Source organism: Dermacentor albipictus, chromosome 6 (genome assembly GCF_038994185.2).
Source record: "Dermacentor albipictus isolate Rhodes 1998 colony chromosome 6, USDA_Dalb.pri_finalv2, whole genome shotgun sequence".
NCBI lineage: Eukaryota > Metazoa > Arthropoda > Arachnida > Ixodida > Ixodidae > Dermacentor > Dermacentor albipictus.
In genome coordinates, this window is record NC_091826.1 from 59,272,059 (window position 1) to 59,333,927 (window position 61,869).

At 46.9% G+C, this 61,869-nt stretch overlaps 1 protein-coding gene across 2 annotated transcripts; it reads right to left on the bottom strand.

The window, feature by feature from the left end:
• Positions 1–7,543: 7,543 nt before the first annotated feature.
• On the bottom strand, positions 7,544–60,428 carry LOC139061092 (uncharacterized). 2 transcript variants are annotated; one of them, XM_070540611.1, is made up of 12 exons: positions 60,247–60,428; positions 59,880–60,090; positions 55,817–55,940; positions 44,821–44,982; positions 41,094–43,958; positions 36,012–36,164; positions 24,245–24,504; positions 22,937–23,073; positions 17,534–17,648; positions 14,531–14,698; positions 11,484–11,615; positions 7,544–8,376 (listed from the first exon to the last, which is right to left on the bottom strand). In XM_070540611.1, the coding sequence occupies exons 5-12, from the start codon at positions 41,173–41,175 to the stop codon at positions 8,221–8,223; spliced, it is 1,203 nt and encodes a 400-aa protein (XP_070396712.1). In that variant the 5' UTR covers positions 41,176–43,958; positions 44,821–44,982; positions 55,817–55,940; positions 59,880–60,090; positions 60,247–60,428; the 3' UTR covers positions 7,544–8,220. The 2 variants fall into 2 exon arrangements, with proteins under 2 accessions (XP_070396712.1, XP_070396713.1); XM_070540612.1 differs by lacking the exon at positions 55,817–55,940.
• Positions 60,429–61,869: the final 1,441 nt, after the last annotated feature.

Consider the following 61,869-nt stretch of genomic DNA (forward strand, 5'->3'; position numbering starts at 1 on the left):
ATGGTGATACGTTGCGGACGACCACCAGTTGCACTTTACTCTTCGAAAAGGCACAGGTTGTGTCGAATGAGCTCTTGATCACCTTGCGACGTGGTGAACCGGGAACTCATTTATCCGGGAATCCAGTCAGTGGCGACGTAATCTTAGCAGATTCACGTCTCTTTTACCGCTACATCGGTGGTTGTGGTGAAAACTTTATTGAAAATGTCCGTTGATTTGCGCGGGGTGGGACCATAAGCACCCCAGCCTAGGTGACGGCCTCGAGTCCTTGGACTCGGGCGGCTTCCTCGGCGTGCCGGATGGCCCACAGTTGATCGGCGAGGTCGTGGCTGAGTAGGGCCGCCTCCCAACGCGCCCCTCGGTTCGAGACTGCCATTTCTATGATTTTGGCTTCTAGCGCGAAGTGAAACACGGACACAGAAACGAGCAGACACGAGGAGCGCTAACTCTCAACTAAATTTTTATTGAAACGAAGAACATATATATAGGTGATTGCAAAAACCGTAGCATAAGAACATGACAATGTAAAAAGCATCAGTTAAACATGTCAGTGGGTATGGAAGTCAAAGAACAAAAAAAATATTTCAGAGAAGTGCACGTATTGCGAAAGTACTGGAATTCGCAATCTAACAGAGACAACGAAGCGTGTCATGGGATTTATCGCTCACGGCCAACGCCACCGACAGAAATGGAAACGCACAAAAAATGTTTGCTTGTAACGCGTTTGTGTCACTGCCAGTGTCAATAAGTACCTACCTTTGCGCCATCGCTGTGTATTGGTTTTTACTTCTACCTGTTCGGCAAATGTTCTTGTCAATATTGTCACGTAGTGGTGACGTTGATGAACACAGTAGCAGTACTGTGAACGACAAAACAAAATTTTATTGGGCGAACATGTGCCAACAAGACAGGCTACACTTATAGCACAACGATAGTGGCGAACACGGTCGGCGATCGTCGAAAATCTGATCAACGGGTCAACCACGTCGGCTTTTATACAGCACTCGTCAAACGTTCCAGACTAATCGTTGGGACCAGCGTGCCTTCCACAAAGTTCTACACCATTCACGTCAGGCGATGAAATCAGATAACATAAGGTTCGGCGACAACAGAAAGCGGATACAAGCATCGATAACTTTCCAGAAAATTCGGATATATGCAGGCGCGTCCCGCGCTGTGCGATAACATTTGTTAGGCGGCGAAACGTGGTCGCCCGATAAAGAGAGAGAAAAAAAACATTTATTCGAACCATCGATGTGGTTGCTCTTGTGCTCTTGAGGTCAAGGGGGTGGTGTCCTCATTCCAGGACTCCACTGGCCATGGCTGCTCGACGTACTTGCTGGGCGAGAGCCTCTTGTCCCGCCAGGGTATCACCGGTCAGCTGTACCTCCCACCGCTCAGATGACGTGCTAGGCGTCTTTAGGTGTTGAGGTTTGCCCCCGCACCCCCACGAGATGTGGAAGAATGTAGGGCGTGTGTCGCCGCACCAGGGGCAGATGTCGCGATATGTATGTGGGAACATTTTACTGTGTTTGTGTAGGTTACGAAATGTGTTTGTCTGAATAAGTCGGAGAGCTACGGCATCTTCAGTGCTGAGCTTTCTGTGAGGCGGAGGATAAATTCGTCGGTTGAGTCGCTGGATCTCGAGTCGGTCGCAGTATTTAGACGGCAGGGGCATGAAGGTAAATGGTGGGGATTGATGAGACGATTCGTGTTGCCCCGCTCGGTTGATTAGCGCTCGAGCTAGGGCGTTCGCCCTCTCGTTCCCCTCCAGACCCGCGTGGCCCGGCGTCCACGTGATTTGATGGTATTCTTGCAGCCTCGGGCCTAGAATCTGAGCCGCCAGCAGTGGTGTTCCTCCGTTGGTAAAGTTACGGCAGGCCTGTTGCGTGTGGGTAACGACATTGACTTCTCTGCCTACCCTGTCTTCTTGCTTTATTACCAGCGCTGCGGCTATGGTCTCAGCCGCAACTGGGGTCTCTGCCCTTACGGAGGGCGCGAAAGTCAAAGAGTTGCCTGTCCCGTTCAAGGCGGCTACTGCGAAGAGGCCCCCTACCGGGTACGCCACCACGTCCATGTACGTTACGTACGGGTCACCCTTGAATTGTCGGTGCTGTCTGTCGACGCGAGCCTTGCGTCGTCCTTCATGGAGTTCATGGCTCATGTGGTTCGGTATCGGGTTCTCCTTGATCTTGCCTCTGACCTCAGGCGGGAGTGATCGTTGCCCATCGAGGGCACGGAGCTCCGTTGCCATTCCGGTCCGGTGGAGGATGGCTCTGCCCGCCGCCGTCTTCTGTAGTCTGGTCTTTTGCGAAGCCATAACCGCGTCCGACAGCTCAGCGAAGGTGTTGTGGATCCCGAGGGCCGCTAACTTCTCGTTTGAGGTGGTGACAAAGAGACCCAGGGCCGTTTTGTACGCGCCTCTGATGATGGCATCGACGTGTTCTTGGTCGCGTTTGTTTAGCGAGCGATAGTGATACGGCATGCTATACGTGATTCAGCTGATCACCAGAGCCTGGATGAGGCGAAGCGTGTCCTCTTCTCGCATACCCTTGCGGCTTCTTGTAATTCGTTTTATAAACCGCGAGATCTGGTTGGTGGCAGACCTTAGGGTTTGGATGGTGTGGGAGGCTTTCAGGTTGCTCTGGATCCAAACACACAGAATCCTTGTCTTATTACCTTCCGTAATCTTCTGGCCTTCAAGATAGAGGTCGATAGGGCCGGGGGACCTGTAGATTCCTGCTCCGTGCACCCGAATCACCTCGGACTTTTCTGGCGCACAAAGCATCCCGCTCGCTGCCGCAAATCTCTCCACGGCCATCGTGGCCTCTTGAAGGATCGCCTCTTTTCGCGCTAGGTAGCCCTTGGTGGCCCAGAGCGTGATGTCGTCTGCGTACAGGGCATAACCTAGGTCGGGGATCTTCCGCAGCTCTTTGGTCAGCGCTAGCATCGCGACGTTAAATAGAATAAGGGAAATTATCGCCCCTTGCGGTGTTCCTTTGTTCGGCACGTCGATCGTATCTGATCGAGTTTGGCGTATACCGATGGTTGCCATCCGGCCCATCAAGAACGATTTAACGTAATTAAAGATGCGCTCCCCGCAGGTGATGTCGTTCAGTCTCTTGAGAATGGCCTCGTGACAGATGTTATCGAAGGCGCCTTTTATGTCGAGTGCGAGCAGGAGATGTTCTCCTCCCTTCTGAATGCCCTTCTTCCCTTAAGATTAGGAACGCATCTTGCGCAGAAAGTCCCGGCCTGAAGCCAAGCATGGTGTTCGGGAAGAGGTCACCGTCTTCTATGTAATGTTGGAGGCTGGTTTCGATGGCCCTCTCGTACAACTTGCCGAGGCACGAAGTCAGCGAGATGGGACGAAGGGCGTCGATGGCGGGCTTCTGACCGAGTTTGGGAATGGTCACGATTTCCGCGTGTTTCCACTAGTTCGGTACGTGGCCCTTGCTCCTGAGTTCCTCGTTTAGGTATTCGGTGAAATCCTGGATGTGCATCGGGCTCAGGTTTCTAATCATGTCATTGGTGATTTTGTCAACTCCGGGAGCAGTGTTGCGCAGTGAGGCTCGTGCCGCGGCATACACCTCTTCCTCCGTGATGGGAGCGTCCAGTTCTGGTCTTGGTTCTTCATATTTTAGGAGGCAGGGTTTTATGGGGTCGCTACCAAGGTATCTGGTTTTAGGGTGTCAATCAGATCCTGGTCGTTTCCGGGGAACTTGTCAGCGATTTCTAGGAGCCTCCGACTGGTTGTCGATTTCGCCCTGTCGGGCTCGATCAGGCAACGTAGGATGGCCCACGTCCGCGCCGTACTCAGGGTAACCTTGAGGGAGGTGCAAAGCTGTACGCAATTTTGCTGCGTCAGCTCGTTTGCGTGAATTATGGCTTCGTCTGTTATTTTCTCGATTCGTAGACGTAGCTTCCGGTTTAACCGCTGTCGCTTTCACCGTTTGAGGAGGCCCTATCGGGCTTCCCACATGTGTAAGAGCCGGCGGTCGGCTTCGGGCGTCTCAACCGTGCGCTGGATGGTTTTAGTGGTTTGGATGTGGGCGTTCCGGAGGTGCTGCATCCATTCCGCTATGTCCTATATACCGTTTTCGGGCGGGGGGTGCTGCCTGAATGCCTCCCAGTCCGTAAGCCTAATTTCGCCAATTGCTCTATTGAGTTTCGGCGTGGATACCGAGATGCTGAGGATGCAGTGATCGCTGCCCAATGTTTCGCCCAGGTGCGCCTATGAGTATTCCCTTACGTTTTTGACAAATGACAGGTCCGGAAACGTGTTTCGACTTACACTATTGCCAACTCGGGTTGGTTGAAGGAGGTTGGTTATCATTTCGAGGCCCATTTGGTCAACTGCGTCGAGGAGCGACCTCCCCTTTTGCGTGTCTTGTTGGTAGCCCCAAGTCGTGTGTCAGGCGTTAATGTTTCCCACCACTACCAGCTGGTTGCCGCAAGCGGCTCTCACGCTCTCGTAAATGATGTTGCGGAAGTCGTCTTTCTGAGCCCTCGGTGGACTGTACAAATTCGGGATGAAAGGGCTACGCCTACCCCTCTTCTGCGGGAGGACTTCCACTAGCACATGATTAATGTCATGGTGTTGATAATATTGTCCCACGGCCGTCACCGTTTTGTGAACCAAAACCGCGACCTTCGGTTATCCCGCGTGTTTAATTACGTAGTAACCCCGCAGCCTAATCGGCTGGTTCCTGACCTCCTGAAGGCAGATGACGTTGGGGGGGTATAGGTGATTTTGGATGAAAAGTTGGAGTGAACTTGCCTTCTTGTTGAAAGAGTGACAACTCCACTGCCAGATCACGAGGTGTTCGGGCGCGCTGCGTGTGGTGTTAGCCATTGCTGACGTTCATGGCACCGCCGTCGCAGCTGTCGGCGTCCCTGATGTCACCCGTGTTGTTTATGCGCCTGTACGCCTTGATGCGTGGGTTTGTGATCTCGTCGTCGACCCACTAGCTCGAAATAAACTCAACCTCGCGTGTTCTTCTTTCAAGGTATTCACGACGGGAGTAATGACATGATGGTCTTTCGAGGTCGATAATTTAGAAAAAAAAGAAATACTTGACATTTCAGTGACCTAAACTACCTTGCATGAATCTTGGTTAAAGTTAGGATTCATGTGCCACAACCACGATCTGATCGTAAGGCACGCATTTAGCCGGTGACTGCGGATCAACTTTAACCACGTGGGGTTCTTTAACTTGCGCCCTGTGCACGGCACACACGCGCTTTTATTATTTTTTTTTTGCATTTCGCCTCCGTCGATATGCGGCCGCCGTGGCTGGGATTCGAACCCGCGGTCTCGTGCTTTGTATCGCAACACGAAAAGTGCTAAGCCACCACGGCTTTTTTTTTTCTTTATTTCCTCGTCACAGAAATGCCATGTGAATACATTGTTAAAAGAGAATCAGCTTAGCTTATGCTGACTCTCTGAAATTAATATCGCTTGAATTTCGCCAACTCATCGAACAGCGGCAACCAATCGGGTGGTTCTTTCTGGGCTTTGTACACTTCACGCATGTAGACGACACTTTCAATAAAGTTTTCTCGTACAGAATGGGCATTTACATCAGCATGGCATACCGACATTCTTGTGGACCAAATACTATGGAGGCTCAGCAGCATAATAAGGTCATATGGAATATCGGTATTGCCTGTGTCTAAGTATCTGATACCACGTGGGGTTATTGGTAATGCTTTCTTCAATGTTCGTTGTAAGATGTCCCAACGGCGGTGACCTGAATGCAAGCGCTAGAATGTACGCTCACTAGACCGCGCGCAATCCCAGCGCCCCTCCTCTATTCAAGCGCGTTTCTTGCGACCAGCAACTCGAGCGACCGCCGACAGACGGTTCCAGCGGCGATCAACCGTGCAAGATTAGAATGTGCACACCGAATAAACAGTGCTCCCGACGATCGAGCAGGATTTTAACAACAAATGTCAATATATATGTATATATATATATATATATATATATATATATATATATATATATATATATATATATATATATATATATATATAATGGTGGAAAGTGTATGTTGATTCCGGAATGCATAAAGGAGACAACGTCTGGCTTCATCGCCGCGTATTCGTCAAAAAAGGTATTAACAAATGCCAAGGCCGTGGCCTGCACCCATGCTACACGGCCCTCCACATAAAATACACAAAACTAAACGGATATAGATGAATATACAGCGTAACATTTCAATCGAAATACACGAATCTTGTTTGAGTTAGCGAGGTAGCGTCAGTATAGCGGAGGACACAAGGACCGCATTGCCGCCTGTAGCTGTTAGCTGCCTGCGTCGTCATTTTATTTCTTTATTTTCTTTAGAAATACCTCCCAGGCTCCACGCAGGAGTATTATGTGAGGGGGACTTGACAAGATTTCTCATTTATTTATTTATTTATTTATTGTTTATTTATTTATTTAAAAACCCTAAAGGCCCATTTGGGCATTACATAAGAGGGGGTGGCAGTCACGATTACAAACGTGAAAAAGAGAACATGGTAAGATGGAGTGAAATAATTATATACAGTAAGAATAACATACACAAGTAAGCACTCAACACAGAAATAATCGCACATTTAGGAAAATCTCGAACTTCTTCATAAAAACGTAATGGCTAAAGGCAGATACAATGTCCCTTGGTAGTTTATTCCAGTGATACAATGCCAACAGTGATGGTGAGTGACGATACAGACTAGTGTGTGCAAAAAAGGGTTGCACACACTGAAAAACGCTGAAACTCTGAAATTTACTATGAGCTGCATTTATGCAAGATTCGCGGAACAGGTATCCACTCTGCCAAGGCGCGTGATTATGTAATAACAATGCTATTAGTCTGCGGCTTTGAGGAGAGGGCAATGAAAGCGATTCCTTGATATCCGTAACACTGTAGTTTCCTAAGTATTTCTTTGTGATATATCTTACGCCTTTTTTGTATTGTTTCAAGTATTGCTTAGCAAGAACACCAAAATAAACAACAAAGGAAATTACGGAACTACTGGACCTCCTCCTGTACACACTTATAATGTAATTATCGCCATCAGTGTCATGAAAGAAACGGATTTAGACTCTGAAGAACCAGGCATTATACAATGAAAGAATGTAGATATGGTGCAAGATTATAATATTTTATATATCACCAGGACGAAGGCTGACCTTAATATGATTGTTCCCTCATTTCCTATAAGGTAGAATTAATTAATTTACTTGGGCAGGCGTCAACTAGGAGGTTATGTATGTCTAGAAAAACATTGTATAAAATGAACTTGGATGTCAACCGTGTGAGCAGAGGTCCAAAAAAGCGATAGATAGTTACGGCAGTTCCGTCACATTTACTGCTCATTGCATTTAGGTTTCACTCCATGTACTCAAAGACGCTGCCGAAACTAAACTTTGGTTCTTGTAGCGCTGGTGGAAACTACGTGCCATGCTGGCAGAAAACGTAGTCAACCGGGGCAGGCCAGAAATTGGGCTACGGGGTCACCCTTTGTGTAATTGAAGAGAAAACAGAGACAATTTAAAAGAAAGAAATCAAGTCGTGTTAGTAGACGATAAATATTTCGCTTACAGACATCAGAATTAAAACAGATGCGGGTACACGGCTATGAACATGACATCGTTTTGCAGGAAAGGATCCGCACACACTTCACAAACACTCACACACAAGTTCGACGTGGGTTTTGCAGAAGTTGTCTTCTGTCCATATGCTGCATGTGTCCGACCATTAAGAACGAAGAGGGACCAACGCCTTCCGCCTTCAGTATTGTTCAAGTTCGATCTCACTGGAATCACAAGGTCATCCTATGCATACAATTTTCTTGAATCGGTGCTATATATATCCACAAGTAGTCCGGCAAACAAAGACAGGAAAGTGGGCGAAGCAGGAAGCACAGGGCCCCATAATAAAAAATAAAAACACAGGAAACGGAAGAAATAAAAATAAGCAAGAGTCCTTTTCCTATCAATACATCTGGTCATTTGACTGAATTGCACTTCACGTATCTTTTCTCGTGTAGGGACTCGCCTCAGTCCTAATGGCTTTCGCCTTCGGGGTCTCTTACAGGGAACCGTATAAGGTTCGTCGTTAGACGGAATTGGGGTAAAAAAAGAAATCGTAAAGAAAAAGAACGTAGATGTCAACTTCGCGAAAAACAATGAGACGGCAGTCCACAAACGGCAGAACCGCTTGCGGCTCAGCGCGTGTCGATAATCTCCCGTATTTTCTTCAAACGGTGCTGACTCCCTCCACATGATGCGGGCGCTAGTCCACCGGTGACGTTGTAAACAAGCCAACCGACGGTGTGATCGGTGGCCTTCAAGAGATCCAGGGTCTCGTAGGCAAGTCTCACCTGCGCATAAAAGAGATCAAACACCGTATCATTCTGCGTAGTCGATATCATTAATTCATTCTCGGTATGATTACCCGTAATTATAATGCACATTGGCTTGAATAGTTTTCAGTGCTATTTCGCAAACAATGACGTCAGATATTCACACTTCCGGAACACGGGCGATGCAGTTTTGGAACAAGAGTGGCGTGTGCGTAAAATACGCGCTCCTATGTATGCAATACGTGTTTTCGCATAAACCATCGGTTGCTAGCCAGTGCTCGCACTTTTCGACATTCTTGTGCATGCGTGCACATGAATGTCGAAAAATACAACCTATAGGTTGGCAATCTCATTCATGTATCGACCCTCTCAGACTCTGACCGACCCTTGAGTCTGAGTCTGAGGGAAGCCAGCTGAGACTTTCGGCGAGTCTCAGTTGTGCTAAGCAAGAAATATGATTTCTCAGTGAGCCTGAGTGAACTCCATTTCTTACGCCCTATGTTCGCGCGTGTTCTATGCGTCATCGTTTCTTCGCGCCTTGTTAGGTAAATGAATCAGTACCAATAGCTCAATTCAACGTACCTATAGATGCATCTATATGCTATAGACGTCATTCATGCATATTAAGCACGAGAAAGCTATAGAAGCAGCTGACGCAAATGGTTTGCGTATCAGCAAAGGCCACGCAGCCGCCCGCAAAAGCTTTTAGATACATAGACTCTACAAAAAATGTGAACCTTTGCTCTTTAAAAGCCTTGCGCTTGATTTCATTTACTCACCGCATAGATTCCAAACGCATTACAGACTGAAACTATGAATTTGAGCTGAGGTGCCGAGAACTTCAGAGAATTCAGGATCCTTCACAAATGTCATCTCCGGTATACTTTCGGAGCCGATACTGCCTTCCAAACCACATTGGTGGCTTAATAGTTATGGCTGAGCTGAGCTGAGCTGAGCTGAGTTCACGCGATCAAATCCAGGCTGCGGTGGCGGCATCTAGACAAGTGCGAAATTCGAAAATGCGCCCCACTATTCCATGGATTAGCTGCACGTCACACACACACACGCCCGCACACACACGCAAACACACGCACACACACGCGCACACACGCACGCACACGTGCGCGCGCACACACACATACAAGAGAAAACAAACACCGTGCAAGATACTGTTGAAGACGTACGCCGTTCGGTCGTCAGACCTAAACCAGTGGTCTCATAATCGTATCTTGCGTAGTGTCTTCGGGATTTTTTGCCCTTCAGCCTCTTGGCCATCATTAGGTCGAACACCTAGTTTAAAGCATTCAGACGTCCTGGCCCCTCTTACCGTAAATGTTTTTATGTTCCTGTGCCTTTCTTTATGACAGAAATTGTATGTCATCACCCAGGTGAAAATGTGACGTCATTGGTTTACTGTGGTGATAAAAGCGGAAGGGCATGGCGAGGGGTAGTGCCAATATGGGATGTAGTTTCAGGAATACAGGCCGACAGTCAGCACCACTGCTTGTGCCTTTACGTTTTTGTCCCGCCATTGAGTTGTTTCTTTGCGAAAGCGTCTGGGTCATCTAATACTGCTGCTTATACCATGTTCTTGTGGAGCATGTGAAAGGAGCACTACAGGCTGGTCGCGTCCACGCCTTTCGGTATCTCAAGGCTATTTCCTGGGTAAAACGTATACAAGGCTCTTTTCTTTAGCTGCACAAGATTTCTAAGAACGGGCGGTGGTAGGTAGCAGAGTTCTAACACATGGTCGAAATTACCTGATTTATTTATTTATGTATTTATTTTCAAATACTGCTGCCCTTTTCAGGGCTATTGCAGGAGTGGAGTACAACAAACGCAAGAAACAGAGAAAAAGGCAGTTCAACATAAGAGACAAGAAATGAGGCGGCCATTGCTTCTGCGTAAACTCAAACTTTTTAATTAATTTAATTACGGCTCACGGCACACATTTTTAAGTCAATAAGCCTTGCATACTCACTAGCTACAATTCTTAAGATCTAAATATATGCCGTAATGTTACCAATTTTAATGTTAAGCAGCGTAATTATGTTAATTATTTAAGTCAGCATTTTGATTTCTTTTAGAACTGATGGCCGCCTCGTCGAATAATTAGATCAAGGGTCAGATATGTGTTCTCTGCCTCAGGCAGTAAAAAAAAAGCAGTGGAGCTCAAGGAAAAAGATGGCTCGTACAGACAGGCGCAAAAGTGTACCGCTTTCGATATAAGAGAGCTTTACCTCGTATGTAAATCCTCCGCATTTACGGATTACCGGGCTACGAGAGCCTTGTACGGTGGCAGCAAAAGTGGTAGCGAGATCTCGTGCTACTGTGTTCAATTACAGTACGTTCGAAATTCTTTCTTTTTTTTATCCCGTGAGTGTGAGTGTTGTTGCAGAAGGAAAATCACAAAAACACAGCACGTTAACAATTACGTCACTACCAAGATTTTCTACCATCAGTTAAGTAGAATATGGTAAGTGACCGCACTTTTAGCTTTGCGTGCTGGCTGGTTAAGCTCTTCCCCACAAGATGTTGCCACTGGCGTTATTGCTGCTGCACACCTCTTCGGTATCGCGCTGTTAGAGTGCCTGTTCGCTATTCCGGCAAACGGGGGTGATTTGGGCGGATTGCCGGATTCGCGGGGGCGCAAAAGTTAGCGGCCGGGACGGTGCAGCCACCTGATGGAGCAGAGTTCAACCAAACAAAAACAGAGCTAAAATTACAGTAACCCACTATATCCTGCTTGGCTGCTGGTGCAAATTTTCGGCACTGGCCTAATGGTGAGGACGGTTACGCTGCTGTTGAAAATTTACACCAGCAGCTATGTAGAATATAGTATTTGGCTTTGTGTATGTTTGGTTGAGGTTTGCACCACCAGCTGGCGCCACCAATCGGGCCACTCACGTTTACGCCTCCACTCAACCGGCAAACTGCCTGCGCTTGCCGGAATACCGGACGCACTAAAATTCCCTATTATTGTGCAAGCGCTAACACGTTCGCGGACGAGCTAAGACTCTCCGCTATTGGTTACATATACGACAAGACATGTGTCGCATTCGCCAGCCCGTTTAGTTGTTGCGCGTGAAAGCTCTTAATGTTTCCTCTAAAGGCAGTCGCTTCACCTTTTCTTCGACCGACTCCGAAGTCTCGAAAGTGGCGACGCTCATGGTCCTGTAGAGGGCGAACGCACACTCTCCGACGGCCGCATTCGTAATCCGGTGAACCGCGATTCCAGCATGCAGATTGCCGCACTCCTGTAACGGTGTCGTGCAGACATGCTATGTATAGGTGATCAGAAAGCGTCGTGATTAAACACCAAGAACGAATATCAGGTTAAGCCATATCACTGAATTCACCGCTGCAGTATCTGTGCGGCCACTCCTAGTGTACAACGAGGCTCAGTAGAACCGAAAAAAGAGTTCACATACTTCTCATTGCAATGATAATAGTAATGACAACGAAAAAAAAAACGCAGAAGAAAGAGAGCGCTGGATTCAACATGTCGAGGTGACGTACTATGCGCTGCAGAAACTTGCGACGACACCGTTTTACGCGTTCAGTCAGCGTAGGGGGTTCCCTCGCTAAAACCGCATGTAACAAGAACATGTTGCACCCTTAGATACTATTGGCACCCTTATATACTATTGTAACTTACGTGTTTGTCACCGTACTACTGGGTGTCGTCGCTAGAGGTACGAAGCCATTATTCGATCATGTATAGGTCCCGTTCCCAGAAGCTTTTGTTGTCGCGCCGCGCATCGTGCAATCGAAGCTAAATTTAGTCTCTCGCTTTTTGCTTAGAGTGGCATAGCCGGCAGTATGTTTGCCGGTCTGAGCGCGAGTGGTCGCGCGTGAAAGAGTGCGCTCTGCGATAGTAGGTATCAGCCGTCAAGCACAGAGATCTGCGCTCATCAGCAGTTACAAAACTTACAGATGTGCCCCTTATTTATTTACGTAGGGTACAGAAATGACGTAGAGAGACTCAGGCAAGAAGACAAAAGCGATTTCAGTTCCCGCCGACTCCTAGGCGAGCCCGCTAGGAGTACAAAGCGAGACTGCAATATTAAACCGTAGAATCCCCACTATATGTATATTTATAGTTAAGTATGTAAGGAATATAATGCCCCAATGAACGTCGCTCGTGCGCTTAGTCACGTCGTTTGCGTGCCTTAGTGCCCACGCATGCTCAGCTGCACGCACAAGGAGTTTCATGCAGCCAGCTGCGGCTGCCTCGCGTCCCCGGTACAGAATACGCGATAATGTTTTGTCTCAACCTATTCAACATACATGTAAGTTGAATAGAGAGTTGCTTCCCTTCAATTTTCCCGTAGTGAAATTGAAGACTGTTTTTTCCAATGCGAAGTATTTTCGGACGCAATTCATGCTGGCCGCGTTATTTACTGCTTCTGAACGTTTCCGGTGTTGTAATATCGAATGAGCTTGCTTTCCTTTGCTCAGGTAAATCCATTCTCTTTGATGAAGTTTTACACTTTTATGCGTAGTGAGTTCTTTGTTAACTCCTTTGCTGCATAAGAGGGCTTGCTTCTAAGGGGATGGATATACCGGTGCCCACCACAATAAGTATCATAACAATAATCATCATTATAATCGTCATTATTATATGCGTCTTGCTCCTTCCCATCGACCTTGTATCAGAGAAACGCTAGTGCGTTAAAGTCACAATGGGTGCATAAATCGGTTGGTATAAAATTGAAAATGTATAAATAGCCGGCACTTTGATTTAGGCACCAAGCGCCAGCAAGATATTCTGGTAGAGATTCTTGTGGAAGATTTAAACAGAGGGCCACGATTTCAGTTTCACTACTCTGGGACCGTCGTGTGTATACATGTGTTTTGTAATTTGTGTATTATGAATAAAATGTCATTCTTCAACAAAATATCTAAAGAAAGTTGAGCTAGAAGGTCTCACTTATTTGGCAGGAAAGACAACTGGCGTCTCTTTAAGTGCACAGGGTAAGTTTCATGCTAGGGAAAAAGCAATGAAGTGCAGCTTGAGAATTCAGTTGTAGTGACGACTAAAAGATAATTACAGGCATGTAGAGGTTTGTACTGATGCAGTAAAATTTAATAACTCTCTCAGGTACAGTGATTCCTGCAGGAATCGCAACAGGACGCAAAAGTATCCAACGCGGTAAATCCAAAAAACCAAAGTTAACCCGAGAAACTAGAGTGCCAGTAGTTCTGATTGCTAGAGGCCAGTTAGTTCTCTCCGAAATTTGGAAGAACGTCCCAACTTGGCCACGATTCTATTATCCTCGCTTGTGTATAATACACCCACATTTGAGCACATACGCAAACCCCACTACCCCCTGTGCGGGCGGCGGCTTAACGGCTATGATGTTGCGCTGCTATTAGCACGATGGCGCGAGATCAAATCCAGGCCACGGCGGCCGCATTTCGATGGGGTCTAAATGCAAAAACGCCCCTTCCCCGTGCGGTATTTCCCCTGCATTGGAGGCACATTATAGATCCCCGGCATGGTGGCCTATATTAATCGGGACTCCCACTTCACAGCCTTCCGCATAATGAAATCGTTGTTAGGGACGCAAAACTCCATAATTCAATTCAATTTCACGTGCATGTACGCACACCTTGTGTGTTTTTGTGTTTGTGTCTGTATTTTTTTTGTTCCACCTCGCAGTTAAAATCGATGTTATTGCTTGGTAGTGAGTTCTTCATGTCAAGCGGTTTCCTACCAACTTGAAAAAATAATTGCTTGATGGCATACCTACATGTTCAGAACTCGGTCTCCAAATGAATAGGCGACAAGGCCATTTCTTTAGTTTGTTTGTATAACAACGAATTCGTTTGCCTAAACTCACAGACACAGGTTTAACATCCCTTTGGGGTTGACTACTTTCACTCTTGATTCTGAATTATCACGTCATCCCGTGGACTTGAAATGCACTAGCACTTCGTTATCTTTTTGTCGTCACTGATGGCGCGTCTTACTCAAAATGAAAATTTTATCGAAAATTGATGGCAACGAGATGGTCGAACGCTTTGTGCACCTACACTGCATCCTTGACCTAGCTCTGTGCTTGCATCGGGGCTTAATACCGGATTCTCCGTTATAATGCGGGCAATACATAAACACTACGTCCACGAGCATGGACAGATGGCGGGATAAAGACTAGCGGGCACTTACGTTTGCGTAGCCGAGAGAGCGACGAGCGGTGCTGAGAACAGTTTGGAGCTCCGTGGTCCCAAGACGCGCCACCATTACGCCTTCAAAGGTGTCAAACCGTAGGCTCAGTGTCAAAGCGAAGGTGAACACTGGCGACTTTACTTTGGCAATGAGTTCCACAGCATCTTTCTGCGGTGGGTAATATATATACATATATATTTTCAGCAATCAGCGGAGGATGTCTCAAAAAGAAATGATAGCTTCTAATTATGCATGCTGATACATGCTGCTGCGTGCACACAACGCTTGCTCCTGTGGTAGTTAATGGCTCGAGGCGTATGGCTGCCGTAACAAACCCAGCCTCAAGCATCGACCCGTGTTTAAATAGCCATAATAGAACGTCTGCGATAAGACATATCGGCTGATCAATTCGTTACCTATAATTACGACTTATTTGGATTAAGGCCTGGCTTTAGGTATTACTCGGCCCGACAGCCATGCACGCAAAGGGGAAAGTAGACTTCGACGAAGCTCAGCTATAAAAGGTAGGGGTGGTGAAATCAAAATGTAAACATACGAGGTGTTCTTTTTTTTCAGTCCATATAGAATTTTTAAGAGCCACCTGTGTCAGATGGTGGCATTTCAGACCTTAGCCGGATTGCTCAAAGCGGCGTACATTACACCCACGATAAACCAAAATACATCATCAGGTAATTAACAAAAATTATTAACAAACATTTTAAATGATTACTTTGGGTGCCGTTTTGCAATTTGTGTATTGTAGCCAGTGAGATTTAAAGGATATTCACTTGGAGCAAATTATACGGTTCACAAAGGTTTATTGATATGTGTAGTGAACGTTGCGGTATTAATGAACTATTGCTGCACATACTTTTTAAACACTCCACCGGTTTATGCAATGAAGAACAAAAGTAACCGGTACGCGCGGGTATTTCATTGCACATTTCGGGAATTATTATTTTAAAACTGTTGTCATCCTGCAAGTTTGTTCCATTCGGATGCATCATGCGAACTCACTGGTTGCACATCGTACATGGCAATGTGCGCCGTAGAGTATTTGTTAAGATTTGTGAATCCTTCCTATTGAGTAGAATACGCATTTCGATTTTTGATGCAAGTGATGTCAGCCGCTTTGAGTAATGCAGCTCAATGACTAGAGTTTATCTACCACAGCTGATTTTTAAAAAATTCTGCATGCTCTAAAAAAACGCGCCTGTTTTATCACGAACTGAGTTATACAGCTATAAAGAATCCAACTTGTTTCGGGATATTGCTGAACAATGCTGGAAGGCGTATCGTCCACATTGTCTAAAGGTGCTTGCCACTCGCTATAGCGCAGGCAATATTTAAGTTTACGACAGATCGTCGAAGACAAATTTAAAGGTATGGCAGTATTTCGAATCATATGTACAATATGGAAAGTGATAAGACAGCTGGAAGCAAGACATTTTATCAAATTTATATGAGCAGGAAAGCTGCCATAACAAGAAGTCTCAAAAACCTCAACCGGGAAATTTCAAAAGCAACTTGTTGAAAACGAAAGGCAAAAATTGTTTATCAGAAGAACATATTTGCTCACAGCAGGACATGCAGATGGCTGAGCTTGCAAGGTGACCTTTTTTGCTTCCTGTCTACGTGTGCATATATTCGTGATGCAGCAAAGTGTGTTAATTGATTACGCTGGTTCGCCGCCACTCCAGACAGCTATAAAAGCCGCGGCTTTCGCCACTGCACCTAACTCGTTTGGACCCTCGCGCAAGGGTCCCGTTAAAAGAATTACTGTAAGTGCTCCGAATAAGATTCGATATAACTCCATGGAAGTGCATGGTATTGCGAAATAACTGTTACGTGTAATCGAACTGCAGAGACAGCAAGATAAAGGGAACTTGAAAGTAAACGAATACAAGACACGTCGGCCAGGTAGGAGCGGAACCTGCGCACATCTTCCACAGTTAACTTTGTTAACTTCTAAGTTTCTGCCCCGCACGTGAGCCCCGGTAGAATGCAATAATTGTACACTTTTCGCTTCAACGACAGTAGTATGCTCAAAGTTAGAAGTTTGCAATGCCCGCAGTATGTGGTTCAGCCCCGTTTTATTCTTCCCTTAAGATTTCTTCTCGCGACAAGGGTCTCGTGTGAGTAAATGACTTGGATAAAAGCACACCTGCACAAACTCTGGAAGCTGACTGGAGATCATGAATTCCTATTTCCTTGCCAGCTATTTCACATTACCTTTGTCTCCTGCATAGTATTCTTCCATCCTACTCTTGCACTTTCTTGGTCAAGGTCCTCAGACCTTTCTTGCAATTCATCCCTAGTATTGCTGAACAGGACAATGTCATCAGTTAATCGAAGATTGTTGAGATTTTTGCTGTTGATCCTCGCTCCTAAATGTCCCGCAGTGTAGTAGCTTCGATATTTTTTTTAAGCGGGCAGTGAATAGCACTGGCGATAATGTGTCTCATTGCCCGACACGATTTCTAATAGCTATTTTTGTACTTTGTTGTGGAGAATATGGTAGCTGTGAAGTGTTTGTATATATTTACCAAGATATTCACGTGTGTCACCTATACTTGACCATGCGGTGCCTCTGTGACTGCTTGTTGCTCTACTGAATCAAATGAATTTCCATAATCTATGAAAACCATATAGAGACTTTGATTGTGCTCTACAAATTCCTCAATCTGACACACACTCGATCTCTCTCACACACACACGCACACGCACGCAAACATTTTAGAGAGAGAGATTTAGATAGATAGATAGATAGATAGATAGATAGATAGATAGATAGATAGATAGATAGATAGATAGATAGATAGATAGATAGATAGATAGATAGATAGATAGATAGATAGATAGATAGATAGATAGATAGATAGATAGATAGATAGATAGATAGATAGATAGATAATTTCTGTAGGAAAAGTGTGATGGTGGAGAGGGCAAGATTAACTGTCTGACCCAAATTTGAGTTGTGTGCAAACTTGAATAGTGACCCACTATTGTTGGTTCGGAGTCAGAAGCGAGGCAGTGCTTGTCCCAGGAAGAAGACGGCTGGACCAGCCGGCCCTTTTCGGTCGTGATGGTGAGAATCATCACGAGGTGGAGGTTATCACTGTAAAACAGCACGACAGTTCATTTTAATCATTTTTGCAAAATGTCACCGCTCCTGTCTTAAAGACCAGGGGTGTATTTTGCAACTCTTTTGGCTCGCAAGGGCTACTTGCTATGAAGAAACAGTCATTACATTGCAAGCCAATGTGGTTGGCAAATATGAATACGCAGTCACAGTGATATGCAGGAAGAGGCCCCAAGGTAGCTTTCATAGGCGAGAGATCGTACGAATGAATAAGAATAAAGAATAATATGAGCTGGTCAAGGTTTACGACCAATCTGAAAATCAACCAAAACATTATGCAGGAAGACGACCAAGTACGCATGCAGAAAATATATCACAGTATATGCAAAGCTGGTGAAACGAACAGGGCACACACAAGACACGTCATTGAATGTATAGCCCTGAAAATATTGTATGGTCATGAACGGTAATAAAATTGCAATGAACAGTTAAAACTGTATGTGTAGAAACAGACAACATCAATGAAATTCTTTAATAATATGCCCAGCATCACGATTAGCTAGCATGTGCTCTTAAAGGGACTGTCTACCGGTCTTTGAGAGCTTTTAGTGTTGTAACGCATGAGAAAGGCTTCCATTCGAAGTGTCTAAGTGTGCAGTGGCTTTCCTGGAAAGCAAGTAGAAATGCAGAAAGTTAGTAGCAGAAAGGTTCGCAGAGGAGGAGGAATAAACTTTGTTTGGGGACAGCATCATTTAGACCTAGCTCTCTCTACCCACAGAGTCCAAGTTAGCAGAAGCGCATGAAATAAAATTTCAGACAGTGCAGCAGGGTGTCCAAGCAATATTACTCTCACAGCGCGGCCTTCTCTTTACGTGAAGGTTCATCTTTTGGTCACACTGTTTCGCCGTCGGGCAACGCCACTTATAATTTTTGCTTCAATTTCAAAGCCAAATTCAATCATAGTTATTTGTTTTTGGAGTACAAGGTGCTCGTTTCCATCTATATAATAAACAATTTTATCATCCCCAACACAATTCAAATACGTGTTCCAGGCGGTAGACAGTTCCCTTTCGAAGTGCCTTAATTTGCGAGCATTTTCGTGTGAATGTGGGATGCGGAACTTTAACCTTCAGGGAATCATGACCCACTTGAACCATTGTCATTTGATTTAGGGATATTCATCGATTATATTTTTAAAATTTTTGTTCAGTTACATATGCAAAAACAGATAACAACGCACAGTTGTAAAAATAACATATAATTATTTTATTCACGCTATATTTGAAGCTGCCAATACCAGGACAGTGGCTGCAGCTCAGAGGGTCATTCTGATCAACAGTTATTCGCGAATTTTTGTTATTTTCTCCTCAAGACATAGAATGAGGCCCGAAAGAAAAGCAACATCACTTCTCTTGAAGCAGTTCGAGTCTGCATTGTATTTTAGTAGGGAATATAAAGAGCCTTGTAGGGCCATAAATTCCCGCCATCAAAATCTGAGCAGAAAAAGAATAATTACACAAACTAGACATGGAAAAAAAAGAACATAACACTCAGTCAGGATAACTGCACAACCACTGCACTTCGATCATCAGACAAAATACATGAAAGTGTTAGATTGATCATGTATGACACCCAAGAAACACAGAATAATCAATTTACGAATGAGGCATGACAAAAGCATCAATTGCGATACCAAATTAGCGGACTGTATACAAAGTAAACATAGTTTATCAGCCGTATAAAGTTCTAAAAATTGAAGGGTACTGGTTTTGGCTAGTTGGTAACATTGAATGATATATGTAATCATGAATTGCAAACATAGGCATACAACTAAATTAACAAGCGTTGCGTCACGCGCGCACAAGCAAATATGAACACATGTGACTCGATGATCGCGGAAACTCACTGTCAAAACGCTGGAGTGAGGAAGCGCGGTAGCAGCAGCGATCGAATTGGCCTTCGTGCTTCCTCTCGCATCAACGCGAATCAAGCCACTAAAGCACAGCACACTGTGAACCCTGTTCCTCTCGCAGATGGCTTTAAAGATAAGTGGCCCGGGTGGGCGGGCGTGGCTGGCCGGGCCGTGACACTATCGTGGCCATTTCATCATCGTAATCCCAGCTTCGTCATCCGACCCTCATCATGGCGTCGTCGTCATATCTTTGTCTTTCCATCGACGTCAATCCATATTCATTTTGTCGTAACCGTGGTGTCGGCAACCAATCGTGATTAAGCCACTCTTGCCATGCTGTCGTAGTCATTGCGTTGTCGTAAATCTCATCTCCGTTTCCATTGGTCCTATTCTGTTCCCATCGTCATGATATCAGCTTCGTTGTTCCACCAACGGCAATCCTTGTTCTTCGTTCTGTCGTAACCATGATGGCGTCAATCTTGATTATGCCGCTGTTGCCATGTAATCGTCGTCATCGGGTCGTCGTCAATCGCAGCTTCGTTTTCTGACCCTCGTAATGATGTCGTTACCATATCACCTTCGTCGATCCATTAACGTCAATCGTTCTTCGCTCTGTCGTAACCCTGATGTTATCAATCAGTGGTGATTATGCCACCGTTATCACGTAATCGTCTTCACTGCGTCGTCATCAGACAATCGCTATCATGCGTTCGTTGTCATATCTTCTTCGTCATGCTGTCGCGGTCGTGCGATTGTCATCGTCATGCAAACGTTGTCAACGCTCGTCGCCATCCCATTGTTTTCATGTCGTCATCACGCTGACGTTATTATGCCATTCATAATTGATTCTATGCCAATGACAATCTAATGATTGTGATTTCATTGGCGTCGTGCCGTCATCATACTGCTTTTGTCACTTCTTTGACGTCATTTCGTCTTCGTCCTTCCACCGTCGGGCTCATAAAGTCGTCATCATGCCGCCGTAAAACGCCCGTGTACTTAGATTTAGGTGCACGTTAAAGAACCCCAGCTGGTCGAAATTTCCGGAGTCCCCCACTACGGCGTGCCTCATAATCAGAAAGTGGTTTTGGCACGTAAAACCCCAAATATTATTATCATGCCGCCGTGCTCATGGGCGATCTTGGCAAGCGAGTGTGTTAGCGAAGGGGAAACATACTTGAGAACGTCGCATACAGCCGAAGCAACGGAAGTCTTAAAATGACCGCTACAGATGTCAAATAAACTGACTTCGGAATTACTGTTAGTCACTACTTTTTTCGAATGGTAATCATATATCCATCGGCAGTAACCGTGAGATCGATTTCTGCCGCAATTTTTTTCTCTCGGCATAGCATGGATTTTCAATGAGCCGTTCTTGCGAAACCCAATTAGCTGTTCTTGTCATAACCTTGACTGTAATCAATCAACTGAGGCTACTTTCGTGGTCCAGGAGAGAGAGTGATAGAGAGAGGGGCCCTGACGTGTTCTCAGCGGGTGGCCTCTACTCAACTCCAGCGCATGTTACTCCCGCGGTCAGTCGCCCTGAAGGGAAACGTTCCGTAGGTTTGGCTCGGGCTTTGTCTGTCAAGAGCCGCCGAGACCTGCTGGATGGTGCAGGCTGGGGTTTCGTGGTCGAGCATTCCGCCGCATCCGCGAGTAACGGCGGAATCGTTGTACTTGTCGAAGCTTTGTCGGGGAATTTGGCGCAGTCCCATAGGATGTACGTCAGGGTGGCCCTCTCCCTCTGGCCCACGCGGCACACATCACTCGCATGTGATTTCGGGTACAGATGATTCATGAACACTGAGTCGGGTAAGGAACCAGTTTGTAATTGAACAGCACCGCCTCCGCTCGGCTCCAGGAGAAACATTTGACAAAGTCGATCGCCGACTGCTGTCGAGAAAACTTTATTTTGAACCTTGATACAAGAAAATGACTTCATGCTTCCTGAAGTGCACGTAATTTTTTTCTAACAACTAAGAGTAGGCTTCCGTTCTTCCGATAGCCTCATGCAGTTCTTAAAGGTCTGTTCTTATGGTGCTTTTTTGCCAATATATAGTATCGATGGTCTTGCCAAATTCAAATGCTCGATTATGACGGGGTCATTTTGCCACACCATTATTAACGCCAGTGAAGCAGATGTTTTGTTACAGAACCTTAACCATGTACAATTTTGGTGTGCCAGTAGGCTCTAGACTCCTAATATGAATTGAGGTAAGCACAGTTTAATTTACCCACTGCCGTAAACTTGTTCTACATCCTTACAGAATAGGCAATATTGTCATAAAATTTGTAAAATTTAGTATTTAGGTGTCACAATCTCCGATGATCTTACGTGAAGCACACATCTTTCTGTAAAAAAATGCACCTGAGGATCGTTGTTGGGTTCTTCTGCCAGCGTCTGCTTCGTCGCCGTTTCATGGTATGGCCACAGCAAGTTCTTTTGCGCGTTGTTAAGGATTTATCCTTTTCGCATTTCGTTATGTCACTGTTAGCCGCATGGACGAGTGACGGCGGCCTTGCAGCTATGAACAGGTGCTTCCCATTTGCTACGCTGACTTTCATTTCGCATTTTTTTATGCGTAGCAATGAGTGGAGATGCTAGCGATAAAAGCGACGCGGCAGTGTCCGATTAGAAAAGAGAATGGTTCGTTGAGAAATGCGGCCTATGAACACATGCCGTTGGGGCTGAGAGCTTTGTGTTATGCGAAGCGACTGCTGAAACAGTATGGTGCTATACTCTTCCAAAAGAAATGTAGCTTTTTTTAAAGCGGTGCACGTGTAATATTTCCAGTATTGCAATAATGCGCTTTCTCTCAAACTCTGTAGCAGGCCATGTGCGCTCGAGTGTAGTTAACTGTTCTGCATTAGGCTGAAGATACGTGTTGTCATGTTTTTATATGTGTATAGAGTCGCTACCGTAGAAAGTTCTTTTTTTCTTCGCATTGATGACAGTGCTTCCTTAACCAAAAAAATATGCATTACCTGAAGGAACGCAGCATCTTCATTATAAAGCTTTACTGGCTCCAGTATTGCTTATACGAAGGAACGTAATGCAGGTAGCATCGTATCATCAGCGATACGTAACATTTAGCTACACGAGGAGCCATTTGCATCACGCTTCGCAAGATCTAAATCTTCTGGTGTACAAATAACTTTTCAGGCCCAAAGTTGCCTAACTGGGACCCTTATTAAAATTATCCTGCTAACGCGCTGAGCCTTTCGATGGTCGTGCTACAAGATACATTCTTTCATTCTATTCTTATGAGGTAAGTACATCATTCATAAAATTTTTAATGTTTTCGCTCATGTTTCTTTCCTGTGCTGAATCATTTGAATATGTATTAGTGCAGTAGGGTGCAGTAGACCGATTGAACGAAGCAGCATTACTGATTCGGGAAGTATTGCTTACCCGGGCATGTTGTTAAGGTATTCCAAGAGTCCCTCATAAGGGCCAGGCCTGGAGGCCAGTTTGACTGGTTTGAAAGCGAAGAAGTTGATGACTTCGCCTTTGGCAACGCCAAGCCCTCTGAGGACTTCCGTGAATCGCTGCGAAGAAGTGGAATGGATTCGTCACTACATTCATCACAACAAGAATAATCTGCATCGAGCAACTGGCGTAACATTTCATATTTCAGATTATTTTTTTCGACGTACCAGGCCTATTGGTTGGTAAAAAGTGGCGGCGGCAAATGCTTGCTCAATATACGTTCCTGAATGCAGCGTGCTGAAAAAGTTACCTACCGAACCTCACGTCCTAGGGGTCCGGTTAAGAAACTTTGTGTTTCAAAAGCTAGCGTTTCGAATTTTCAGTGCCAGCGGGCTTGACAGCTCGTCGCCTGTAGGCAATAGAGAAGGGGCAATGTCACCTTTGCCTCCAAACTCAAATGCGGGAAGCATGATCAGACGGGGTGTGTTTTCACAATTCAATGAAATCTAGTGATGCTGTCGTACCTGCAAATTGAAAAACAATAACGCGTCGCGCCCGGGAACTCACGCGTCACGTGACTCGGCAGAACTACGATGACTGCAGGTCCTTTGATTTTGCACTTTCAGATAAGTGGCACTTTCCTTATCAATTATGTTTCGGCAATATCTCACTAAACGACCTCGTCTGCTACGCCTGGAGGTCTTCAAGATATGACGTATAAAGCACGTTTTTTTTTGTTCTTTCCTTAACGAACATTAAGCAGACGGCAATGTAAGGTAAACGTTGAGCTTCATTGGCCCTGAAAGGAACAATTCTCGTAAATATGTTCACTCATACACATGCAAAAGCAGTGGCAACTTGCAAGTATGGTTGTTGCGAGAAGGCTATTTCCCTTTTGAAAACGGCGGAAGTACCTTTGCTTCTCACAGATGCAATCAAGTGACATCTCTATAACTATAGTAAAATCGAAAGCGCCCAATTCCGTGGAGTAGCAGATATAACAAACCTGACCATTATTGCCGCTGAGACACTGCTTTACTTTCAATTCTTAAAAGGAATAGACAAGAGCACTGCCTCGTTCTAATCGCACACAAAGCGGCCCGTAATCGGTGCTGTAGATTCGATTTACGAGAACTACGTCGCACTGCATCGATATTTTCAATTCGACGATGTATCGACGATTGTCAGCTGAAGACGTTGCGGTGCCAGCGTAAAAAACTTGGTCGAGCGGCTGAGCTGAAACTCAGAAAGCAGCCCACCGCGGTAGTTTAATGCTCTATCAAAGCTCACCTCGTAGTAAAACCTTAGGTCCCCAGCGTAGTTGGCCAGTGAATCGCGAGAGGACGAAGATGCGGTCAGCCGTGCCACTTCGCTGAGGAAGCCGAAACCGCGCAGTGGTACGGTTTGCAGTATCTCTCTTCCGGTGTCCGTCAGCGTGGCTTTGCCGAGAAACGTGTGAAGAGAAGTCAGGAGTTCATCGGAGGGGTAGTTGACGCTGAACATGTACTTGGTTGTGCTGCCATGTACTTTTAGGAACGCGTACCCATCTCCTGCGAACAACGAGCGGAACAGCGACGAATGCGTAGCAAATTTGTGCTGTCGAGACTTCCCATCAAAGTGCCTACCTTTCGGACCTCTGAGGCCGGCCTCCGAGAATCAGCGGCACACGCGCGCGCGCGCACCGCCGGATCTCGGAGGCCATGCTGTAGGACCCGACTTGTTACACCAAATACAACTGGAGGTAATTGTACAAACTATACATATTAGCAGCGTCGTGAGTGTATAGCGGGTGCTTGTACATCGCAAGACTAACACCCCTCTATTTAAGCCGTTAGGTCGTGTGAAAGATTAGAGGAGCATGATTATAACGTTTTAAAAGCGGGCGCCGGGCATCTTGGGATACGGTGTAGAGATTGCGGATGTCGGCAGGATGCGGAAGCAATGCAAGTTTGTTAGCAAAGATGGCAGCCAAATGATGCGAGAGATAATCGCAGTCGCTAAGATGGCGCGTTTGGGAAGTATGTGCGTGAGCATGGTGTCAGTATCCCTTAGTGCAAAGGAAATAGATTTCCTCACGCGCTAATCTGAAATTTTGTATCCTATTCATTTTTCGCGGTGTGAAGTGCAGCAAGAATGATCACATGACAAAGCCTTCTTGTCATTGATGGATGGCCATGCTTGTAAAATTTTTTTGCCTTGTCGTTTTGTCATTACCCTCCTCCCTCTTCCTCCCCCCCCCCACGCCCCCGAGTATCTTCCTGTATTTATTCCATTGACAAGTGAATAAAACGATGGTTGCAAGTAGCGCTCTGTGGTTTGTGTCTCTCTTCTGTGTGTGTCGCAAAATGTTGCGCAATCGAACCTCGAATATGCTACACCAGCTCGCCGAGTCTTCAACCTTGGCAAGTCTCGGAAGAGAACAGCAGTTTACGATAAGTAGCGAGGCACTGGAAGTGGTAAGGAAATACATTTACTTAGTGCAGGCAGTAATGGCGGATCCGGTTCATGAAACTGATATAATCAGAAGAATAAGATTGAGCTGGGGTGCGTTTTGCAGGCATTCTCAGATGATGAACTGCAGGTTGCCATTATCTCCCAAGATAAAAGTGTACAACAGCTGTGTCTTACCAGTACTCAAGTACGGGGCACAAACCTGGAGGCTTACGAAAAGGGTTCTACTTAAGTTAAGGACGACGCAAACAGCTATGGAAAGAAGAATGCTGGGCGTAGTGTTAAGGGGATAAGAAGAGAGCAGATTGGGTGAGGGAACAAAAGCGAGTTAATGACATCTTAGTTGAAATTAAGAAATAATAATGGGTATGGGCAGGGCAAGTAATGAGAAGGGAAGACAACCGATTGTCATTAGGGTTGCGGACATGATTTCGAGAGAAGGGAAGCGTAGCAGCGGGCGGCAGAAAGTTAGGTGGGCGGAGATTAAGAAGTTTTCAGGGACAACATGGCCACAGTTAGCACATGACCGGGGTAACTGGAGAATTATGGGAGAGACCTTTGCCCTGCAGTGGACGTAGCCAGGCTGATGGTGATGATGATGATAATAACAATGCAGCTCAATACGCTGGCAGCGCTTTTATAGATGTGGTGCTGCACGAGATGCTGCCCAACAGAAAATAACCTGTGCGAAGGCCCAAGGAGAAGATCTATAGATTTAGCTTGACACTTACTGTCAATTCCGCTCAAACTAAAGGCCCTACGTTCAAGCGGCACCACCGCCTCTGCTAAACAGTGACAACACCTGGTGTGTGCCCCTGTTCTCTGTTTCCGGAATAACACGAGTTCTGCTACCGCGATTTCTGTTTCCGGGGTTCTCATTTCTGGTTGTTCTGCTTTCCGTAACTCCGGTTCCTGAAATTTCGCTTGTTGCAGGTTCACTTCCGTATGCCGAAGCAGGGTGGCCAGAAGGGCACTACAGCAACCACGACAGCATCAGTCCAGGAGATGGCAGTGACATCACTTTCACTCGAAAATCAGTAGCTGGGACAGCATATAGCTTACACTTGAAACCGGAAGCTGAGAAAATGAGACAAAGAGACAGATAATTGGCGAGGAGGAAAGTAGGTAGACGGTACCCAACCTGGTTTGCGGAAACGTGTTTGTTTGGAAAGGGGGGGGGGGGGCTCATTTCAGACCAGTGTATGCGCCGCGGTATGGCATAATCGCAACGCAGATGTTGCAACGCGTATGCCAACAACAGCGGAGGCCAGGATGCTGCCCTGGGTCCCACAGTGGCGGATGAGAGTATCATGACCTCTTGTTGTCTTGTTCACCTCTTGACTGAGAGGAGCGTGACTTCGGTGCTTTTGCCGTCAAACGCGCTGTGCGTGTCTGAAGGCTTGCTAAGCATCTCAAGCAGGACCGCGTGACGGCGGCGCTGCGATAGTGCATCGAGCGTGCCAGGGATTACTATCGCGATTAATGACCGAATAAGATGATGAAATCACCTGTATAGGGTTTTATTTCAGAAAAGCCACATAGATCTTGCGGCAAACGCCCTCGGAAGTGTTGCGACGCAGTTCAACCCAAAAATAGTTGATAGAGCAGCTAAGAACCTAAAGTATCCAAAGCTATATATGTATATGTATATATATATATATATTGACACGTGTATTTATATTTATCGGGCGACCAGGTTTCGCCGCCTAACAAATCTTATCGCACAGCGCGGGACGCGCTTGCATGTATCCGAAGTTTCTGGAAAGGTATCGATGCTTCTATCCGCTGGCTATTGTCGCCGAACGTTATGTTATCTGATTTAATCGCCTGACGCGAATGGTGTAGAACTTTGTGGAAGGCACGCGGGTCCGAATGATTAGTCTGGAACATTCGGAGCTCACCCAAGCCATTCTGAAATACAGTCAGACAAGGCACAGGAGGACAACGGCTTACCACCCGCAGACGAATGGTCTTACGGAGCGGCTGAATAAGACCCTCGCCGATATGCTAGCGATGTACGTCGACGTCGAACACAAGACCTGGGATGCCGTCCTGCCATACGTAACATTCGCTTATAACACGGCGGTGCAAGAAACAACACAGATCACGCCGTTCAAGCTGGTTTACGGCAGGAATCCGACGACGACGCTCGACGCCATGCTGCCCCACGTCACTGACGAGGAAAATCTCGACGTCGCTAGCTATCTCCAGCGCGCCGAAGAAGCCCGACAGCTCGCCCGCCTGCGGATCAAGAACCAGCAGAGGACCGACAGCCGACACTACAATTTCCGACGACGCTTTGTCGAGTACCAGCCCGGTGACAGTGTTTGGGTTTGGACCCCTATACGCCGACGAGGACTGAGCGAGAAGCTTTTGCGTCGCTATTTCGGACCGTACAAGATCATCCGACGTATTGGTGCACTGGACTACGAGGTCGTGCCAGACGGCATTTCGCTGTCACAGCGGCGCCGCTCACGACCTGAAATTGTCCACGTTGTGCGGTTAAAGCCATACCACCAGCGTTGACGAACTTTGGGACTTCGCGTAACTGACCTTTCGACTTTGTTTCTTTTCGTTGTGTTGTTACTTGTGTTTAATAAGTCCTTTTGCGCTTCGCTCTCTTTGTAGCATCGGGACGATGCTTTTTAAGAGGGGGGTATTGACACGTGTATTTATATTTATCGGGCGACCAGGTTTCGCCGCCTAACAAATCTTATCGCACAGCGCGGGACGCGCTTGCATGTATCCGAAGTTTCTGGAAAGGTATCGATGCTTCTATCCGCTGGCTATTGTCGCCGAACGTTATGTTATTTGATTTAATCGCCTGACGCGAATAGTGTAGAACTTTGTGGAAGGCACGCGGGTCCGAATGATTAGTCTGGAACATTCGACGACTGCTCTATAAAAGCCGACGCGCTTGACCCGCTGGTCAGATTTTCGACGATCGCCGACTGTGTTCGCCGCTTTCGTTGTGCTATAAGTGTAGCCTGTTTTGTGGGCACAGGTTCGCCCAATAAAAGCTAGTTTTGTATTCCACTGTACTGCTTCTTTCTTCGCCGTCACTACCACGTGACAATATATTATTGTTACAGCATGAGCCGGGCGAGCAGAAGAGGAAGACGACGTTAGCGTGTGCAGCCTCGGGATGCCACCTTGACTTCACCATCAATCTCGTCCTTTAAATAAAGCCGGTTTAACATTAAGTGTAACAGTTTTGTGGTGGAGGTGCGGGGTACTTCGAGCAAGATGACGGAGCTGCTGCAGCAAGTACCATGCCGGAGCCGACGCCTCGCTCGACTGCCCCTTGCACCACTTGATATCCCGATGTCCCACAGCGCTGACCAACAGCCTTCCCTGGCAGCTCCAGTGCGAATAACCGGCGCCTGGATGCATCAGATGGAGCCCCGCCCTTTCTCAGGAAAATTCGGTGAGGACGTGGAGGAATGGCTCACCCACTACAAGCGTGTGAGCAATTACAAGGGCTGGGACTCCACGGCTCAGCTCGACAATGTGGTTCTGTTCCTCACAGACACTGCGCTAGTGCGGTTCGAGAACCATGAAGATATCTGCACAACGTGGGACAGCTTCGTTACTCACCTTAGCGAATGCTTTGGCGATTCCACCACGAAAACGAAGCGGGCGGACATTGCTTCATAGCTTCAGACATAGCTTGAGACATTGCTTCAGCGCGCTCAAGTCCCAGGTGAGACCTGTGCTACGTACATACATTCAGGCAATCCTGAAGCTTTGCAGAACGGTCAATCCTCGAATGTCCGAAGAGGACAAGGTTGGACACCTTCTCAAAGGCGTGGCCGAGGATGTGTAAAATTATTTATTCGGAAAGGAAAGTCTCGCCTCGGTCACCGACCTCATCAAGCATTGCCGCACATTTGAGGCCTTGAAGCTGCGCCGTATCACGCCTAAGTTCGGCAGGTTAGCAAATGTTACAACGGTGACAAGCATTGAAGACAATGCCAACTACAGTTTTCAATTTGGCCTTGCGGCAACTATAAGGCAAATTGTTCGCGAAGAACTTGAAAGACACACGAAAGGGGCGTGTCGAACAGCTTGACTGGGCTCCCAACCAACCTCAAGAACATGCATCTGCTGTGTCCGCATTGTCTGCCATGCCAGGCGTTGCAGAGTGTCGAGTCGATCAGCTGCGACAGAACCGACGTACCTTTCCCGACGATGTGACGCACGATCAACGAACTCGTCGAGCTACCACCACGGATCGGAATTCGGAAGATCGCGTTTATTATTCGCAGCGTCCCAGGGTTGACCCCGAGGCTTACAACGTCGATCGCGCATCGCCTGTGTGTTACAGCTGTGGCGCCTCAGGACACCTTGCTCGTTTTTGTCGCCGGCGCCGACAGGCAACAAGATATGGCCCACCACCATCTTGGCCTAGTTTTCAACGTGACAGTTATGACGACCGTTGGCCGAGAGACCCTGATAGTGCAAACACCACAGGCGCGCCACCCCAGAATTCCTTCCGTCAACATAGTAGGAGTGGCTCGCCAGCTTCAGACCGCAGCCTGACGCCCCCAACCAGACGCCAACGCCGTTCACCGTCACCACGGTGACGTGCTGCGTCACCACCGCCGTCGGGAAACTAGCCGGCACGGCCGATGGAGGTAAGGTCGCTGGACAGTCTGCGTCTCTGCGAAATACTCGTCTGCCTATTATGATGGTGAAGAACAAAGTGCGTGTGCTAACTGATAGTATACCTGCAACAGCATTAGTATATACCGGTGCTACCGTTTCCGTCATGAGTGTGACTTTCAAAGAGAGGCTGGGTCGGAAAGTTATATTCCCGTGGGATGGTGATGTGACGTTTCGTGGTGTCAGTGGAGAGTGCCTAGTGCCCCTTGGTATTTGTGTTGCAAGTGTTTTGTTCGGAGGAGAAGATCTTAAAACAGAATTTGTCGTACTACCGCGGTGCACTCATGATGTGGTTCTCGGGATTGACTTTCTTCAGGATTGTGGTGCATCCGTTAACTGTGGCACAGCCGAAATTACTTCGAATAGCGCGCTTCTCGCCAACCTTGCCGACACATCCTTACCAGTGAAAAACTATTGTGTTGTTTCGAACGATTTGCTGCTACCGCCTTGGTCGCTGTCACGTATCCCTGTCAACTACGCTGCTGCCGACCTTTCATCGTTTGACGCGCAAGTCAAGCCACGTACGTCGAGCTGCGCAAAGAAAGATGTACTTGTACCACACTCTGTCGTGAAAGTAGTGAATGGCGCCTCAAATTTGTGGGCTTTCAATTGTTCTTCCGTTCCTGCTGTTCTTCCACGTGATATGAAGCTCGCTGAATTTGACGAGATTACTTAAAGCTCCATTACAGTTCTAAGCGAGGAGGAGCAGTCTCATACTAGCGATCCTCACCAAAGCACTTCTGAAGAGCAGATCCTATGGATGATCAACAAGGCGCTGCCCTCACATGAGCGCCACGCTCTCGCACAAGTTTTCTGGGCACATCTTTCTGTATTCAATTTGAGACAAGGCGACAAGCAGGCTTCACTACCGCGTTCTCGTGCTCGCCACAGAATTGACACCGGATCTGCGCACCCTATTCGGCAAAAGCCTTAGCGCGTTTCTTCAACAGAGAAGACAGTTATTGCTGAACAGGTGAAAGACATGCTGCGGAAAAGTGTTGTTCAATAGTCCTCTAGTCCGTTGACAGCACCAGTAATCTTAGTAAAGAAGAAGGATGGATCGTGGCGGTTTTGCGTTGATTACAGGAAACTGAATGCAGTCACCAAAAAGGATGTGCATCCACTTCCTAGAATTGATGATGTCATTGATTGTTTACATTCCGCTGCATACTTTTCATCACTGGATTTGCGATCAGGGTATTGGCCGATACCCATGCACCCAGACGATAAGGAGAAAACGGCCTTCGTGACACCAGATGGTCTTTATGAATTTAACGTTATGCCGTTCGGCCTTTGTAACGCGCCAGCAACATTCGAACGATTCATGGATACTATCCTCCGAGGACTTAAACGGGAAGCTTGCGCTGCCTCGATGATATGGTGATTTTTGGCAGCACATTGAGTGAGCATAACAGCCGTCTCAGTCTTGTTCTGGATTGCGTCAAGCAAGCCGGCTTGATCCTAAATTCCAACAAATGTCGTTTCGGGGAAACGGAGACGTTAGTACTTAGGGTATCTGGTCGACAAAAACGGTGTGAGGTCAGATCAACGGAAGATTGAGGCAGTCAGCTCCTTCGAAGCACCGAAGTCAGTGCGGGAGTTGAGGAGTTTCTTGGGCCTGGGCTCGTATTTTCGGCGCTTCGTCCCAAGATTCGCTGACGTGGTGTACCCCCTAACATGTCTTCTCCAAAAAGCAGTCCCTTTCAGCTGGACATCGGCTTGCGACGATGCGTTCCGCCAGCTAAAATTTCTACCAACGTCAGGGCTCATATTGCGTCACTTCGATGCATCCGCACTGACGGAAGTGCACGCTGATGCCAGTGGCATCGGCATCGGTGCCGTACTAGTGCAACGTCATCACGCAGCTGAACACGTTTTGGCTTATGCTAGTCGCTCTTTGACTAAGGCGGAACGCAATTACACTGTGACCGAGCAAGAATGCTTGGCAGCTGTTTTCGCTGTCCACAAATTTCGGCGGTATATCTACGGACGCCCGTTCACTATCGTTCCTGACCACCATGCGTCATGCTGGTTGGTGAATCTCCGTGATCCGATGTGACGACTGGCACGTTGGACTCTTTGACTGCAGGAGTTCGACTTCGTTATTTCCTACAAGTCCGGGCGTCGCCACGCAGATGGGGACTGTCTCTCCCGCCTTCCTCTCACGATGACGGAGTCAATTGACGAAGACACTTCGATGACTGTTTTGCTCCAATTTCTTCTACATTCACAGACTCGACGACTTTCAAAGCAGAGCAGGAAAATGATATAAGTTTGGAACCTCTATTTGTAGCCGCATCACGTCCTGGAGCCACCGGTCGATTTTGTGTCCGCGACGGCCTGCTTTACAGGACCAATAATTCAGCTAAAGGCGCACGCTTCCTTCTGGTGGTGCCGCAGAGTCTGCGAACGGACATACTGAGAGCCATGAACGACGATGTGACCTCTGGCCATCTAGGATTCATCAGAACTTTGAACCGGACACAGGAGTGCTTTTACTGGTCCAAAATGCGGGACACAGTCAAGCACTACGTCGCCAGTTGCGAACAATGTCAACGCTACAAGCGCCCTACGACCGCTCCGCCAGGTCTTCTCCAACCTCTGCCGCTGCCTCGCCTGCCATTTGAACAAGTGGGTATCGATCTTCTGGGCACATTTCCTCGATCATCTAAGGACAACCGATGGGTGATCGTATGTGTCGACCATCTGACCCGTTACGCGGAAACGGCGGCGGTACCATCGTCAACAGCTGCGTCCGTTGCGACGTTTTTGCTTCGATTCATTATTCTTCGACATGGGCCCCCCCCCCCACCCCCCCCCCCCCCGTGTCATCATTAGCGATCGCGGTCGTCAGTTGGTTGCGGACGCCGTAGAAGAACTGCTTCGTCTCTGCAGTTCGTAGTTCCGTCATTCAACGCCTTATCACCTTCAGACAAATGGGCTTGTAGAACGTATGAACAGAACTCTAACATGCTGGTCTTGTACGTATCTTCCGATCACAAGGACTGGGATGACGTACTCCCCTTCATCACCTATGCTTATAATACTGCAAAGCATGAGACGACCGATTACAGTCCTTTTTATCTCCTTTACGCACGTTCACCGCTAAGCTGCATTGACACTATACTACCGTTTGACTTCCACAGCGAGTACTCTGTTGCCAAGACGCTTTGTCTTGCAGAAGAAGCCCGGCGTATCGCTCGTCTTCGTACTGTGGCATCGCAACACCGATCGAAAGAGCGCTATGACAGCCGACACCAGTCTGCCTCGTACGCTAAAGGAGACTTTGTGTGGTTGTGGACTCCGGAACGTAAATGTGGCTTATGCGAAAAGTTTTTACCTTAGTACACGGGCTCATTCGTCATTGTAGATCACTTGAGTGACTTGACGTACGTGCTGGCACGCCTGACGTCCGCTCGTCGTCGGTCTAGCCGGACCCAGTGAGTACATGTTGCCCGTCTTAAGCGGTTTCACCCTACGCTTTCAGGGTGATTTGGACTTGCCCAGCGGGCTTCGTCTGGCAACCGCAGATTGCTACGGCATGAGCCGGGAGAGCAGTAGAGGAAGACGACGTTAGCGTGTGCAGCCTCGGTACGCCATCTTGACTTCACCACCAATCTCGTCCCTTAAACAATGCCGGTTTAACATTACCCGCAACAATATATATATATATATATATATATAATATTACAGCCCTGATTGTGAGCATATGTAGTGGAGTGAAGGGTGTTGGAACGTTACCTAGCCAACGTTCGCTGGCAACCACTGTCGGAGGACGCTATCCTCGGCCCATAGCCTGATACTGCAACTTCAATGCACGCAACTCTAGTAGGACCACTGTGCACGAGCGGCTCTAGTAGGACCACTGTCTAACTTACATAAGCATTCATCATATTTCTTATCATCGTCACCCATCCGAGTACTTTAACTCCAGTTCCCTCCTCTCCAATGCAGAGCAGCAGACTAGAGCGCGCTAGCTCAGGTTGACCTCTCTGTCTTTCCTGTCAATAAATTCTATCTATCTATCTTACGTAACCTAATATTTAGTTCAACAGGTTACGTTAATAGAAAACCCAGGCTGTATCAGCTTACTGATTACTTTCCGCATGCGAAGCTGCGATAAAGATCCAGTATTTACACGGCTTCGATTTCTTCGTCATAATTTTTTTAGATTGCCCGCTTTTCTTGCTGTTGCCTTCACACATGTTCATGGCAAGCAGCCAAAGAAAACAAGTAAAACGACCCTAACAATACACAAGACCGATTTAGACACTCTTTACGCTTCTCTTCAATTTGATTAGTCTGCAGTTTCTTTCTTTATTGCCTCAATTTGTGGCCATCGATTAGCTGTTCCAGCTCGTCGAAATCGGTCCAACGTAGCCATGAAACAAAGCATTGCAAACCAGCTACTAATTTTTGTAGTCATTTCTTTCATTCTCGAATGTGAATGCGTGCCTGTATGTGAGGGGGGGGGGGGCGATGGAGGAGGTTGTAGCGAGGCTTTTGTGTCGTTTTTCTTCCTCTCGTGTGAGTATGTGTGCGAGTGTAGGAGTGTGAACACTTTCTTCCACAGAACACGTCAATGAGATCACAGGTATATAAACATTGACTGCAAGGAGCCCTCAAGCGTGAGGGCTAAAGTGGCAAGAATCAATATGCGCGTTTAACAGCTACAGCCTTTCGATAGCGATTGTTACAAGTTTCTTTCATAATTACACAGGAGGCAGCAAATGGTTGCCGCGATCACTGCGGATTAAGCGTCAGCCGCAACGTATCTGCTAGCATTTTGTTTTCTTGGTTTCCGAATTTTACCCTTCTGGGCTACCCATACGTTCCGAAATTATCTCGTTCATGGTATAATCGTTGTAATTTTCTTAAGAGAATAAAAATTTTAGACATAATTTCGGAATGTATTGGTAGTCCAGAAGGGCAAAATGTACATGTAGCAGATAACTGTGACCGTTGTGACCGAATAAATGAACTATTATTTTAATGGAGCTGCAACACCGAAAGCAACAAAGTGACTATCTGAGATGCTATAAAAGAGGACTCCAGGTACAGCCTTGATCACCTTGGGTTCTTTAAAGGGGCACTGAAATGGAAGTTGAGTTTTATGCAAACTTTTCCGTCCATTGTAACATAAAAGCCGCTCTTACTGCGTGAGGTGGCTAGGTGCAGCAGATAAGATCGAAAAACATAAAACAGGTGCTGACGCCACCTTGATTTTCTCACACAATCTCGTGGTGCCCTGATAAATTTTGACGACGCTTTTCTCGAAAGAAATAATTTCTTGATGGTATATGTGCATCAGTAAAAACTCCAGGAAGCCCATGTTATATAGGGGAAGGCATCCGCACACCTACACTCGCCGCTGATTTTTTATCTGCCACTGAGAGACGCTACCGAAAGACGATCCCCGGATGCAGCACGCTCAGTCAGGGGCGCAGCTCGTGGGGCAAAGTTCACTTTTGCCAAATGGCCGAGCGTAAAAATGCCGAAGATGCTTTCAGAGCCGGAGTACAACTGGCACAAGTCACATTCTAGGGACGAACCCGAAGAACGAGCTGTAAGTGGATCTCTAGAGTGGTGATCAGTTTAAGCAATACACTCTGCTGTCTTTGGAAACGAACCATCTCTTGTTTTCACTGACAGATCGACTATACTTTAGTCAAAAGGATCTAAGGACTGAGCTGAACAAGTTTTGAGAACTTTTCCTGGGCTCTTGACTTTTACCTATTAATTTCAATAAAGTGTCTCCCTGACTTTATCTTCGAGAAATGAGGTTCCTACTGCAAAATGTCTGAAAACAGATTTTTCGAAGCATGGTTCAACAGCCTATACAATAGTGTTGTGTTCCTCTTTGCATACCAAAAGCGCGGCCAAAAAATATCATCAGACGCTTTTGCTGATCGCGAGCGCAGTGATTAAAGGGGGTACGTACTCTTGTACTTCCCGTCTGGAGTCTGTGGAATATCGAGGACGATGTAGTCGCACAGGCCAGGCTCGGGCATCGCACTGTTGATAATACTTGATTTTTCCGCGGGACTCGTCACGTGGTTGGGAGACGTCATCTGGCACACCAGGGGAGGCTTTTCTGCAAGGAGATAAGAAATGCTTTGCTCTCGGAAGTACTCAGCGTATTGGTGCATTCATAGTGATACGCGCACTCATTGTTTTATGCTTTCAGTGAACGTTTTTTTACGAACCAATCCGTGCTGCAATGTTATGGCTCAGCGAAAGTCGCGACTTTCTTTATGCGAAGTTTCTCGAATGTTGCCAATGGTTCTATCCATTATCTTCTGATACTGAGCACTGTGTAATCAGGTTGTATGCATGACACGAATTGTGTAGTGCGTTCTGAAATGCATGTGGGCGCCAACGACTCATCTGCGAGGAACGCTCCAAAAGTTCATCGTTCATTTTAACATGGAAAGTTTACAGCCAGAAGCAAACAGAGCAAGGCGTCATAAACTACACACCTTGCACTATTTCTCCATATAGTCGCCATCGACATTGAGACATTTGTCGTAGCGTACTACCAGTTTGAAGAAACCACTCTGGTAACAGTCAGTGCCCTGCGATGCAAAGCCTGAGACATGACCTCTTCAGCATGCACGATCTATAGGCGTTCATGGCTGGCGGATACACTGGTCCCACGTGCCCATTCATACCGGTTAAAAGTGCGGATTTCCATTTTTAACAATGTTGCCAGCACCCGTCTGTCTGCCAGGGTGATTTGTATTCGAATAACCGCGGTCACACCGGTCTGCCGCTACTCTCTTCGGCGCTCTGCGCATGCGTGATTTCGCTTCCGCTTCCGCTCCTTCCGTCGTTGAACCAACAAAGGGCGTCGATTTTTACGTTATACATTATGACATTATACAGTCTACATTATAATTCGATTATTTACGTTCGTGCCCACGTAAAGAAATGGCAAACGTACCTCGAGGCCAATGTTTTAGCCAAGCTGCATTAAATCTAGATTTATTATGCTGTCATCAGGAGTGGAAGTCCGTTTTATGTTGTCAGACTGCCAGCATGTAATTTCGTGGCGCTACCTGGGGAAAACATTTTCGGTGCTCTCGGTGGCGTCTGAGGACTAATAGAGTCAAGAGAAAAACTCATATCAGTAATAATCACAAGACCACGCCTATACTTTGTCCCCTCTTTGCGATTGGGTGAAGTGATGGCTGATTTTGCTATTTATTTTTTGCGGTCATGGCACACAATCTGCAAGATCGAACGCAGAAGTGGATGGGCTGATTGCTGGCATGTTGCTGCGCAATTACGGTGTGACCGGTGGAAGTCATTATGCGAAATCCGAGGCGACATGTCGCTGGTCGCTCTCGCTCGAAAATCGCTTGAAGTAGCTGAGCCTTAAAGCCTACGCGCTTGGCCTGCAGATGAGATTAAGATGGTCGCTTCTTGTACTCCTTGCTATCATTGAGTTTGAGTGTTAACTGTTTTGTGGGTACAACTTCACCCAATGAAGAGATGGTTTCTGCGACTACAGTAGTTGTGCCACCTCTTATTCTTGAACGTCATTACAACGTGACGCCCACGTGAAGCTCAAATCGTGAAGACAACGCAACGTCACCTCTCACCATTGAGCTAGCCGCAGACTACGAAAGCGGGCCTCGAAACTTGGTCTTCTACCCGAGTCGACGAGGAAGATCGCAGCCAGGTCAGCTACTCCAATGACCAACCTTGCATCGCCTGCAGCCATCTTACTGCAACAACCAAGGGAACCACCCAACTTCCACTGAGCTCCGTCCGACAACTCGGAAACCTCACTCAAGCCTTCAACAGCTGGTAATCCGAGCATATCTACTCCGTGTGTCCGTCTTGGAAGACGTCGCGAGTGCCTAGTTCGAGATTGGGGTGTTTACATTAGCGACGCGGGACGTTTTTCGAAGCAAATTCGCGAGGACCTTCACAAAAAACTGGCTGTGGCTTAGCTAAGGTTAAGCCCAGGATGCGAAGCATACTAGCCTTTATTTTAACGCGACAGCGTTAAGGAGCTCGTGTCGCAGAAAAGCCGGTGTCGTCGGCATCGGCTCAGGCGTGCGGCGTTTGCTCAGGCGCACATTTCGTTGTCGCGCCGAACGCTGCGTTGCTCGACGCTCACCGCGTCCGATACGGGGCACGTAGTCGCTGCGCCGTAGCAAAGCCACCTAGAAACCGTCTCTGTAGCACGCCGCAACCTTCGCTTCTCATTCCAACGAGCAGCGCTGTCTCCAGGAGGCATCTCACCTCGTGAGTGTCTAGCAGAGGCAAGCGCAGCTGCTTACATACCACCGCGACGCCGCGAGCGACGGCGCGAGTTGGAGCCCCGTTTCTCCTCTGTCGTGACGTCACGGTGTCACGTGGTCAGCCTTGAAGGCGACGCCGCGAGCGACGGCGCGAGTTGGAGCCCCGTTTCTCCTCTGTCGTGATGTCACGGTGTCACGTGGTATTGAAAGCGACACCGCTGCGCCTGAGGAGCTGGGTTGAGCTCTAGTAATACGCTTCGCATAAAACCACCCACAATGAAAGCGTTAAAGCCCTGCTGGAAGTCTGTGTACAGCTAGCGAACGAGAGCATCGCCATTTTCACGGAAAAGATGACTCGGCTGTTTTGCCTGGTCAACCCCAGCATTCCGGAAGAGAAGAAGGAAAAGCCCGACAGTTCAGCTGCGTGCGTCTCAAGAACCAACAAAGGATGGACAGACAACATTAGAACCTTCGACCACGCCACGTTGAAATACGAGCCCGGCGACCATGTTTGGATTGTTTCTCGATACCCCGACGCACTCTGAGTGGAAAGCTTATTCGACGTTATTTCATACCATACACGATCATTCGGCGTATTGGTGCACTGGACTATCAGGTCGTGCTGGATGGCAAGCCGAATGGCATACCATAGTCTTAGTGCTGTCGTCATTCAATCGCGATTAAGCGGCCACTGGCATGCCGCCGCCGTCCTTGCGTCGTCGTGAGGAGGTCGCTATCACGCTTCCGCTGTCAACGTGCTTTCGGCGTCACGGCGTCGTCTTCATACAAGCTTCGTCACACACTCGTCGTCAAGCAATTGACGTCCTACACTCGTCGTCATCGCTTTGTCCTCCTGTCGCAGTTGTGCCGTTGCCGTCATTAAGTTGTAGTCATAGAGTCGTCGTCATGCGTCCGTCCTCAAACAGACGTCTCGCCGTCGTGGTCGTGCCATGTTCTCCATTCCCACCTCGCCATCCGGAGGCCGTCATAGCTTAGTGGTCACGCTATTTTCGTCATATAATTGTCCTCATGTCACCTTCGCCAAGCTGTATTCGTTACACATTTGTCAAAAGTTAGGAATCGTCATCTCATTGTCGTAATGCCATCAGTGTCGTACGGCCTTCTTCCTTCCATCATTGCTATTTCTTTTCATCGTTTCATCGAGATCCTTGCGTCAGCGTAATACAATCGTCGTCATGACACCAGGCTCATGGGCGACATTGGCAAACGAGGCCTAGAGCAATGAAGGGCGATACAGGCGTATTTCGGCATATATCGGATGCAACAGAAGTCACAGAATGACCACTATATACGTTAATAGACGTGACTTCAGAAATACGGTGTGTCACTACGCTCGTAGGCTAATCGCATTAGACAGTTTTAGTTTAGCGCTTGCAACCGAACGTAAAAGCATTAGGCACGTAAATAAAAGCGTCATCGTCACTGCGCATGCTGGGAACGCTATTGAGTTTCAGCGGTTTACGTGTGCTAGGATAACGTACGTTATTCGGTGAGTTTAACGTCCGTATTGTTTACGGATGCTAAGAAATAGCGTTGTCGAACATGGCGGAACCCATGGCTCCCGCTTCAGCGTGAATTCTCGGAATGGCTGTGCTCTCACTTGCGTGGATCACCAGTATCTATTGTAGCGAGCTTTCGCTTTCTCTAAACTAACCAGAATGGTTTGTTATGAGCGCACAACGCGTCCATTTTCTGAGATCGTTCGGCGATTCTGGCTCCCGTAGGCCTAACGAGACGCGTCCACATAGCAACAGCAAGATGGATGCTAATGGATCGTGTTGGCTTGGATACGTTTGGCAAGAGGTGCTAGACGTTGTCCTGTTTTATGATGTTTTGTTTACGTTTGTTTTTCCGTAAGGTTAACTAAAAGACTTGAAAGGACGCGCACTGGAACGTCCCGCAAAGGTGCTTACATTCAACGTACGTAAGGCGACAAGCGCTATTCTAAATCTGTCTATTATCCTCGGCAGTGATCGTGAGATGAGTTCTACTGTTTTTTGATGTGGAGCTGTTAGAACCTGGCTGGGTTTCTCTTGACGTTCGCAGCTTCGTCGAGCTGGGTGAAAGAGAGCTGAGAGAGAGTGTGAGTAGAGTATAAAAATAGCATCGCGCAGCATAGTGACGCGACGAAGATTGGTGGAGCGTGGTGGGGTGAAGGAGCGGCGCGGCGGGAAGACATGTGGTGTGACGTCAATACTCTCTATAAAGACTCGCGTGCTCGCTTCTGCAGATTTCAAGAAGCTGTCATGTAGTACACTGCGGCTAATCTACCATGCATCAGAGCTAAGGCGCGGTGGTTGCCACCACGTCGCGTCGGTACAGCGCCTGGCACACGGCACCGTCGTATATGGTGTTTCAACAAATCGCTTCTGTTGCGGCGGGGGCCTGAAATGGCGCGACGTCCCAACCGAAACCCTCCATAGAGGAAGACGGCACTGATTTTTCGGAAGCCTTAACCTCCCCCAGCTCTGCTCGTCGCTGGTGTTTGTGATAGCATTGCGACGCGTAATTTTCAAAGCCTTTTTCATTTCCTCCTACTACACTTCCCCTTCGTATTTTCTTATTGCAGTATGCAAGGAAACGCATACAGAGGAAAACGCTGATTAACGATTGATGCGCAAAATTTGTTCTTGTTTTCCTGTATCCGTGTTTCTGTACATGGCGCAAGATAATACGAAGCGTCATCGTCGAGCTGCATTTATCATTTTTATGCATTTTCTCATCGAAATGTGGCTAAGAATAAGGCTTACTCCTTGGAGGACTAGACGTCGTTGTCGGAGTAGAGCTTGGCAAAGGGGTCACCGCTGGGTCTGATTGGATAAAGATGCGCATTAGACGCGAGAATCGGTAAAGTCATAATAAGAGCCGGATAAGACCGTATGGACACGTGGGACGAAAGCTTTAGCATGAACCACTGCAATGACCTCTAATGTTTCCCACATATCGACTCAAGTTTATGTAACGGCTTCCGGGTGGACTCGGTATAGTAAACAATGGTTTGATTCAGTGGTCCTCAGGTACAACTTTCTCGAATCAGAGAACAATCAAATTACGAGGAGGACAACTCCGTTGTAATTTCGAATATTAGCACACCCCGTAGGTAAACGTTGTATTGTTATCAAGGAGGCGGCAATGCACACCAGAATAATTAAGGTATCGCGTGAAAAACTCGACTGAATTACCTTTTATGCAGGGAACATGTGTGCCCTCATAAACGTATACGTACAATCATATAGGGGCCCGCATACGTAAACAAGCGTGCTCGAATAATTGGAACACTGAATAATGAATCGTTGATAAAAGGTATTCCTCAGAAAACTCCACCGATGCAGTTCACTCCGGCGGACTCGTTCATTCCCTTTGCTCCAAGTTAAAATTAAGAGATGGTAATTTTATGTAAAATACGATGGGTTGATAGATAGTTGGTCAGATAGGTCGAGATAGATACGATGGGTCAGATAGCTCGCCTTTGGCTTGAACGCAATGTAAAAGAAAAATCGCTTTACTTACTACGCGTATGCGCGGCTCACAGAAACGAGGGTCAAATACTTGATGGGCAAATGGCTGGATTTAAATAAAGTAGTTTGACAAGGACACCAAAAGCTTGTCAATTCACGTACATATATACGCTATTCCACAGGAGCAAACATTCTACCTTCCAATTTTCTTCATGCTATATTGTAAAGCCTAAATAATGGAACGCAAATGCAACCTTGGTTGAGACTAACATCGGTTGCACTTCACTCCGACGTATTCGTTCGTTCTCTTTGCCCCAAGTTGAGAATTAAAATATGGTAATTTTATGTAAAATACGTTGGGTGAACAAACACTCGGATAGCTCGCCTTTTGCCTGAACGCAATGTAAAATAAAGGTCCCTTTACTTACGTGTATGCGTGGCTAACAGAAAAGAGGGACAAATTGCGCAAATGGCTCGATTGAAATAAAGAAGTTTGACCAAGACACCAAACACTTGTCACTTCACGTACACAAATTCGCTATTTTACAGACATAAGCATGCTAGGTTCCAGTTTTCTTCGTGCTAAATTGTAAAGCCTTAGTAATGGAGCGCAAATGCAACATCGGTTAAGACTATGCACGTCTACATGCATGCCAAGCAGGTTGGCATGCTGCGAGACGTGAAAATATACAGAAGAGGGCATAACTTGTGTGTATCTGTGAGAAAGGATGTGAGCGTAGATAAAGCAGAGAAAAGCGCGAATGGAAAACAGAATATAAAAAGTAGCCACTCGTGAAGGCGTGGCTAAACACTCACCAATATTTGACGTACGTACTCTTGTAAGATTCCCTTTTGTAAGTGATGAACCACCGGCTGCTGAGTGGAGCAAATCATCGTGGCGGTAGACAGCGTGGACAGGTACCGTGTGGCCAGCATTATAGCCTACTCGAACGTCAGTGCACTTTTTTTGTAGCCGGAGAAAAGAATACCTTCCTGAGAAATTGAGTTCCCTTAGTTTTACCTGTGGCCTTGGAAAAAGCTGCTGACAGTCAGCTGTTATTTATAACTTGACGGTGCCCACAGGCGAGAAAAGACAAGAAAGTGTATGACATCGTGACATGATCGCACAAACACACCATAGTGTCGCGTTAACATGGTGTTGTGCCCAGCAATATTGAAGTGCATAGAAAAAGTAATCATTGTTACGGAAGAGAAAAAAAACTTTTCTTTGAGAAAGAAAACAAGTCATACAACAGTAATGCGAATAAAGTGCTTTCGAAGGCGGAAAATTAAAACACTTCTCCAGATTTCTCAGGTCATAACAAAACTGACTTTGAGGCATTCAGCGAATGTCGGAGTGAGTTTAGCAAGTCATTATATCGTCAAAAGGAGCAGTCACTGAATTACAATTCGAAGCTTCATGTTAAGTGTCTCGTCAGCTGCCAGTGACATTTTCTACTAAATGTTCTGCCACCAGTCCTTCCCCATCTGCATTCGGACACTATAGCAAATGAGCTATGGGTTATCGCTGAGACTACAATGTATCCGGATTAGCACATGGCTAAAATATCTTGAAATAACATAAACTCGGCCATACGTACATGTGACTTAGAGCACGGTTCGTACATGTGACTTTAGAGCACGCTTTGAGATGTTTATTTGCCACTACACAACTGAGTCTGACTGCACCGTGCGCTGATCTGTAAAAGCCTTCGACGTCACGCAGCTACTTGAGCGACAGACGAAGTGAAAGAGAAAAATACATTAATGTTGGAAAGGAGGAAAGCTAAGCATGGCGGCCGTGCTTCGCAATCGCTCCTCCGCACTATGTGGGAAGGGGAAAATGGAGAACGTAAGAGGAGAAGAGGTAGATGATGATAAGGAGGGAAGGGGAAGAAACAAGTGCATGAAAATACAATTTATACAGAGCTATGACTGCTCGCTGTCGCAACAATTCTCTTACAATGCGGTGGTGTGCACAGCCTTGCCTGATTGTACGGTAAAGTTGACTTACCTTTGCAAGATGAACGCTAATATCCGCTAGGGTCAACACGCTTACTTGTTATTACACTGGCTGCTCCTGCCACAATCGCTTACGTCGCGTTTTCTGGTCGAGCGATGGTGCTCAGAAAATGCCATGACCAGCGTAGTGAACACCTGCACAAGCAGCACGTAAGAACACGATTTGTATCAGTAGTTCATAGCGCGGTGTCATGGGCCGCAGTGTCCTTAAAAATTCACCGCAATGGTAATCCAACAGTTCACAACCAAATGCTATCATGCCAATACTGGTGACGCTTCTATAACGGTTCAATATCGATGCAGTAGGAATTGCATATTTCCTCTACGTCACTGTATTCTTACGTGTGTTTTTTGTGGACTACGATGTTAGAACTGGTAGGTCAGTTGTACCATCACCAAGAAAACTTGCTTCCCATCCGGCAGAATGCAAGTGAGTGCCACTGATGTTCCACACTTAGCAGGAAGACAGGAGGCCCTAGAGGCCACTGCGTAATACTTGGCAGCGTCTACAACAACTCCTCCCGCTGTGCGTCAAGACGAAGATGGTCTCTGATAGCACGTTTCCAGCACGGACCCAACAAAGCATCGGTGAAAGTGTCACCAGGAATCCTTTGTGATGTAACAAGAAGGGTGGTTACCAAAAGGGTACCCACTGTACTTCTAGTGAGTGCTTCATGGTAAAATCTTCATTTACTACTGTTGCTCCTGTTGATTATGATAGCGATATATAGGGCGAAATGACGCCTAATTCAGACACCTTGAGGGATCACGCAAAAAGTCGCCAAGAGCGAGGGAGTGGGAAGTGATCGTGGATTGAGGAAGAGTGAGAATGGGGGCTACTAGACTCCACCATGTGCAGAAGCCGACAGGTGGCTGTCTTGAGCAAGCAGGCAAGCGTTGTAGCAGGCGCTAACAAACTACCTACCTACAAACTAGAAGCTACCTTAGCGGCAGCGACCTTAGACTACACTAGACATCGGCTACGGTGCCTACTCACCTCCATGTGCCCGGACCGCCGAGTGGTTAGTGGCAAGGCTCCCAAGACGCTCCCAGCGTACGGTCTTTCCAGGAGAAGTCGTTCCACGCTCCTGCGCTTACGGACTGGCTGCACCTGGACGGCGGCCCGACTGTAAGCCAAGGGTCGTGCCACGTCACCTGCCTGCAAGAAGCGAGAAGACACCGAGGCTCTGGTTTCCTGGCGCAAGAACGTTCCACAGTCATCACCACGTACAGACGCCAGTGTTTTCCAACGGCCAGAAAGACTCAATGGTATGGAATGGTATGGTATTCGTTATGCGATAGCGCACACCCACTGTGGGGGATTGGCCAAGATTTGGATGAAATTAGGCAATCTTTATAAATACTAACTTTGGTAAAGCTAACTGGAGGAAATGAACAAAAATAAAATGTTTAGCAATTCGAGACAATCTCTTTGTAGCAATTATAGATTCCTCCACGGTTAGCAAATATCCCTGTGGCACTTTCCAAGAGAGGAGGCTCGTAGAGAAAGGATATTTATAATTGAAAAGCTTTAACCAAGCTGCGTAAATCTTCGTCCTAGAACATTTTTTCTTAAAGAAGTAAAACAGCGGCAGAATATGAAAAAAATGATTTATTGTTTCAATGTCTCCACAGACTGGGCACAGAGGGGAGGGCAGCAGACGAGCCCTGGGAGGATAGAAGTTTAATTTTCGTATTCTACAACGTAATTGGGCAAAGTTGACTTCAGTTTTTCTCGTGTGAAAGGAATTTTCGGGCCAAGGGAATAGGAGGTGTCGATATTCTGAAAAATTAGCTACAGCTGGGTTCAAAAAGTCTTGAATAATTGTATATCTCCTGAATCTAGTAATCGTTAGGTAAGCCATTGTAGGAAGTAATGGTAATACAGGACCACTGAGGGCCGCTCTCGCGAGATTGTCACCTACTTCGTTAATGACTAATCCTTCATGTCCAGGCAAACAAACCAATCTAATTAAATTTATGTGGGCAGGCACTAGAAATTGAATTGTACGTAAAAGGCCAGTGACAACATTTGCTGTGAGCGAGGAACATAAGGATAAAGAATCTGTTATTATTACTGATGTGAAGTCAGCCGTTCACGCACGCCACGAGCGCATGCGTCAATGCCTCAGTGACATGACGTCACGCCAGAGTTGGCTACTTAAACGACTAACTCAATAAACGTGCGTTCATTCCTGTTCCTGCGTCCATTACTACAGTGGCGACGAGGATTAACCGCCACGGCCAGGGTAAAGCATGGCGACGCAAGTTGGGCCGCCTATTTTTGACGAAGGGGACGACAAGTGGGACGCATATCAGGTGCGATTAGAAGCTTTTTTTGAAGCCCACGAGATTGTCGATCCGAAGAAGCGTCGGGCCTTACTTGTTGCCGCCCTTAGTACCAAGACTGTAGATCTCCTGGCAGGCCGTTGTGCGCCTAACAAAATTCAGGATCTGACGTACGAAGCCGCAGTTCAAAAACTGGCCTAGTATTTTGCACCGAAAGGCAACGAGATAGCGGAGTCTTATCAGTTTTTCACAAGGAATCAGCGAGCTGACGAGTCGACAAGCGACTTCATTGTCGAGCTACGGAAAATGGCTAACAGGTGCAATTTTGGCCAGGCGCTAGAGAGAATGCTGCGTGACAGGCTTGTCTGCGGTCTACGGGATGCTGGAGTGCGTCGTAATCTGCTAGCAAGGCACACGCTCACACTGCAGGAATAAGAGGATGTGGCGCTAGCCGCTGAGATGGCTGCACGCAACGTACAACAGATGGGAGATGGGCCAATCAGGGAGGGCGTCCACGCAGTGCGAACGAAGCAAGAGCAGCAGAAGTTCTCCAGAAGACCACAGCCAGACAGGATGAAAAATTCGAACAATGAAGTACAGACCGGCTGCCTTTGCTGCGGAAGCGACACCCACAAGACCGCCAAATGAAGGTTCCGCCACGTTGAGTGTTTCTCTTGTCGGAAGAGGGGACACCTGGCTTCAATGTGCAATTCCAAGCCAAACCAAGAAAACGTAGCTCACTGTGAGGAACCATCCTCGGACAGCGAGGACTACGGACAGTTCCTGTTACACCTCCGTGAGTCGTCGACAGGACTGGTTCGGCCGATATGGCGAACGTTACAGTGGAAAGGGGTGCCTGTGAAGATGCAAGTGGACACAGGTTCACCAGTGTCAATAGTGACATGGCCAACTTATGCCCAGCATCACCACCGCTGGCCCAGGCTCGACAAGTCGTCGTTTCAACTGAGAGTCTTCCTATGGAGACTACCAGTTAAAGGGCAGCTGAAAGTTCCTGTCACCTACGATGGACGAACCGCCAACGCGACGCTAGTAGTGCTCGGCTGCTCAGGCCCAAACCTGTGTGGGCGAGACATAATTCAAGCATTCCAGCTGACTGGAAGCCCAGTGGTCAACGTGGACGTCAACGACGTTAAGCCGCCAGCTCCTGACCAAATTGCCATTGCTGCTACGCTGAGGGCGGAATATGCCGATTTGTTTTCGCCAGGGCTGGGAATAATCAAGGGGCCTCCGGTTCATCTACAGTTACGCGAAGGAATCGTACCGCGATTCTGCAAGGCCCGTTCTATACCGTACGCACTACAAGAGCCTGTAAATGCAGAAATCACAAAGTTCGTTGACACGGGCATACTGACGCAGGTCGCCAGCGCCGAGTGGGCTGCGCCACTCGTTCCCATCGTCAAGAAGGACGGCTCCATCCGCTGGTGTGGCGATTTTAGAACGACAGCCAACACAGCATGCCACACGGAACAATATCCGCTGCCAATGATAAGGGACATATTTGCGAAGCTCAGCGGAGGGGAAGTATTCAGTACAATAGATTTGAAGGATGCATACAACCAGCTACCAACAGATGACGCGACAAAGAAGCTGCTGGTAGTAAACACGCCAAAAGGGTTGTATAGCTTCAACCGGCTGCCGTTTGGGGTGGCGTCGGCACCGGCAGTTTTTATGCGAAGCATATTACGAGAGCTCAACCCAGCTCCTCAGGCGCGGCGGTGTCGCCTTCAATACCACGTGACACCGTGATGTCACGACAGAGGAGAAACGGGGCTCCAACTCGCGCCGTCGCTCGCGGCGTCGCGGCGGTATATAAGGAGCTGCGCTTGCCTCTGCTAGACACTCACGAGGTGAGATGCCTCCTGGAGACAGAGCTGCTCGTTGGAATGAGAAGCAAAGGTTGCGGCGTGCTACGGAGACTGATTTTCTAGGTGGCTTTGGCTCAACTCTTGCAAGATGGGCTGGGTGGGAATCGAACCAGGGTCTCCGGAGTGTGAGACGAAGACGCTACCACTGAGCCACGAGTACGATGCTTCAAAGCGGTACAAAAGCGCCTCTAGTGAATGCGGTGTTGCCTTAGAAACGAGCTGTTTCTCAGGCGTGCGTCTCTTGCTCAGGCGCACATTTCGTTGCCGCGCCGAACGCTGCGTTGCTCGACGCTCACCGCGACCAATGCGGGGCGCGTAGTCGCTGCGCCATAGCCCATTGTCTTACACCCCTTGGCGGGTCGACGGGAACGCTGTCGCGTTCCACTCTTGAAGGCGAAGCAGAGTAACGCATGAGTTGTTTCTTCGTCTAGCCGAACCAAATATAGCCAAGCAACAGCAGTTCACCAGGCTAAACAGTGGTTCAACAACTAAAATAAAGGCTAGTATGCTTCGCATCCTGGGCTTAACCTTAGCTAAGCCACAGCCATTTTTTCAGAAGCGAATGAAAGCACTGTTGCGAGGGCTACCGGGTGTGCAAGTGTACTTAGGTGGTGTGGTGGTCGCCGAGAAAAGAGGAAATTGTGACACGTTGCGCAAAGTGTTCCAGTGGTTCAGGGAAGCCGGTGTTAAACTTCACCCGCTCAAATGCAGATTCCGTCAGTCGGAGGTGGAATTCCTTGGTCACCGCATTAGCGGAAAAGGCCTAAGACCAAAGACGGAAAACATCCACGCGCTCTTACGAATGCCTCAACCTACGTGTGTAACGGAACTTCGCGTGCTACTGGGTCTCATTACGTATTACATAGCATTCTTGGGGAACTTGGCTACAGTGCTTGCGCCATTATATGAGTTAAGAAAGAACACGCCTTGGCAATGGGAAGCTAAGCAAAAGAATGCATACGAGGCAGTGAAGCGGTTGATAAAGGAGGTGCAGATTTTGATCCACTATGACCCAACAAAACCACTCATCTTGGAAACGGACGCATCCTCATGCGGTATCGGGGCAGTCTTGTACCACAGAGATGACGGCGTAAACCAGCCAATCGGGTTTCGATCTCGCACCCTCTCTTCAGCCGAGCGGAATTATGCTCAGATTGAGCGCGAAGCCTTAGCAGTGGTGTTCGGCGAGACGAAGTTTCGCGAATATTTGCTGGGAAACCAATTTACATTGGTCACAGATCATAAGCCGCTGATGCGTCTTTTTAGTCCCGATAAATCAATACCACCCTTGGCAGCAGCAAGGATACAGCGTTGGGCACTTTTACTCGGTGGTTACAAGTATTCCATTGAGTACAAACCGGGAAAGGACATAATTGTGGCTGACGCATTGAGCCGTCTTCCCTTGCAAGCGCCACATGATGACAAGACAGTGACGTCAATGTTGAAAGATGAACGGGAGTACGTGCTGCTAACAGACCACCTGAACACAGGGGTGGTGTCGTCGCACAATTTGGCCGAAATGACGGCACGTGATGGCAAGCTCATGGCGGTTATGCGTTGTGTTCGGGAAGGCTGGCCAAGGAAATTGCCGGCAACACAAGAAGCATTACGACCTATGTTCCAAAAGAAAGACGAGCTGAAATGCAGCCATGGTATTGTTTATTGGGGCCATCGGGCCGTGATACCCGCCGCAGCTCGGGAGTCAATGCTGCAGCTGCTGCACGATACCCATCAAGGCATGTCGGCGATGAAAAATCTAGCACGGGCACTTTTCTGGTATCCCGGACTTGACAAGGATATCCAGAATATCGTACACGCATGTGCAGTGTGCCAGCAAAACTGCAGCATGCCACCAGCGCAAGAGCCGGCTCCGTGGCCGGACACATTTGAGCGATGGTCTAGAATCCACGTTGATTTCGCAGGACCAGTCGAAGGGCGGGCGAGTGTTGATGATCGTAGTGGATTCGCATACCAAATGGATAGGGGTTGTTCCGCTTAAAGTAACCAGCGCAGATAACACTGTTGAAGCGCTACGGGGCATTTTCAGCAGATTTGGGTTTCCACGAACACTTGTCTCCGACAACGGGGCACAGTTCACAAGTAGACAGTTCCGCCAATTCATGGAAGATAATGGCAGAGTGCACCTACGATCTCCTCCGTATCATCCGCAATCCAACGGGCTGGCAGAAAGGGCAGTGCACACTGTTAAAGAAGGTCTGCGCAAAAACGTGCATGGAACCCTTGAAAGACGCTTGGCCCGATGGCTACTGCGTTATCGGCGCACCGCACTCCAAAGCGGAAAGACACCTGGCTTCTTGCTTCTTGGTTTCGAGCCACGTACTCTGTTGGATAATGTGGTGTCACGTCCTTTTCCTGCTTCAGGAGCACTTCCGCGCAGACATTCGCCCGGACAACCGGTCTGGTGCAAGGACTATACACCAGAACACCGTGAATTCAAAGGGCGCCACCATATTGATGAGCGCCGGTCGCGCCATCTATCCCCAGCGCCGCGAAGTAGCAGGCCTGGGCTGCCACGCCGGGAGATGCGACCCCGCGCGAAAGCGAAACTTGGGCTTTTCAGCTGGGCGGAAGGCGTGTTTCGCGTTTTTTCTAACCTGTCATTTTCGCTGTCTGGATTCAATCAAACTTCAAGACGTCATGCAAGTCCGCAATGGCTACACTGAGTGCTGTGCAGACTGCAGAAGCGAATACATCGGGTAGGTACGCTATTACGTTTGTACAAACCGCGCGCTATATGCTAGAGCACGTGTGAGCTTTTTGGCACGTAACCTGTGAAGGAATTTACAGCACTGTGTTGGTGCCATATATTATTAAAGCACGCAGAACACTGTCATCTGCACTTTCAGTTTGGTCTTGTTTGTCATGGTCTCTACTGGGTTGGCCGCGTTTGGCAACCAACTGGCGAGGTCGTTTGACTGCCTGGTTAGCAGACGCCTGCCCTTCACCACCTGCACATTGAAAACAAAATAGATGTTATAGTAAGAAGGGCTGTAGTTCTTTCCCATGCCATCACTGTTGCGAAGATATAAAGTCCTCTCATAATGAAATAGAAAATACACCAGGCCAATTGTATCATGCAACCACTTAAGAGTACAACATTCAGAACAAAAGCCTACAGCACTCGAAAAAGCAGCATATGATGCTAAACCTGCACTCATTGGAAAATGAGGTACTACAGTAGTTATAATGTTAAACTACATGTGCAGTCAAAGCCCGTATAACAGGGCGAGCATGACAGATGCAGGTGTTGTACAGTTGCACAAACCATAATAGGGCACGTAAAATTACCATCCCTACTTAAAGCTGCATCATCAGGACCCCTTTGGTACAAGACAACAACTGCACCTGCATTCTAAGAAATGAGCCCCACCAACTGCAGCTACCTGGTACCAGACCTGTTTCGCTTGTGCGAAGCCATCGGATTGTTGGCGCTCCCTTAGAAAAGAAGGCAGTAAAAAAAAAAAAAAACCTAGTGAGAACGATCAAAATTTTGTTACAAAATACAAGAATAATTAAGCACCTTATTTTCCTCGCCATATGAACGGAAATATTTTGCGCTTTGCCCCGCATAACAGCCCGCACGCAGTTTAGAGCTCAGGAGGCTCAAAGGAATTCGTTACGAATGACACCTGCAACACCAGTTCGTAAAGGTAGGTGCGCTACAAGAACACCTTCGGCGACGAGTAGTCGTCCTATACATTTTTGTGGACGCATGCTACGTGACGAGCAGACTTCGCTTTACTTTCATTAGCAATAACGATCACCAGCAAGGCGTACAACTTGTCGTTTACGCTTAATGGTCATTCCGTGCACCAGCTGCAAATATCGCTAACCGCAAACTCAACTGTTCCGCTTAACCGTCGGGAGTTCTGCCTGAATGAAAACACGAAAAGGCTTGCCTTTTTGTTATAGCCAAGGCGAACCACCGGCGCGGGATTCTGCTCTGTAGGCTTGTTGCCCAGCAAGTGCTCGGAGCAAACCTGCGTGTTACACGTATTACGTTTGTAGGCGCAAAGTTGAACGTGGCACCAAAATATACACAGATCGAATACTCACTCGTGCATTTTTACTGGGTTGGTAGTTCTTCCTATTCACTGCAGCTATCCACCGGTGGCGCAGCTTGGCATTCTTCGTTGCGGATGGAAATCGGCGCAGGCTGAAAACACCGCACCGGCACGATTCCCTACGTGTGTTGTGCTCTTCGCAAACAGCGCTAAGCAAACTGCTCCTTTTCCGCTGGTTGTTTTGGCATCCAAACACGACGCAATGATGCCCAGATGACTTCTTCTACTTTGGATCCGTGTGAACGGGCACATTTCCGCACTTTGGAGCCCTAGAGCTGGCGCTTGCCATGTCTACTGGTCGCCGGCGAACACACTTTGGCAGCCCAGTACAAAATAGCGCCGGTCGACCGGGCAACCCGGGTGCGAGAGTATTCGTTCGGTTAGTCTGGGTGCGAGACTAGCGTGTTCTGGTCTATAGGGCAGGTGCGAGCTGGAGACCCGGAGTGATACAGAATACCAGGGGCGCCCGCCTGAGCATGGTCAAGACGGAGGATGGAGAACTATGTGAGCGTCATGAAGATCAGCTACGACACCGCGCGGATGCTCAGCAACCAACATCGCTGGACGAGGAAGGCGCTGAAAGGAACGGAGGATTAGCCCCACCAAACGAAGATGCAGACCCTCTGGCGGGCTTTTCGGGTACCAGCCCCAATTCCTCGGCTAGCGAAGAGCACGAAACGGGAGCTGCCAACACTGGAGTCCCGGAAGAGCATGACACGGGTACTGCCAATGCTGGACCTCTGGCAGTTCCAATTCGCAGATCAACCCGGCGTCGCAAGGCGCCAGACCGTTTCTAGAGCTCCTCCTAAGGGGAAGGAATTTATGTGAAGTCAGCCATTCACGCACGCCAGGAGCGCATGCGTCAATGCCTGAGTGGCATGACGTCACGGCAGAGTTGGCTACCTAAACGACTAACTCAATAAAGGTGCGTTCATTCCTGTTCCTCCGTCCATTACTACAATTACTACCGCCGTTATTGACGAATTCAGTGTGCGTAGGGCTTGAACTACAGCTAGAAATTCAGCCAAAAATACGGAAAAGAAATACGGAATCCTGATAGCAAATGACCAGTCTAGTGCAGGAGAAAAAGTGCCAATTCCAGCTTTTTCTTCACACCGTGAGGCGTCTGTCGCAATGACCGTACTTATAGATCAACTCAATAAATGGTCTTGTAATAAGCCGTTTAATGTATTATAAGAGAGAAGTTTTGCATTATTTGGATAGATGTCATCATATATAATTTGTGGGCTCTGTCGAACATCACAAATAGTCGATACCTCCCAGAGACGTACATTTAAGGGATTGATCAATGTTTGTACGAAGACCACCTGTGGTGTGTGAAAACGATGCCAGTGTACTCCGAAGAAAAGTGCAGGGTGGGAAATGAATATGTATTCCAATCTTGTAATAGGGGATTCACACAATTTTAAGACTGTTTGCACCGTCAGTAAACGAGATCTACACAATATTGAGGGCAACCTGACTTCTTGGTGTAGTATGCTATTGGCAAGACATTTCGGTAATCCGCAACACAGTCGTAGGGCTTGCCGCTCAAGTAGCACAAGCGGATGTAATTTATAAGCTGGAGCACCAGAAAATAAAACACATCCAAATTCTAAAAAGGGCTGCACATACATTTTTTTATATCATTAAAAGTGGATCTCTCCGCATTTCGGACTGACTGTTGCACAGCTTACGTAGCATACCAGCTATTTGCACTGCTTTTTTAACTCTCTGGCCAATACGGCTGAGCCAGCTGAGGGAACCTTCGTATACTACACCTAAATATTTCGCCGACTCCACTTGAGGTATAGTTAAAGGGAGTGTTAAGAGGGAAAACCAATATCGAGCATTTTATAACATTGATTGAAAGGCGAATTTTGTTTAACCAGGTTTCTATATCACTGTTATCAGGTTTCCATATCACTTCAATGATGCAAAGAAAGCAATGTCATCCGCGTATGCGTATGTTTGTACATTTTGATGAACGGGAATGGAACACATCAGAATATGAAATAGTAATGGCGAAGTGAGAGCTCCTTGAGGAACACCTCGTGATTGATTATATATACTCGAGGAAACGCCTCTTAGACAGCAGTAAAATGTTCTTCCATTTAGAAATTCACCAATCCAGTTTGAAAAATAATTTGGAATCTTCTAGATTTCGCAATATATCTAATAAAATTAAGTGTTCTACACTGTCGTAGGCTGTGCAAACGTTTTATGTCACAAGAGCACCTATTTGCCTCTGTCGCCGTGCTAATGTTATTCTAGTATCTCAATCAACGTCACATGCCAAATTGAACCTGATGGTTGGAATCCAATTTAGCAGGGGCTAAGAAAGTCTTTGTTCTGTATGAATTTAATCATATGGGCATATTGAATTATTTCAGTTATTTTATTGAAATTTGAAGTTAACGCAATTGGCCTAATGTTATCGATTGTATATCCTTCCCCATGATTTAAAAGAATAGGGATGATTCTAGCAATTTTCCACGCAGACTGAATCCATGAGAACCAAATTGAGTAATTTACAATAGCTAAAAGGTCATCAGAAGCTTCCTTAACTAAAATTCTGATCATAGTAGATGTTACTCCATCCACGCCGGGATCTGAATCGGGACGTCGCTCCACGATTTCAGTCAATTCTAACATGGAGATTTATGTAAAATCATCTGATGCCCTCCGTAAGCGAGAACAACTCACAAGACGGAAGAAAATCTAATTGATAATCCCTTCGCGATTTCTTCTAGTAATTGTTTCATTTCATCGTTACCTAAGAGTACAGAGTCAATATTAATTTGACGCGGAAGAACTTTTCTAACGAATACAAAACGCAACAATGCACGCTTATTTTTATTGTTAGACAAGAAATCAACATGCTTACAGTCAAATTCATCTTTGGCTTTAGAGACTGTATGTTTAAAGACAGCTCGAAAAATTTTATAGTCACTCCAATTTTTGGGACTCTGGTTATGCAATAATTTTTTCCAAGCAGCTTTTCTCTTTCTGTAGTCTCGAGTGCATTCTTCATTCCACCAAGGACTGTAAGAATTTCTTTTATTCAATCTAATTGTAAATTAAGCCTTCTTTTTCAGAACTTTCCAAAGCGCAACAGATAATCTTGGTTTTTTGTTCTGTAGGCGCATCAGACAGAGATGAAAGAATATTTCGCAAGCATTCTTTCAAAATGTTGTAATTTATGAAAGTTCAAACCTGGTCACTCATAAATGTTACAAGACGTGCAACGTCAAGTATATTGGAAGGGGATCACTGCTTGTCGAACAATCAATAGCCGACCAAGAAGTTACGCAGACCTTGGCCACCGAATGTAAGATCTAGTGAAGAGTATGAGCGGCCTCTCACAAACGTACTAGATCCAGAGTTTACACACGTTAGTCGATTGTCCAAGGACAAGTTGCACAGCCGGGTGCGGCACAAGTCTGTTCTTAAACAAAAGTTGCGATCACCGAATCTGTTGGGACCCGCTTATTGTCTACCACTCGATTGCATCGGTCAACAGCAAATACTCCAGTCCCAGACAATCTTCATGTGTTTCAGCGGGAGAAAGATCAGCATCGACACCTCTGACTATTCCCTTATTGCAGGCGAGGTGAGCAGGGATAAAGGCACTCACCAGTATTGACGCGAATGATGACCACTTAAGCAAATCCGCGACACAGGACTGGTGTGACCATCGACACACGATACCTTCGCGGCCGAACTGCCTCACCTCCGTGATGGTTTGGTATGAAGTAGCAGCAGCATGCAGAGATTTCTGGATCGCCTGGGGATTTGTCAGACGTATCAAGCCTCCATTTGAAGGAACCAGAGCCGCCGGGATGCTGTTCACACCACTGCGGATGAACAAATATAGAGGTAATTCATCCGTTGGAATAGAGGCCGCCCATGGGAAAAAACCGCTACCGGGGAAGTTGATGGACATCAGCCTAGGATGAAGCTGGTGTTAGAATCGGTGAGAGCTCAACAAATAAGATTAGTAAAGCCTAATATCACCCAAAACCTGGCCAAGTGACAGAAGCCGCAGTGAATGCTTTCGCTCAGCAATCCACCACGACAAGTCGGAGCCGCCTCCGGAGGAGCTGCTGCGGCTGTTGTTGTTGTTGTCCTAAGTGGCCGTGGCACATACCCACAGTGGGGGATTGGCCAAGAATTGGGTGGTTCAATTAGGTGCATAAAAATAATAACAAGGGAGTCAACAATTTGAGCATTGGAGTTTAAATGTAAACGTTTTGTGTTCGGAGAAAAAAGGAAATATACAGAAGAAAACCGGGTATGAAATATTAATAATAATTAATAATAGATATGAAATAAAAGAAACCTGTGGTTGGGAGGGAGAACGACCAGTCTAACATTGAAATCAATTTTTTTCAATGAGGTAGTTTTTTATTGCCAAGCGAACGTTTCTGTGGCTGAACCCAATAATGGAGGCTCCAAAAGATAGGATCACAGGCACTGGTAAAGTTAGAGCAATAGAGCCAAGCGGGATTTCAAGTAGTCGTTTTCTTATAATAGAAAAACGTCTGCAGGGCAATGAGAAATGGTCTATTGTCTCCGATTTACCACATGAGCATAATGGTAGGAGGACCACACCAGACTTGTGCAGGTAGAAGTTCAATGGAGGTATACGGCAGCGCAGCTTCGTGATGGACACTTCAATTTTCCGTGTTCGGCAAAAATCTCTGTTCCAAGTGTGTAGGAAATGTCCATAATCCACAGAGTTAGTAATTGCGGCGCCTGATACTGTCTGTATGACACTCCTGCGAAATCTAGTAGCAGTAACATAAGCAGTCTAAGAGCAGCAAAGAAGAATCGGGCCACTTATCGATGCCTCGGCTAGAGAGTCTGCAATTTCGTTTAGGATTAGTCCTTTATGGCCAGGCGGCCAAATCAAACGCACGCTTCTCAAATAACCAGGCACCAATGAATGAAAATTCCTCATCACGCGAAAATCAATAGAAGCAGTAAGGGATGAGCACAATGATAACGAACCAGTGACTATCACCGCTCACATGATTGATGGTCCTAATTTGCGTAATGCCAGCACCACGGCCATGAATTCGGCTAAAAAGATCGGTATGAAATCTGGCAGCCGAAGAGAAAATGTCCAATCGAGAATCGGGGAAAATATTCCTGCACCTGACTTTTCTTCATATTGTGAAGCATCTGTAGCAATTACAACGTTCATCTGGTCATATCTAATCTGAAAGCAATCTGACAGGGACAAATAATGGAATTATCATTATTAAATTGCATGATGCAACAGTGAAGAAGCCTGTCAATGAATTTTACTACGTTTGATTTAAGCGCCATGGGCCTAATTTTCTTCAATACATACCTTCCTTCTTTCTTAAGCATCCATATTATTTTCGCGAGCTTCCGGCGCAACGGAATCGAAGCATATTTAATTGAATAATTCACCAGGTGTAAAAGGACGTTAGGCGATTCCTGTAACAATATTTTTAACATTGCATTTGTGACACCATCAGGACCAGGGGCTGACTTCGGTAAACATAGTGCAGTATCCTTTAGTTCAGCTAAGGAAATTGGAGTGAAGCCTTCCCAAGGATCTAATGTAGAACGAATAGCCGGAAGCCTGGCCGTAAATCAATTTTCTAAGCCTTGGGCAATCTTTTCTCGGGAGGCGCTTATTCCTGCGGGGTCAGAACAATTGAATCTTATGTTAAGGATGTTGGTAGCACCTTCCTAGCACGAAGGAATGCAAATGAAACACGCTTATTTTTTTAATTAGATAGATAATCGTAATGTCTAATATCGTATTCCTCTTTGGCTCGATTAACAGTACGCTTAGATACACCAGCGTGAAACTGATAATTTTTCCAATTTGTCGTGCACTGATTATGCAGAAGCATTTTGCAAGCGGGCTTTCTTCTTCTACAGTCACGCATACACTCATTATTCCACCAAGGACAAGCGGCGCCTTTAGCCGAAGGGATGACAAATTCAGCTTGCTTCCGGGAATCCTCTAGAATTGAGCAAATGACTGAAGCGATTTCCTTATCTTTGGCATTGGCAAGTTTCGAAACGGCAGAACGCAAGAAAGTCCTAAATTTCGTATGACCCACAAATGTGCATGCCTGGTATTCTGAAGATGTTATTGGACAATTGATTTCAAATAACACAGGAAGATGATCACTGTTGCTTGCTGAGTCAGCCGCTACCCACGACAAAACCTTGATGCCAGCGCTACAAAATGTCAAATTTAACACTGAACGAAAGGGTCCTCTAGCAAGCATTACTTGTCCTGTGTTCTCACATGAAAGGTGACTATCAATAGTCCACTCCCAAAGTCGCTTACCGCACAAATCTGTTTTTAGCCCCCACGACACGTGGTGCGAATTAAAATCCCCTACAAACAAAATTTATTTTCTACAGGCAGCCACAGCCCTATCAAGTTGACGTGTACTTTGCATACCGGTGGCGAAATAAGCATTTACAATTGAAAAAGAATGGTATCCTGGGAGACATAAATCTATGGCCAAACTTTCGCAGTAGCAGTCCATGATTAGAAAAAAATTTTTGCCTTGTGACAAATTTTACTGGAAACAAGTATCATTAATCGTCCACCTCGCGAGTCTCGACCTAATCGGAAAGAACGAAAACCTTTTAAATGAAAATTTTTCTCTCGTGAAAGCCACGTTTCTTGAAGAAGTAAGATATCTGGATTGAATTGAATAGATAGGCAAGATAAATTTGTTAAAGTTGAAAATATAGAACGACAGTTCCACTGCAGCACTTTCAACTGTCCAATGGCGTTGAACGCACCGCAGTGGCAACTGCCGCCTTTTGAATACTTTCTGTAAGCACAGGAGTTGGTTGACTCTTTTTTGATTTTGGTTTCATAGTTTTTAAATTGGGGACCCCATACGTTCGGGAGCTCGAGTGTCAAGTTCCATATGTGCGGCACTAACAGTGTCTGAATAAGAGGGCTCATCCTTGCGTGGTTGGACTAGCGAAGTGGTGTCTGTGGAATGTTCTACCACTGTGGAAGGCGTCGCTACCTCGTTGCTAGGCATTCGAGGTGTGGCGTTAGATACTGCGGACTGCATTTGCGTCTTAGTGGTCTGCATTATTTGCATCATGTGACTGGAAATGATTTGCGCTAAGCAATCAGAGAGACTGGATATCAATTTATCCATAGCTTTAGCAGCTGCTTTTTCCACAGCAGAGTCAATTGCTTCTGAGAGATTAAGATCCATGCTTGGAGCGTTGCGCGCTCTAACACCAGAGTATCGGAATGCCCTGTCTTTGATAGCTAAAATTGCATCTCTTCGGGAGCAGTGATGGCGGTCGATTATTTCAAGAATTTGTATTCCTTGAGCGCGAGCTGAGCACTTCGAATAGTGTGCTGGGTGTTCTCCCCCACAGAGGCAGCACTTTTGAGATTGAGTAGAGCATTCACTTGAAGAATGACCATCTCCACAAGTGCGGCAACGCAAGTTACCCTTACATCCTCCTGCACATTGGCCGAATCTCCAACAATTCTTAGACTGGTTGGGACGTGAAGCAAGCGGCTCTACACGGAAGCCAAGAGGCCACATGTTTATTTCAGATGGACATGATGTGTCCACAAACGTTGCAATAACAGATTCTGTCGGAACCCTCTCGTTATTTGCCAGTCGATTGCAACGGTAGATAGCAATGACGCCTGCTGCGGATAGCTTGTCCATGGTTTCAGTAGGACTTAATCGGGAGTCTGCGCCCTGTACAAGACCCTTTGTGCACGAAAGGTGAGGCGGAATGAAAGCACTCACCGGGGTGGAAGCGAATGGAATGCATTTCAAGAGGTCTTCACACAGGTCTGGAACGCTCGCACGGTCTGGAACACTCGTCCGAACGCTCGCACATCAGTGATGGTCTGGAAGTGGTTGGACGTGAAGTGCCTTCTGGACAGCCTGTGGATTCGTGATCCTGATGGAACGTCCATTGGTAGGCACAAGCTCCACAGGAATGGTGCTGACGCCACTGCGAAAAAATAAATCAATGGGCAATTCATTAGGTGGTAGGGATGGTGACCAGGCGGATCGCGCCTGGCCAGGAGAACTGGTCGACATCAGCTCATGCCGGCTGACGCAAGGAATACCAATCAACCAGGAACTAAAATAAGGGTATTGAGATTACCTGAAACTCCCGATACTCTGCCAAAGACCACTGCATGTCAACGAAACGGTCGTTCTGTCGAGGCCAGCAGGAACCAGGGACAACAGCCGTTCGATCCACGAGTCGGCACAGCCCAGCACAGCCGACGTTCCAGCTTCCTGAATCGGGGTCCTCTTCGGTTACCGTGTCGCGTGCTGGCACGAGCCAGTGCTTGAGAGCTGATGATGATGATGATAGCCTCATATTATGGCTCATACCCACACTGGGGGATTGGCGAAGAATTGCGTGCTGAAACGTTCACCTATTTTTTTTTGAAGTGCCACTTATTCGATGTAAAAAAATATATATATAACGAAAGAGAGATAAGAAAACATACTAAAACAAATAAAATACAAGAGAAAAGTTAATAATTTATTCGTTTTCTTGACGTTATGTAACTGCAAACGGCCTCAAATACCTCCCTGTGGCTGACCCCTATAACTGACGCAGCGAAAGATAGTATGGTTTCTGGTGATAACATTAACCCTAGTTTTGCGAACGGAAGTTCTAGATGTCTTTTTCTTAACAATTTGTATCGTCGACATACCAAAAAATAATGATCTAGTGATTCTGTTTCTTGACAGTATGGACACAGAGGTGATAGCGTCAGACCAGTCCTGTGTAAATATAGGTTTAATGGAGGGACACGGCAGCGTAATATTGTGACCGCTACTTCTGATTGTCTTGATGGACACCACTGGATTGTCCATGGAAATTTGAGGTGCTGATATTCTGTCCATGTTGTTATTGATTCACTGACATCTCTATGAATTGAATATTTTCTATATCTGATTGCTGTTATGTGGGCCACCAAAGGAAGAACCGGCATTATAGGTCCACTCAGGGATGTTCGCGCTAATGCGTCCGCCATTTGAAGCTGCTGCGGCTTCGTCTTCTTCTTCTTCCTTCAAATTTTGTGAGGTACACACGAGGGGGGGTTAATTTATTGATCTGTACTATTCATATTTCATTAATAGTAAATGCAAATTACTTTCTGTTTCCGTAGCTTCAATAGTGGCGATGCGAATTATCTGGAAGATGCTATGGTATGTTAATAGGGCGGTTTAGTGTTAATAATGAAGAAAATGTGCTTAACATGAGGGGCTCCCACTCGCAATCAGGCACTCGTGTAATATCTGACACACTTCCTTTGGGGCGCAGCCAACGGTACTTGCCCCAAAAGATAAAACGCTAATCACCTAGAAATCGAGGTCCACAGGCGATGGAGATGTTCTAAATAGGTCTTTCTTAGGGAAATATATTTTTTGACAAAATAAGAGGAAATAGTCCAGTGATTCTATATCGCGATATGATGCACAAAGGGTCGATGGTGCGATCCCACAAGTACTCATGCGCAGACCAAGTTGCGGTATTCGACATCCTAATAATGCAATGAAAACTTCGCCTTACCGAGAGGGACAAGACCGAACATTCCAGGGAAACGGTAGGTGTTCGTAATCCGGTGCAGCAAGAAGGCGCTCATTTTTTCTACCTAGGACTTGTCACCACCAGAATCTTGTTACCGCTAGCAAAGTAAGGCTGGGCAAAAAGAAACTCACTGGCCCACCAAACGCTGCCTTTGCCAAGCGGTATGCCATCTGTTTA

What these genes read in the sequence shown, in the direction of transcription:
- LOC139061092 (XM_070540612.1), bottom strand. Translation starts at nt 41,175, where the DNA reads ATGCGCATCTTTATCCAATCAGACCCAGCGGTGACCCCTTTGCCAAGC. An exon ending in GACGTCTAGTCCTCCAAGGA is followed by an intron (nt 36,165 to 41,093) that starts GTAAGCCTTATT and finishes ATCTCCTTGCAG; the next exon opens with AAAAGCCTCCCCTGGTGTGC. An exon ending in CTGACTCCGAACCAACAATA is followed by an intron (nt 14,699 to 17,533) that starts GTGGGTCACTAT and finishes TACCCACCGCAG; the next exon opens with AAAGATGCTGTGGAACTCAT.